The sequence below is a fragment of the Salmo trutta genome, chromosome 2 (assembly GCF_901001165.1).
Source record: "Salmo trutta chromosome 2, fSalTru1.1, whole genome shotgun sequence".
Classification (NCBI taxonomy): Eukaryota; Metazoa; Chordata; class Actinopteri; order Salmoniformes; family Salmonidae; genus Salmo; species Salmo trutta.
Genome location: NC_042958.1, coordinates 67,268,949 through 67,341,037, shown reverse-complemented (window position 1 = coordinate 67,341,037; position 72,089 = coordinate 67,268,949). Strand labels below are relative to the sequence as shown.

At 42.6% G+C, this 72,089-nt stretch overlaps 4 protein-coding genes across 5 annotated transcripts in view; 2 read left to right on the top strand and 2 right to left on the bottom strand.

The window, feature by feature from the left end:
• The window catches only part of LOC115161268 (zinc finger protein 385C), a 144,893-nt gene extending 135,991 nt beyond the window's left edge, over positions 1-8,902 (bottom strand). Inside the window, exon 1 of the mRNA XM_029712108.1 lies at positions 8,765-8,902. Within this exon, the coding sequence (XP_029567968.1) occupies positions 8,765-8,813 (49 nt within the window). The 5' untranslated portion in view covers positions 8,814-8,902. The remainder of the gene's footprint in view (positions 1-8,764) is intronic.
• Positions 8,903-37,325: 28,423 nt separating this feature from the next.
• On the bottom strand, positions 37,326-46,972 carry LOC115161258 (ras-related protein Rab-5C). The gene is made up of 6 exons (XM_029712098.1): positions 46,834-46,972; positions 44,283-44,667; positions 42,370-42,521; positions 42,047-42,169; positions 38,602-38,695; positions 37,326-38,201 (listed from the first exon to the last, which is right to left on the bottom strand). The coding sequence occupies exons 2-6, from the start codon at positions 44,446-44,448 to the stop codon at positions 38,074-38,076; spliced, it is 663 nt and encodes a 220-aa protein (XP_029567958.1). The 5' UTR covers positions 44,449-44,667; positions 46,834-46,972; the 3' UTR covers positions 37,326-38,073.
• Positions 46,973-46,987: 15 nt separating this feature from the next.
• Positions 46,988-56,420, top strand: LOC115161251 (uncharacterized). 2 transcript variants are annotated; one of them, XM_029712074.1, is made up of 7 exons: positions 46,988-47,124; positions 52,102-52,304; positions 52,412-52,516; positions 52,616-52,711; positions 52,848-52,958; positions 53,079-53,202; positions 53,605-56,420. In XM_029712074.1, the coding sequence occupies exons 1-7, from the start codon at positions 47,097-47,099 to the stop codon at positions 54,063-54,065; spliced, it is 1,128 nt and encodes a 375-aa protein (XP_029567934.1). In that variant the 5' UTR covers positions 46,988-47,096; the 3' UTR covers positions 54,066-56,420. The 2 variants fall into 2 exon arrangements, with proteins under 2 accessions (XP_029567934.1, XP_029567944.1); XM_029712084.1 differs by lacking the exon at positions 53,605-56,420 and having other exon boundaries at positions 53,079-53,329.
• Positions 56,421-62,789: 6,369 nt separating this feature from the next.
• Positions 62,790-72,089, top strand: part of LOC115163420 (uncharacterized) — a 15,496-nt gene continuing 6,196 nt past the window's right edge. The window contains exons 1-6 of the mRNA XM_029715273.1: positions 62,790-62,918; positions 67,364-67,566; positions 69,758-69,862; positions 69,960-70,055; positions 70,212-70,322; positions 70,774-70,900. Of these exons, the coding sequence (XP_029571133.1) occupies positions 62,894-62,918; positions 67,364-67,566; positions 69,758-69,862; positions 69,960-70,055; positions 70,212-70,322; positions 70,774-70,900 (667 nt within the window). The 5' untranslated portion in view covers positions 62,790-62,893. The remainder of the gene's footprint in view (positions 62,919-67,363; positions 67,567-69,757; positions 69,863-69,959; positions 70,056-70,211; positions 70,323-70,773; positions 70,901-72,089) is intronic.

The window sequence follows — 72,089 nt, the reverse complement described above, 5'->3', positions numbered from 1 at the left end:
TCCACTGGCAATGTTTGTCTATGGAGATTGCATGGCTGTGTACTCGATTTTATACACCTGTCAGCAACGAGCGTGTCTGATATAGCCAAATCCACTAATTTGAAGGGATGTCCACATACTTTTGTATATATAGTGTATGTGTGTATGCTATACAGTATTGTTGTGAATGTCATGTTAATAGGCACAATATCAATCATCACATTATCAAATCTGCCAGTAAAGGTCTCTCTGACCTTTAAATGGAAAGATAGCGAATCATCTTCGGATGAAACCGTCTTCAGACAGTGTTATCGGGGTTAGCGTTCTTTTTGTTTGAAATAACTTGGTCAATACTAAGCAATAACTCGTACTAAAATCAAACATATTGACAGACTGCACATATTAAAACATTTTATATGGCCTAACACAGAGATGGTATTTTCTTGAGGGCAAGCCTAGTTATTCCACATGTGTTCCACTAGCAAGAAAATCACTCTGACCTTTTAAAGGAAACTCATTTACAGAGATGTTCAGTATATCAGAGGTGAATAAGGGAGATAAAGGAGCCCTTTTTAATCAACTAGCCAACATGTAGACTGTAGACCCAGCTTAGGACCAATGAACTATAGTTTCTCTGCAGAGTAGGCTAAATCACAGCCCAGCATTGGCCAATTTGTCATTTCACCCATCTATTGATCTTTCCCTGCCAATTGTCACATCTCAACAGAGCCTTAAATACGTGTTTTTCTTTCTTCAGCTTGAGATATTACAGTTTGTTGGAGATTTACAGAGAGCTGTGTGGTTGGGGTGGGGGGATGCTTTGCCTGGCTCTCTCTTCACTCCAGAGCAGTCATGGAGAGGTCATGGTTATCAGTTGAAAGGAAGAATTACACAGGGACTGGGACAGATTGGCTGTCTTCTGACTTTTAATCACTGCCAAAGACATTTATTTCACTCAACCCCTCGCTCTCTCTGATGGGTGGTTTAAGCCTGAATCTGAAAGTGTCGATCAAAAGAGAGACTGCGTATGAGGGAAAGTTGTAGAAAAGCATTCTTTCGTGAGCCTTCCAAAACAAGCTGGCAAGGGACAGAGTCAGAGTCATGAAAGTTAGACAAAAACCCTACCGTTGTTAGGCTAAATCTTCAGGCTTATGTCATCAGTTTAGTCACACAACTACCATCCTGATTGATATGATTCACTGGCACACAATTTAGAACTGTTGACCAGAAGGACCATACCATACCTCCCAGTATTAGGCTAGTGACTGTTTAAGCATTTTCCCCACTACTTGATAGCTAATGGTACATGAGAAAACATTAAAATGTTCCTAAATATAGCATGAGTGTACCAAGTTTCATGATTTTATGCGAAAGTGCACAAGTGCACAACAGTTTTGGGCTTTTATCCGCTGGACTACCAGTTCCCACTGAGTTAAAGATGGGCAGTGTAACTGTCTGACATGAGATCCGTCTGAAGGGGCACTCACCATGGGGCACCGGTCGTGGTGAGTAGCCCTGACAAATGTAGGATTTAGGCCCTTACACAGGACAGGTGGCGCCCCCATCTGTGCCCAAGTCCACCCCCCCCACCCCCCACCCCCCCCCCCCCCCCCACCCCCCACCCCGTCACCTCATTCCACAGCGACATCATGCCCTCTAGAGCTTTGACTGGGAAACGCAAAGCATCATGGGATAACTTGAGCGTATGCAGAGCAGACGCCCTCTCAGCCATCATCATCAGGGAGCACGGTGAACATACGCATTTCGTAGACTCAATGTCTTAATGAGTAACATACTATGTTAGAAAGGTAAACAATGAGGCATTCTAAGATCAACAAAACATATATAAATACGTCTAGGTTTTGAAGAGCTTTCCTTGGCATCGTCATAAGTCAGAATGGTCAGATTTGATACCAAAAAAGCAAAACCTAGCCTATCTACTGGTTAATAATACGAGAGAAACATGGCAACATTTTAAAAAACATTTTTGTTTGGATTGTGGAGCTCCTGGGCTGAGTCCATCATCAGTGCTGCCATGAGTCAAATGATATTGAAGACTCCAGCTAGAGCTGCTCCACACAAATCCCGTTCCACGTGATTATTCTCAATTTCACAGCTGATGGTTTTTCCACATTGAGCTCAATCCAGCCTGAAAGAACACGCTTCTAAGACAGGAGGAGAAGCCAAGCTGTAGAATGAAGGATATGCAGGGTCATGGAGGAGAGCAGAACGAGTGCTGGGTCTATCTCTCTCCTTTCAAGCATAGAAAGACACAGGAGAGAGATGACCCAGCTGCCTTCACATCTAAAGCCCAGTAGACACACACGTAGTACACTGGAGTAATGGAGGTTCGAACACCACTTTCAATCTGGCAACCGAATGGCAGGTGAAAATGATGGTGTCACCCGAGGGAGTGGGTGGGTGGCAGGGGGAGGACCTGATGAGAGACAGCTTGGTGAGAATGATAGCCTGGTTCTGCTGCTGGAAACTCTTCCACAAATAGCAAGGAAGGACACACACCACTGCAGGAATGGTTTGATCCGATTTAGATTTGAAAGCCCTGCTGGGGTATGGAGGGTGTATCAGACCAAGGTCATTTGTAGGGGACAAGGGAAGATGAAGATAATGAAGATTATATTTTATCTTAGTAGATGAGTGGAGAGGCTGCACTTGGCTTGAGTTGCAGTTTTGTGTGCCATGGCAACACTCTCAGTAATGAGGTTAGTAGAGGTAATTTGTACATGTATACTACCGGTCAAAAGTTTTAGAACACCTACTCACTCAAAGGTTTTTCTTTATTTTTACTATTTTCTACATTGTAGAATAATAGTGAAGACTTCAAAACTATGAAATAACACATATGGAATCATGTAATAACCAAAAAAGTGTATTTTATATTTGAGATTCCTCAAATAGCCACCCTTTGCCTTGATGACAGCTTTGCACACTCTTGGCATTCTCTCAACCAGCTTCACCTGGAATTTCCAACAGTGTTGAAGGAGTTCCCACATATGCTGAAAACTTGTTGGCTGCTTTTCCTTCACTCTGAGGTCCAACTCTTCCCAAACCATCTCAATTTGGTTTATATCAGGGAATTGTGGAGGCCAGGTCATCTGATGCAGCACTCTATCACTCTCCTTCTTGGTCAAATAGCCCTTACACAGCCTTGAGGTGTGTAGGGTCATTGTTATGTTGAAGAAAAAAATGACAGTCCCACTAAGCTCAAACCAGATGGGATGGCGTTTCGCTGCAGAATGCTGTGGTAGGCATACTGGTTAAGTGTGCCTTGAATTCTAAATAAATCACAGACAGTGACACTAGCAAAGCACCAACCACACCATAACAACTCCTCCTCCATGCTTTATGGTGGGAAATACACATGCGGAGATCATCCGTTCACCCACACCGCGTCTCACAAAGACACGGTGGTTGGAACTAAAAATCTCTAATTTGGACTCCAGACCAAAGGACAGATTTCCACCGGTCTAATGTCCTTTGCTTGTGTTCTTGGCCCAAGCAAGTCTCTTCTTTTTATTGGTGTCCTTCAGTAGTGGTTTCTTTGCAGCAATTCGACCATGAAGGCCTGATTCATGCAGTCTCCTCTAAACAATTGATGTTGAGATGTGTGTTACTTGAACTCTGTGAAGCATTTATTTGGGCTGCAATTTCTGAGGCTGGTAACTCTAATGAAGGTATCCTCTGTAGCAGAGGTAAGTCTGGGTCTTCCTTTCCTTTGGCGGTCCTCATGAGAGCCAGTTTCATCATACCACTTCATGTTTTTTGTGACTGCACTTTCAAAGTTCTTGAAACATTCCGTATTGACTGACCTTCATATCTTAAAGTAATGATGGACTGTCGTTTCTCTTCGCTTATTTGAGCTGTTCTTGCCATAATATGGACTTGGTCTTTTACCAAATTGGGCTTTATTCTGTATACCACCCCTACCTTGTCACAACACAACTGATTGGCTAAAACGCATTAAGAAGGAAAGAAATTCCACAAATTAACTTTTAAGAAGGCACACCTGTTAATTGAAATGCATTCCAGGTTACTACCTCATGAAGATGGTTGAGAGAATGACAAGAGTGTGCAAAGCTGTCATCAAGGCAAAGGGTGGCTACATTGAAAAATATAAAATATATTTAGATTTATTTAACACTTTTTTGGTTACTACATGATTCCATATGTGTTATTTCATAGTTTTCACTATTATTCTGGCCATTTGATTAATTGTTCAGCAGTCTTATGGCTTGGGGGTAGAAGCTGTTAAGGAGCCTTTTGGACCTAGACTTGGCGCTCCGGGTACCGCTTACCAGGAGGAAGCAGAGAGAACACTCTATGACTTGGGTGACTGGAGTCTTTGACAATTGTTTTGGGCATTCCTCAGACACCACCTGGTATATGGGGGGCGGCAGGTAGCCTAGTGGTTAGAGCGTTGGACTGGTAACTGAAAGGTTGCAAGATTAAATCCCCGAGCTGACTAGGTAAAAATCTGTCGTTCTGCCCCTAAACAAGGCAGTTATCCCACTGTTCCTGGGCCGTCATTGAAAATAAGAATTTGTTCTTAACTGACTTGCCTAGTTAAATAAAGGTTAAAATATATTTTTTTAAATATATAGGTCCTGGATGGCAGGAAGTTTGGCCCCAGTGATGTACTGGGCCTTACGCACTACCCTCTGTAGCGCCTTACGGCCGGAAGCCGAGCAGTTACCATACCAGGCGGTGATGCAACTGGCCCTTTAGTGTCATTGAATGCCGTCACTAGTAGTCACATTCCAGTATTTTATCAACATTGATATTTTAGGAGATGCAAACCATTGTTCAGGAGCGGGACACTAATCCGGACGCTTATAAGAAATCCTGCTAACTGCCCAACCCTCTTCCTGGACATCTACCGTCCTGTGGGTTTTCAGTCCAACCCTAATTTAACACACCTGATTCTTCTAATTAGCTGCTCAAAAAGACCTTAACTAGCTGAATCAGATACGCTAAATTAGGGTTGGACTGAAAACCTACAGGACAGTAGATCTCCAGGAAGAGGGTTGGGCAGTTTGCAGGATTTCTTATAAGCGTCCGGATTAGTGTCCCGCTCCTGAACAATGGTTTGCATCTCCTAAAATATCAATGTTGATAAAATACTGGAATGTGACTACTAGTGACGGCATTCAATGACACTAAAGGGCCAGTTCCCGCAATTAGACTTTCATGCAACAACTCCTTAGTCAGAAGGGTGTAAAATAAGTGAGGACAAGTGAATGGATGGGAGCTGAGATGATGCCTAGCCCTAATCTTACCATCTGACTTTTGAGTTCCAGTCAACCCTATCCTTTACTTTCCTTTCTCTTAAGAAGTGGATAAGAAATAAAAGGTTCTAATAAATAAACCACAGATAGAAAGAGGAAACCAGGTAGTCGCTGTTTCAGATTCAGGGATTATCTATAAGAATCTTTTAAAAAATGTCTTTATTCACTATGTCACAGCTGAATATCTTTCTAATCATTCTTCCATTAGCCTATATTTTATTTCCTTAAAAAATGTATAGGTAGACTACACACTTGCTCTGAAGCAAATACTAAGTACATGGAAATAAAGGAAGGGGGGGTTTCCCGATGTGATAGTGGCTCGTTGGGCAGTCTCAAACCGTTCTCTCTTAAGTCGTAATTTTTTCCCTGAGATGTTCTTTCTTGCCCATTATCTGAGGTATCAGGGAGAGGGGGAATCTAATGGAGTTTGTAATGGCCCTATCTCAGCTCTCCTCTCTGCAAAGGAAAAGCAAGAGGAATGGCCTGATAGGCCTCATATGAGCTTTTTGTCAAATGGAAGCTCAATGAAATATTCAGCAGTGTTTCTGTAGCACTGTAGACTGTGTGTCTTCTCCACTAGCAGCCTCTGTGAAAACAGCTCAAAAGGTTATGTGAGGTGGTCTGTTGGCACCTCATATGGATTTATATGCAAATCCTTGACACCATTTGATTCTTGTAGAAATGTCAATTCTGAAAACGGTAACCTGTACCTATGTTTTTCCTGTACAACTGTGGTCCTTCCGTGGGTGGTGGAAATTCAAACTTTTAATAAAAACTTTTATTGAATACAACCACAGAATTTTACCTAATGTGTGTTACTATGTAAACTATGTAATCTACGTAAACTGAGATTCAATTGGCACATGCACATTCGCGCTGAGTTGAGCAACACAAATGAGGGAAAAGTCGGTGGTTGTATTCAATCTTTTTTTTAATTAAAAGTCTGAATTTCAGCACCTTGCGGAAGGACCACAGTTGTACACAACAAACATACAGTTGAAGTCAGAAGTTTACATACACTTAGGTTGGAGTCATTAAAACTCGTTTTTCAACCACTCCACAAATTTCTTGTAAACAAACTATAGTTTTGGCAAGTCGGTTAGGACATCTACTTTGTGCATGACACAAGTCATTTTTCCAACAATTGTTTATTTTACTTATAATTCACTGTATCACAATTCCAATGGGTCAGAAAAGTACATACACTAAGTTGACTGTGCCTTTAAACAGCTTGTAAAATTCCATAAAATGATGTCATGGCTTTAGAAGCTTCTGATAGGCTAATTGACATCATTTGAGTCAATCGGAGGTGTACCTGTGGATGAATTTCAAGGCCTACCTTCAAAATCAGTGGCGCTTTGCTTGACATCATAGGAAAATCAAAAGAAATCAGCCAAGACCTCAGAAAAAAAATGGTAGACCTCTACAAGTCTGGTTCATCCTTGGGAGCAATTTCCAAACACCTGAAGGTACCACGTTCATCTGTACAAACAATAGTACGCAAGTATAAACACCATGGGACCACGCAGCCGTCATACCGCTCAGGATGGAGACGTGTTCTGTCTCCTAGAGATGAACGTACTTTGGTGCGAAAAGTGCAAATCAATCCCAAAACAACAACAAAGGACCTTGTGAAGATGCTGGAGGAAACAGGTACAAAAAATACATTGAAGCAACATCTCAAGACATCAGTCAGGAAGTTAAAGCTTGGTCACAAATGGGTCAATTTGTGGGCAGAACTGAAAAAGCTTGTGCGAGCAAGGAGGCCTACAAATCTGACTCAGTTACACCAGCTCTGTCAGGTGGAATGGGCCAACATTCACCCAACTTATTGTGGGAAGCTTGTGGGAGGCTACCCGTTTGACCCAAGTTAAATAATTTAAGGCAATGCTACCAAATACTAATTGAGTGTATGTAAACTTCTGACCCACTGGAAATGTGATGAAATAAATAAAAGCTGAAATAAATCATTCTCTCTACTATTATTCTGACATTTCACATTCTTAAAATAAAGTGGTGATCCTAATTGACCTAAGACAGGGAATTTTTACTAGAATTAAATGTCAGGAATTGTGAAAAACTGAGTTTAAATGTATTTGGCTAAGGTGTATGTAAACTTCCGACTTCAACTGTAGGTATAGGGAAGCATTTTCAGAATTTACATTACAAGAATCGGCTGATGGTGACTTGTGTCTCAGTTGTTAGAGCATGGCGCTTGCAACGCTACGTTTGTGGAATCAATTCCCACTGGGGGCCAATACAAAAATGTATCCACTCACTACTGTAAGTCGCTCTTGAGCATCTGCTAAATGACTAAATTGTAAATGTAATGTTGTTACTAGAAAATATCAGTTATCAAAACTCAACTCTGCCTTGAGAATAGAGTTGAGCATTCCTCAGCTAACCTATAACCTGCTCTGTGGTGTGAAAATACTTTCAAGTACTACTTAAGTAGTTTGTTGGGGTATCTGCACTTTACTATTTATATTTTGTGCAAATTTTACTTTTACTTCATTACATTCCTAAAGAAAATAATGTACTTTTTACTCCATACATTTTCCCCTGACACCCAAATGTACTCATTACATTTTGAATGCTTAGCAGGACAGGAACATTTTCCAATTCATGCACTTATCAAGAGAACATCCCTGGTCATCCATCCCTACTGCATCTGACCTGGCGAACTCACTAAGCACAAATGTTTTTTTTGTAAATGATGTAAAGTCAATTAAAAATACAAGAAAATTGTGCAGTCTTGTTTGTTTAATATAAGGAATTTTAAATGTAAACTTGTACTTTTACTTTTGATACTTAAGTATATTTTAGCAATTACATTGACTTTTTAAATGTAAGTATATTTAAAACCAAATACCTTTAGACTTTTACTCAAGTAGTATTTTACTGGGTGACTTTCACTTGAGTCATGTTCTACTAAGGTATCTTTACTTTTACCCAAGTATGACAGGTACTTTGTCCACCACTGAACCTGCCTGTGTAACTACCATGTTAAAACAGAGGCATTATAGACACATAGGCTTTGTGTTATCACCAAAATAATGTTTTACTTCATAAAAACGATTCCTTATGTAATGAAATAACATTAATAATCTTTTGGAAATTAAGTAAAATGATTGTGTCAACAACGGCATTTCCAGAGTGCTACCACAGTTGCACCATAACGTTACTTGAAGTTGACAGAATTAATAACGCACCAACCACGACTCACTATTGTATCCGTTCTGACTATTCAGTTTAACAAACTTTTTTTCTAGAGAGAAGGGTAAACTAGTTTTACACGATATCATAACCCTCATGAATGTAAAAGTCGATTTAGATTCATTTCGGCGGCTAATCTACCACAGGTAGGCTAGTCTACTCGTCGATGTACTAACGGACGCGCTTTATCTTCATGCACAAAAACAATAGGCAATACGTTAGCAAAAGTATGTCATTTCTTAGTATTTAATATATTGTTCGCCTACCTGGTCTGGACTGTTTCAAAATAGCTCCGTGTTCGTTTGTACCGAACATTGCTCTACCGGTTGCGGATTGAAGTGCGCCGCTGTGTCTCACAAGAGCGCCAAAATAACCTCGCTAATGGGCGCGTGCTGCGGCACGGGTTAGCCTGGTCTCATAGACGAGACATAACAAGGTTGAACCGGTGAACGCAAGATACAATTCCATCTATTCAACTAATAGGGGGGGGGGCTCTTCATTTTTCTCAGAGCCCATGTAGGTCACACATGGTATGTGTATGTTGTTGATCATTTTTAAATGTATATTACAACTCTGTTAGCCTACTCTTAAAATTAGTAACATGTATTTGTGGACAGCTCATATAGGACAGGTGCTCTATATCTATTTGGAGGCTCATTACTTCAAGATCTATAAGATCTAGAAATAGCAATGTTAAGATTTCAATACTCAACTTCAAAACACATTATGACATTAAATAAACAGTCTCCATCTCAGTTCGGTCAAAGGAAAAACTCTGTTTATCTGTGGTCATTTTCATCCCACACAAAAATAAGGCGGCCAATTGAAGGAAAAATGTGTTGTTAAATAATGACAGGCATAGCTAACAGTGTCTGTCAATGTTTACTACTATTATTAACCCCTCGCCAATAACAGTCACTTTGTGAAGATATATCTGCTGGCGGGTCAAGGGAAAATGTTGACCATGTTGTATCACTCCGACACTCCTCTGCCTTGTAGGTCTCATTCAAATTGTTGGGCCACGTTCAAAAGCGGATGCCTGTGGGTGACTTTGCCACAGATATATGCTTGTGTGAGCTCTGCCCAGTGTGCAGTGGCATGTGTGTGTGAGACAGCTGTCAGCCGGACAGTGATTGATGTGCTGTGGAAACATACTTGGAGTTTTAACTATGTCCTTCCCCTGGAAGTCCTTTGGCACCCTGCTTGACCAACGGCAAGGCTCCCTAAAAATAAAAGCTGAGTGTAGAGCTCACAAACACACACACATACACACACAGGGGTGTCATGCACCCCAAAAATCTGAGGGGGCAAAGAGTTCGAGAGGATGGCTGGGGGTGGTCTGCAGGGGGGCTAGGCATTTTTGAAACACCTGGAACAACTTTTTCCTGCAATCTAGAGCCATAATCATTATGCTTATATCTATGTCAAAAATATGTTTATTTTTCTGCATTTATAAGCATACATATTGAGCTGTCTGTTTTCTCCTGACTGGTGGTTTATTTTTTTAAATGTGAGTCTTATTTAGTACATTTAGTAATTGCTTGCTTTTCTAAAGTCTACCAACCTTGCCAGCAGGCATACCAGCTAAGATACACAAGCTAGCTACTCTAACTAGTAATATTACAGAGAAACAACAACAAAAATGAACACATATTTTTTTTATATACAGAATATATATATATATATATTACATTTTTTTTAACAGGAGACATCTGAGGGGGTACGTGCCCCCTATGTGCATGATGCCTTTGCACACACAGACAGACAGACAGACAGACAGACAGACAGACAGACAGACAGACAGACAGACAGACAGACAGACAGACAGACAGACAGACAGACAGACAGACAGACAGACAGACAGACAGACAGACAGACAGACAGACAGACAGACAGAGGGCTGTAAGATAACACTCCTCATCAGAAGCTACCACACAAAATGACAACTATTCAATCTGTATTGCTGAAGACCCCATAGCCCAACAAAAAAATCCTAAAATAACACTTTCACTATCACCCTTGTGCTAAAAATATCTATTGAAATATTTAAGTAAATGTCGTCAAGCCTGATTTTGTTCCATCACCCACAGCCAAAGATAATAACATTTTGTATCATCCAATGTCTGTGATGTTTCTGGAAGACGTGATGACATCGTCGCTGCTCACACTGCTTCCAGTGCACAGCCATTATCGGCTCTGTAAAGCAAAAGGCAACCACCATGAAACGGCGTTTGCAAACGTGAGTAGATTACATTGAAAAAAACAGTCAGCAATTTTGGTCTCCAGTTCATATATAGAACATTGCCTTTCAATTTCAATCCCGCTATATATATATATATATATATATATATATATATATCAACATGTAAAGTGTTGGTCCCATGTTTCATGCACAAAAAGCTTATTTCTCTCAAATGTTGTGTCCAAATTTGTTTACATCCCTGTTAGTGAGCATTTCTTCTTTATCAAGATAATCCATCCACCTGACAGGTGTGGCATATCAAGAAGCTGATTAAACAGCATGATCATTACACGGGATCACCTTGTTCTGGGGACATTAAAAGGCCACTCTAAAATGTGCAGTTTTGTCACACAACACAGTGCCGCAGATATATCAAGTTTTGAGGGAAACTGCAATTGACATGCTGACTGAAGGAATGTCCACCAGAGCTGTTTCCAGAGAATGGAATGTTAATTTCTCTACCATAAGCCACCTGCAACATAATTTTAGGAAATTTGGCAGTACGTCCAACTGGCATCACAACCGTAGACAACACATATGGCGTTGTGTGGGTGAGAGGTTTGCTGATATCAACGTTGTGAACAGAGTGACAGTGGGGTTATGGTATGGGCATGTATAAGCTACGGACAATGAACACAACTACATTTTGTCAATGGAAATTTGAATGCACAGAGATACCATTACGAGATCCTGAGGCCCATTGTCGTACCATTCATTCGCCGCCATAATGATAATGCATGGCCCCATGTCGCAAGGATCTATACACAATTCCTGGAAGCTGAAAATGTCCCAGTTCTTCCATGGCATGCATACATACCAGACATGTCACCCATTGAGCCAGTTTGGGATGCTCTGGATCGACGTGTACGACAGCTGTTCCAGTTCCAGCTAATATCCAGCAACTTCACACAGACATTGAAGAGGAGTGGGACAACATTTCACAAGCCACAATCAACAGCCTGATAAACTCTATGCCAAATCAAATATTGCGAGTAGCGAAATGCTTGTGCTTCTAGTTCCGACAGTGCAGCAATATCTAACATGTAATCTAACAATTCAACAACAACTACCTAATACACACAAATCTAATAAGAATATATACATAGAAATATATGGATGAGCAATGACAGAGCGGCATAGGCAAGATGCAATAGATGGTATAAAATACAGTATATACATATGAGATGAGTAATGCAAGATATGTAAACATTATTAAAGTGGCATTATTTAAAGTGACTAGTGATCCATTTTTTTAAAGTGGCCAATGATTTAAAGTCTGTATGTAGGCAGCAGCCTCTCTGTGTTAGTGATGGCTGTTTAACAGTCTTATGGCCTTTAGATAGAAGCTGTTTTCAGTCTCTAGGGCCCAGTTTTGATGCACCTGTACTGACCTCGCCTTCTGAATGGTAAAGGGGTGAACAGGCTGTGGCTCGGGTGGTTGTTGTCCTTGATGATCTTTTTTGCCTTCCTGTGACATTGGGTGCTGTAGGTGTGCTGGAGGGCAGGCAGTTTGCCCCCAGTGATGAGTTGTGCAGACCGCACCACCCACTGGAGAGCATTGCGGTTGTGGGCGGTGCAGTTGCCAAACCAGGCGGTGAAACAACCCAACAGGATGCTCTCAATTGTGCATCTGTAAAACTTTGTGAAGGTTTTAGGTGACAAGCCAAATTTCTTCAGCCTCCTGAGGTTGAAGAGGCGCTGTTGCACCTTCTCCTCCACACTGTCTGTCTGGATGGACCATTTTAGTTTGTTCATGATGTGTACGCAGAGGAACTTAAAACTTTCCATCTTCTCCACTGCTGTCTCATCGATGTGGATGGGGGGTGCTCCCTCTGCTGTTTCCTGAAGTCCACAATCATCTCCTTTGTTTTGTTGATGTTGAGTGAGAGGTTGTTTTCCTGACACCACACTCCGAGGGCCCTCACCTCCCCCCTGTAGGCTGTCTAGTCATTGTTGGTAATCAAGCCCACTACTGTTGTGTCGTGTGCAAATTTGATGATTGAGTTGGAGGCGGGCATGGCCACGCAGTCATGGGTGAACAGGGAGTACAGGAGAGGGCTGAGCACGCATCCTTGTGGGGCCCCAGTGTTGAGGATCAGCGGGGTGGAGATGTTGTTTCCTACCTTCACCACCTGGGGGCGGCCCGTCAGGAAGTCCAGGACTCAATTGCACAGGGCGGGGTTGAGACCCAGGGCCTCAAGCTTAATGATGAGCTTGGAGGGTACTATAGTCAATGAACATCAGTCTTACATAGATATTCCTCTTGTCCAGATGGGATAGGGCAGTGTGCAGTGTGATGGCGATTGCATCTTCTGTAGACCTATGGAGGCGGTAAGCAAATTGAAATTGGGTCTAGGGGTCTAGGGTGGGTCTAGGGTGACAGGTAAGGTGGAGGAGGTGATATGATCCTTGACTAGCCTCTCAAAGCACTTCATGATGACAGAAGTGAGTGCTACGGGGCGATAGTCATTTAGTTCAGTAACCTTTGCCTTCTTGGGTACAGGAACAATGGTGGCCATCTTGAAGCATGTGGGGACAGCAGGCTGGGATAGGGAGAGATTGAATATGTCCGTAAACACACCAGACAGCTGGTCTGCGCATGCTCTGAGGACGCGGCTAGGGATGCCGTCTGGGCGGCAGCCTTGCAAGGGTTAACACATTTAAATGTCTTGCTCACGTCAGCCACGGAGAAGGAGAGCCCACAGTCCTTGGTAACGGGCCACGTCGGTGGCTTTGTATTATCCTCAAAGCGGGCAAAAAGGTGTTTAGTTTGTCTGGAAGCAAGACGTCGGTGTCCATGACGTGGCTGGTTTTCCTTTAGTAGTCTGTGATTGTCTGTAGACCCTGCCACATACTTCTCGTGTCTGAGCCATTGAATTAAGACTCCACTTTGTCTCTATACTGACATTTCGCTTGTTTGATTGCCTTGCGGAGGGAATAACTACACTGCTTGTATTCGGCCATATTCCCAGTCACCTTACCATGGTTAAATGCGGAGTTTGCGCTATCAGTTTTGCGCGAATGCTGCCATCTATCCACGGTTTCTGGTTAGGGTAGGTTTAAATAGTTTGTGGCAGACCAGGGGGTTAGGTCAAAACGTTTACACAGATCAGACATGGACAGAGTAGGATCAGCTCAGTTTCAAAGGTGTTTATTAAAATAAAAGTCCAAAAGAAAATAATAGGTCTCCCCCCAAGAGAACCTCTCTGGGATACCGTCTTCTGGACTCCGAGTCTTGCTGTATCCAGTGGGGATCAAAAACTGAACTCCCTCCTGTTACCTCTGGTATTGTCCTCAACTATATTGGAGTCTGTCACGTCCTGACCAGTAAAGGGGTTATTTGTTATTGTAGTTTGGTCAGGACGTGGCAGGGGGTGTTTGTTGGGATATGTCCTTATGTAAGAGGGGTGTTTGTTTTATGTGTTCCGGGGTTTTTGGGTATTGTTCTATGTTTTGTATTTCTATGATTTTCTATGTTGTGTATTTCTTTGTTGGCCTGGTATGGCTCTCAATCAGGAACAGCTGTACATCGTTGTTGCTGATTGGGAGTCATACTTAGGTAGCCCTTTTTTCACTTGTGTTTTGTGGGAAGTTGTTTTTGCATTGCTGTGTGTAGCCTGCAAGACTGTTTGTCGTTCGTTTGTTTTCTTGTTTTGTAAGTGTTCAATAAAAGGAAATATGAGCACTCAACCCGCTGCGCCTTGCTCTACTCCATACGATGACCGTTACAGAGTCCTTTCCTCCCCCAGTCTCTCCCCTGTGTGCTGCCCTTCAGGCAGCTTTATGGGACTTGTACAGCTGGTGAGCAATCAGCCCTTGATTACTCACCAACCCCCAATCAGCCCAGTGCCCGTCGAGACCTGGCATGTCCAACAGATGGAGCCATCGCCTCGTGATGTATACTCCGTCTGTCACCAGGCCTCGACGAGTCTCCCCCTGGTGGCTGACCTGCTGTACGCCACAAGTTACAGTAGGTACAACATCTCCTATGCACTTCCTTATAAACTCACTCACCAAATCAGCGTATACAACAATATTTCTCTCTGAGGCTACCCGGAACATGTCCCAGTCCGCGTGATCAAAACAATCTTGAAGCGTGGATTCCGATTGGTCAGACCAGTGTTGAATAGTCCTTAGCACGGGTACATCCTGTTTGAGTTTCTTCCTATAGAAAGGGAGGAGCAAAATAGAGTCGTGGTCAGATTTGCCGAAAGGAGGGCAGGGGAGGGCCTTGTATGCATCGCGGAAGTTAGAATAGCAGTGATCCAGTGTTTAACCAGCACGAGTGCTACAGTCAATATGCTGATAGAATTTAGGTAGTCTTGTTCTCAAATTTGCTTTGTTAAAATCCCCAGCTACAATAAATGCAGCCTCAGGATATATGGTTTCCAGTTTGCATAAAGTCCAGTGAAGTTTCTTGAGGGCCGTCGTGGTATCGGATTGAGGGGGGATATACACGGCTGTGACAATAACCGAGGAGAATTCCCTTAGGAGATAATACGGTCGGCATTTGATTGTGAGGAATTCTAGGTCAGGTGAACAAAAGGACTTGAGTTCCTGTATGTTGTTACAATTACACCATGAGTCGTTAATCATGAAACATACACCCTTGCCCTTCTTCTTCCCGGAGAGATGTTTATTCCTGTTGGCGCGACACACAAAGAATCCAGGTAGCTGTATTGACTCTAACAGCATATCCTGAGAGAGCCTTGCATATCCTGAGAGAGCCATACTCTGTTTCTGTAAAACAGAGTATGTTACAATCCCTGATGTCTCTCTGGAAAGCAAGCCTTGCCCTTATTTCGTCTACCTTGTTATCTGGAGACTGGACATTAGTGAGTAATATACTCGGAAGCGGTGGGTGGTGTATGCGCCTCTGAAGTCTGACCAGAAGACCGTTCTGTCTACCTCTTCTCCGGCGGCGTTGTTTGGGTCAGCCTCTGGGATCAGTTCAAATGCACTGGGTGGTTTGGACAAAGGATCCGCTTCGGCAAAGTCGTATTACTGGTCGTAGTGCTGGTAAGTTGATATCCAATAGTTCTTCCCGGCTGTATGTAACACTTAAGATTTTCTGGGCTAACAATGTAAGAAATAATACATAAAAAAACTAAATACTGCAAAGTTTCCTAAGGACTAGAAGCAAGGCAGCCCTCTCTGTCAGCGCCATCTTGAGTTTTAAGGAGATGTGTCGCAATGCATGAGGCAAATGATGGTCACACCAGATACTGACTGGTTTTCTGATCCACGCCCTTATCTGTGACCAACAAATGCACATCTGTATTCCCAGTCATGTGAAATCCATAGATTAGGGCCTAATTAATTAATTTCAAATGACTGATTTCCTTATACTAACTCAGTAAAATCTTAAAAATTGTTGCATGTTACATTTATATTTGTGTTCAGTATATACAGTACCAGTCAAAAGTTTGGACACTCCTACTTATTCAAGGGTTTTTCTTTATTTGTACTATTTTCTACATTGTAGAATAATAGTGAAGACATCAAAACTATGAATGAACACATATGGAATCATGTACCAACCTGTCACGCTCTGACCTAGGAGAGCTGCGTTTTCTCTATTTAACTAGGCCAGGGTGTGATAGGTGGGTGGGCATTCTATGTTTTGTGTTCTATGTTTTGACCGGGTATGGTTTCCAATCAGAGGCAGGTGTCTATCGTTGTCTCTGATTGGAAGCCCTACTTAGGCAGCCTGTTTTTCCTTTGTTTTTTGTGGGTAGTTATTTTCCGTTTAGATGTAAGTACCTGACGGAACTGTCTGCTGTCATTTTTTGTTTAATTTGTAATGTGTTCATTCTTTTGCATTAAACGACAAGATGAACATATTCCACGCTGCACCTTGGTCTACTCACTTTGACGCCTGTGACACAACCAAAAAAGTGTTAAACAAATTAAAATATATTTTTGATTTTAGATTCTTCAAAGTAGCCACCCTTTGCATTGATGACAGCTTTGCAAACTTTTGGCATTCTCTCAACCAGTTTCACCTGGAATGCTTTTCCAATAGTCTTGAAGGAGTTCCCACATATGCGGAGCACTTGTTGGCTGCTTTTCCTTCATTCTGCGGTCCAACTCATCCCAAACCATCTCAATTGGGTTGAGATTGGGTGATTGTGGAGGCCAGGTCATCTGATGCAGCACTCCATCACTCTCCTTGGTCAAATAGCCCTTACACAGCCTGGAGGTGTGTTTTGGGTCATTGTTATGTTGAAAAACAAATGATAGTCCCACTAAGCGCAAACCAGATGGGATGCGTGTCGCTGCAGAAGGCTGTGATAGCCATGCTGGTTAAGTGTGCCTTGAATTCTAAATAAATCCCTAAAAGTGTCACCAGCAAAGCACCCCCACATCACACCTCATCCTCCTTGCTTCACGATAGGAACAACAAATGTGGAGATCATCTGTTCACCTACTCTGCGTCTCCCAAAGACACGGCAGTTGGAACCAAAAATCGCAAATTTGAACTCATCAGACCAAAGGACAGATTTCCACCGGTCTAATGTCTATTGCTCGTGTTTCTTGGCCCAAGTAAGTCTCTTCTTCTTATTGGTGTCCTTTAGTAGTGGTTTCTTTGCTGCAATTCAACCATGAAGGCCTGATTCACGCAGTCTCCCCTGAACAGTTGATGTTGAGATGTGTCTGTTACTTGAACTCTGTGAAGCATTTATTTGCGCTGCAATTTCTGAGGCTGGTAACTCTAATGAACTTATCTTCTGCAGCAGAGGTAACTCTGGGTCTTCCTTTCCTGTGGCGGGCCTCATGAGAGCCAGTTTCATTATAGCGCTTGATGGTTTTTGCGACTGCACTTAAAGAAAGTTCTTGAATTTGTCCGCATTGACTGACCTTCATGTCTCAAAGTAATGATGGACTGTCGTTTCTCTTTGCTTATTTGAGCTGTTCTTGCCATAATATGGACTTGGTCTTTTACCAAATAGGGCTATCTTCTGTATACCACCCCTACCTTGTCACAACACAACTGACGGGCTCAAACGCATTAAGGAAATTAATTCCACAATTTAACTTTTCACAAGGTATAACTGTTAATTGAAATGTATTCCAGGTTACTACCTTATGAAACTGGTTGAGAGAATGCCAAGAGTGTGTAAAGCTTTCATCAAGGCAAAGGGTGACTACTTTGAAGAATAGGTGTGTCCAAACTTTTGACTGGTACTGTGTATATACACTACCGTTCAGAAGTTTGGGGTCACTTGTTTTTGAAAGAAAAGCACATTTTTTGTCCATTAAAATAATATCAAATTGATCAGAAATACAGTGTAGACATTGTTAATGTTGTAAATGTTTTAATGCTTCCTTAATCAGAACAACAGTTTTCAGCTGTGCTGACATAATTGCAAAAGGGTTTTCTAATGATCAAATAGCCTTTCAAAATGATAAACTTGGATTAGCTAACACAACGTGCCTTTGGAACACAGGAGTGATGGTTGCTGATAATGGGCCTCAGTACGCCTACGTAGATATTCCATAAAAAATAATCAGTTTCCAGCTACAATAGTCATTTACAACATTAACAATGTCTACACTGTATTTTTGATCAATTTGATGTTATTTTAATGGACAAAAAATGTGCTTTTCTTTCAAAAACAAGGACATTTCTAAGTGACCCCAAACTTTTGAATGGTAGTGTATATATAAATAAGTGTGTGTGTGTGTGTGTGTAAAGTACACTCGTACTCAGGGAAACAGACTTGTTTACTTTTCTCAACTGAATTCACCCATGAGATATAACCCTGGGAGTATTGCAGGGAGAGTAAAGCCTCTCATTTTGAGTCTGTTGGATTCTAGTTCAATCAACAACATGGTTTGCGTGCATCAAAGAGACGGTCTGTCTTGCGCGTGGTCATTATCTTGAGTGTTTTCATTAGGGGCCATGTTCCTTCTCCGTCATATTTCGCCAAAGGCTTATCTTGATCACAAGCTGGCTGCACCCCCACCCACTTACATCCCAATTTACCTGGTTGCCACAGTAACAGCCTTTGCGGTGTGGACTGTGCAGGCTGATCCCATCCATCACTGCCTTCAAAGTTCACCTGGAAATTCAACACTGAATGTTGAACGTTTGCCATGTTTGAAATGTAATAACACTGGGCCTTAAATACATATATTTGTTCTTATTAAAAATTACAACTTATAAAGGATTTATATAGCATACATAACGGCTTAATAAGCACTACATCAGTGATTCACAAATCATCTATAAGCATATGTCATGTGCTATAAATGGTGTATAAAGGGTGACGTAACCATTCCCACTAGGGTGAACTACCAAATGTTACATTCTGCTCTATTTATGTTTATACACCATTTATAGAGTATGACATACACTTATAGATGATTTGTGAAGTATTTATGTAGCGCTTATAAAGCCTTAATGTATGCTATATAAAGCCTTTATAAGTTGTACTTAGTTTTAAGTGGGGCCAAAAAATGTATACACAAATCCATTCAATATTTAACACATTTGTCCTACACCTGACCTCAGAAATAGTTTCTTTACCTGCTCAAACTGCGAAAATGAGTGAATGCATAAATGCTTGTCAAAAGAAAATTGGTTATGGGTCTACGAACAATTTACATACGAATTGGTGCTGCTCATGACTGATAAATGAGGTCCACTGTGTACAATTGAATGCTTGAAGCACTAGGTTGTCTGTTTTCAAACTTGGTGGATAAGGACTGTGCATTATCGGATGCCCATAGGGGAGGTGCATGCATGGTATTCTTACCAACATTCTGCTGTTAATATGAGCCAGCAGCAAATGTCCTCAATAGGAAGACCTTCCAATATGCATGTCTTTAAGTCGTTTTTGCAAGTTATTCTGTGTGGGGATATGGAGATAAGAGGTATTGGTGACCAGGAGAGTATGAGTACCAGTATACAGTAAAGATTGAGTGCATAAATGGAAATAGCATTAATTGGATCAAATTTGTGATATGTTGAAAGCTTTAAAATCCCTCCAGTAGACCTACTGATGATTTATTTGTATCATTAATTAGCTAGAGTCCACTCACATTCCTACTCGCATTCCTACTCGCATTCCTACTCGCATTCCTACAAATTAGGCAACAAAATGAAGAAAACAGACTGAAACAGGGACTACCTGGACAATAAGAACACCGATTTTCGTTTTCCATTGCAAAATGTTTTGCTACGGTGTGTGCCCTTCTGACACCCTGGTGTCCCAGGTCTGAATCCATCCCTGATTAAAGGGGATGGCTGAAAACCAGCAGAGCTGAAGAGTTGATCCAGCAGTCCTTAAAGCTGAGATTTGAATAGATTATCCCTGCTATGTAGACCTTTGTCACCCTCTAAGTGAGTCATCCAAAATATAACTGCTATTTTCAACTGACATCCATTTTCTCTCTTTGTAAAAGAGTTCCATCCTGTTACTGTACTGTTCTATGTTTTATTCCACATATAGCCAAAAGCATAGCCCAGATCTTAAATTGTGTGGCTATTAACGAAAGGCTGCAGTGTGTTATCAACTCCTAGGGAAAACAGCACAACCTTCATTCTCCCCAATGCCCTTGGCATTCCTATATTCTGTGTCCGTATAGCAAAATCATATGAAAAATGGGTTTTCACTCGTGTCACTCCGCAGGAGGATTTGCAAGCCTGACAGAACTGGTTTGATTGGCATATCTAGATGTGGAGTGAAGCTCGCTCTAAATTGTCTTATTCTTAACCAGGGAATCTTCAAAGTCATCATTGTTTTCCTTTGTAAAAGATTATGGATAGATCAAATCTTCACATTTTCTTTTGAGTACTTGGTTTTGGGGGTGATGGAGTACACCAACGAAAATAACATTCTAGTTCTCTAAATCAAATCAAATGTATTTATATAGCCCTTCTTACATCAGCTGATATCTCAAAGTGCTGTACAGAAACCCAGCCTAAAACCCCAAACAGCAAGCCACGCAGGTGTAGAAGCATGGTGGCTAGGAAAAACTCCCTGGAAAGGCCAAAACCTAGGAAGAAACCAGGCTATGAGGGGTGTCCAGTCCTCTTCTGGCTGTGCCGGGTGGAGATTATAACAGCACATGGCCAAGATGTTCAAATGTTCATAAATGACCAACATGGTCAAATAATAATAATCATAGTAGTTGTCGAGGGTGCAACAAGTCAGTAACACAAGAGTAAGTGTCAGTTGGCTTTTTCATAGCCGATCTTTGAGAGTATCTCTACCGCTCCTGCTGTCTCTAGAGAGTTGAAGACAGCAGGTCTGGGACAGGTAGCAAGTCCGGTGAACAGGTCAGGGTTCCAGCAGGTCTGGGACAGCAGGTCTGGGACAGGTAGCACGTCCGGTGAACAGGTCAGGGTTCCAGCAGGTCTGGGACAGCAGGTCTGGGACAGGTAGCACGTCCGGTGAACAGGTCAGGGTTCCATAGCCACAGGCAGAACAGTTGAAACTGGAGCAGCAGCACAGCCAGGTGGACTGGGGACAGCAAGGAGTCATCATGCCAGGTAGTCCTGAGGCATGGTCCTAGGGCTCAGGTCCTCCGAGAGAGAGAAAGAAAGAGAGAAAGAGAGAATTAGAGAGAGCATATTTAAATTCACACAGAACACCGGATAAGACAAGAGAAATACTCCAGATGTAACAGACTGAACCTAGCCCCCCGACACATAAACTACTGCAGCATAAATACTGGAGGCTGAGACAGGAGGGGTCAGGAGACACTGTGGCCCCATCTGATGAAACCCCCGGACAGGGCCAAACAGGCAGGATATAACCCCACCCACTTTGTCAAAGCACAGCCCCCACACCACTGGCCAAAATGCATATTTCATGTGATACTGTAAAATGGGGGGGTGGGGGGGTATAATTGAAGCCAAAGTACAGCCGATATTGTAGGTGGCCTACATTTATTTTCGGGGCACAATCTTCTATCTATTTTCCAAGGACAGTCAGACTCATTGCTTATCAGGCCTCCCCTACCACTGTAATTCACAGCTGCAGTATGAAATGGGTTCCTTTTCTGACATAATGTGTCTCGATTGACAGCACACCAAATGAGAAATCATTTACTAGGGGCACAGCCTTAGGCTGTGCTGCTGTGTGTGTGTCTGTGTCTGTGTCTGTGTGTGTTTGATGCACCCAAATCAGAAAAATTGTCAGACAATTTACAAGACATGTGCCACCCTTTCTCATTTAAAATCTTGAGAGTATTTGTTGTACCTTGTTGTTAAACACACGTTACACACCTTATAATAATCCCTATACTTTTTCCCCAAAGTGGTTGTCTACCTGTCTGTGCTGCTGACCCTGTCTGCATCCCAAATGGCACCCTATTCCTTACATGGTGCACAACTTCTGACCAGCTCCCTATGGGTCCTGGCTGAAAGTAGTGAACTATATAGGGAATAAGGTTCCATTTGGGACGCACACCCGTTTCTGCTTAATAGTGGTGCTAAACCATCGCTCTATACTTATGTGAAACAATGCACAAATGATACACACTGTGACAACTTATGGTACATTTCCCCGTAAATAACAGATTAACCATACACACATATCAGTCACATATATATTCCAAGTATAAACACTTGACTAAGAAATAGTTAAACATATCATACATTTCAAGTAAATGTGTTATTCATGTTGATAACAAACCAACTGTAGAAGAGTAGTCTTCTATAAATGGGATGTTTGATTTGATTACTGGGTACATACTGTCATTAGTCCACAATGGCAGTGCCATTTAAAGTCCCCTTACAGTACCAACTACGTGTGTATGAAAAACCGTGTGAAAAACCATGCATTTCTTAAGTTAATCGACCTCCAATCTGAACCAGGTGGTTCTATTAAAAGGCCAGTGTTCATCGAAACCCACTGCATTAGGGCGTACTGCATTAACCTTGGGACACTTTACCTAAAAAAAAGCTCAGTAGAATAACCAGGGGAACAAAACAGAATTGCTTCCTTACTGTGAATCGGCAGGTCACCTGCAAGACACTGGTTGTGTCCCATATGACACCCTATTCCCTATACAGTGCAATACTTTTGTTTTCACAACCTGTCTGCAACACTCTGACATCCCAGATTATGGGTTGAGAATCCTGACAATTTATAGTTTGGTGACATAATAAAATGTATTTTTATATATTTTTATTTCTCATTCATTGAGTGAGTCTCGTTTAGTGTACGAGTTCAATTGTGCCATTTTACGTAAGGGAAAAATTGCAAAACAAAAGCCAAATGTAATAGGATATTGACAGTATTTGAAAGAATATCTAGGCCTACTGGTGCCATCTATTGGTCAAATAGGTTACATTTATGGACATGATAACAAGTAGGCCTAATGATCATTTGAGATACATGCATAATCTTGGGTGTCAATTCTTTTATGACGTCAACAGGTGGAGTAATAACATTGTCATAGAACGCAAGATACAAGAGCAGAGTCATTCTGATCATATCTAGACTACGTGCAACAATTTCAGATCAATTATTGATCAATTCAGTGACTTTGCCAGATATATGATCATATAGTATTTGTTTTTTTAGCTTCAAGTTTCTCCCGGACTCGCTGCCTCTGTGAATACCCACATGGGCAACTGGAGCCCCAGGGAGGCGAGAACTGCTGGGCCCGCACTTGTCCCGCAAGAGCAGCAAAAGATCCCTTCCAAGTGGACCGTGGCCAAGGAAGAGACCATGCACATGCTGGAGGAGGGCCTGGGTCGCCCGCAGAGAGACCTGGCCCAAGGCATGCAGGAGGTGGCCACCAGCCTGAACAGGAGCCTCACCCTGAGAGAGCAGAACGGGCAGAGGGACAACGGGCTGGAGCAGGAGTGGAAGCAAACCAGAACCTCTGACATTGACCTCCGCATAGCAACGTAGATGGAGAGGATGGAAACCGTGGAATTGGAAATGCACAATGCTATCATGTATGTCAAAGGCTGTGCTTACACAGGCAGCCCAATTCTGATATTTTTCCCCCACAAATTGGTCTTTTGAAAATATCTGATGTGAAAAGATCTGATGTGATTGGTCAGAAAACCAATTAGTGGAAAAAAATATAATAATTGGGCTGCCTGTGTAAACGCAAAATATGTAAGTTCAAAACATGGTAGGCCTATGTTAAAAGCATTGTTTGTATGTGTGTGTAGGTGTCCCTAACTTTGCCAACAGACAAAGAGCTGTGAATGGATCAGTGGTTCACCAATCAGGGGCTGGTTGCACCAGTTGGGGGGGAAAAAAGTTGGGGTTTAAATGCTAGGTCAGGCGTAGCTACTACAACTGACTGGGATCAGAATTTAATTCCGTTGCACCAACCAAAGATAAGACTAGTCGTAGCTATGTCCGGCGAAGGCAATGTGCGCCCATGAGATTTGATGCTTCATAATGATGGTTGATATGTGTCACGAACTGGCTCGAAGTTCATAACAAAAAGGGAGACAACGTGGAGATAAGGAATAACTAAATATATTTATTAACTAAAGTAAACCAAATACAATTAACAATGGTGTGTGAGTAGTCAGTAATCAGTAGGGTAAGTGAGTGTTTGCGTGCATAAATGTGATAATGAGGGGTGTCGAAAAGTGCCAAAGTAAACAACCAAAACAGCCACAAAAATGCCCCAACCAAAATCTATCAGGTGTGTCCCATTTCGCTGACAACCCTCCCGGCTCCGCCCACCGACATCCTATTAAGGAAAACAAGAGCAAAGAGATAGAATTCGTCAGACAGAGTGGGAGGGTCGTCACATATGCAACGCCCGTTGACTCATGGCAGTTCTAAACATTGTGATGCATGTAGCTTCGCCCATCACGTCCCAAACCCCACCACTATGCATGCACGTTTTCTTAACCACAACTGGATGGTTCAATCAATAATTAATGTGGGAATGAATATCACAAAATTACGTAAATATTGTAATAAAGTAGGCTAATGCCATTGAAAGCATTTATCATTTTGTTGCTGAAATTCCCAAAGTAATCCAACCGTTTTAAATACTTTAAAGCAGGAATGGGCAACTGGTGGCTAATTAAAAAATATATTTCAAATTTTTTGGGGGGTGAACACTGTTGGGGTCCTAAATTACTGTTGAGAGTTAGAATAATAGAATACATAAGGTTTGAAATTTGGTTCTGCATCAGCAGTAACTCAATTAGCTAAACATTTTTTAGATTGGCAAAATTGTCTAGCAGCCAGCTGGGTGGGTCTCATTGATCATCAGTTATCATATTAAAAATGGCAAACATTTGCCTTTTTTTGCTCTTCACTTGTGTAGTAGTCTAGGCTAAATGTATTAAAACTAAAAAACACAAACCTTATTTAAATAAGCATTCTGACCCTTTGCAATGAGACTCGAAATTGAGCTCAGGGGCTTCCTGTTTCCATTGATCATCCTTGAGATGTTTCTACAACTTTGTTTTTACCCCTTTTTTCTCCCCAATTTCGTGGTATCCAATTGGTAGTAGTTACAGTCTTGTCTCATCGCTGCAACTCCCGTACAGACTCGGGAGAGGCGAAGGTCGAGAGCCATGCGTCCTCTGAAACCCACCCAACCTAGCCGCACTGCTTCTTGACACAACGCACATCCAACCCGGAAGCCAGCCACACCAATGTGTCGGAGGAAACACCGTACACCTGGCGACCTGGTCAGCGTGCACTGCGCCCGGCCTGCCACAGGAGTCGCTAGTGCGCGATGAGACAAGGATATCCATGCCGGCCAAACCCTTCCTAACCCGGACGATTTGGAAGGTGCACACAGCTGTCTATATAAGGTCCCACAGTTGACAGTGCATGTCAGAGCAAAACCAAGCCATGAGGTCGAAGGAATTGTCCATAGAGCTCTGAGACAGGATTGTGTCAAGGTACAGATCTGGGGAAGGGTACAAAAACATTTCTGCAGCATTGAATGTCCCCAAGAACACAGTGGCCTCAATCATTCTTAAATGGAAGAAGTTTGGAACCACCAAGACTTTTCATAAAGCTGGCCACCCTGCTAAACTGAGCAATCGGGGGAGAAGGGCCTTGGTCAGGGAGTTGACCAAGAACCCGATGGTCACTCTAACAAACTTCCTCTGTGGAGATGGAGAACCTTCCAGAAGGACAACCATCTATGCACACACAATCAGGCAAATGCACACACAATCAGGCCAGACAGAAGCCACTCCTCAGAAAAAGGCACATGATAGCCCGCTTGGAGTTTGCCAAAAGGCACCTAAAGGAGTCTCAGACCATGAGAAAGAAGATTCTCTGGTCTGATGAAACCAAGATTGAACTCTTTGGCCTGAATGCCAAGCGTCTGGTGGAAACCTGGCACCATCCCTAAGGTGAAGCATGGTGGTGGCAGCATCATGCTTTGAGGATATTTTTAGCGGCAGGGACTGGGAGACTAGTCAGGATTGAGGGAAAGATGAACGGAGCAAAGTACAGAGAGACCCTTGATGAAAACCTGCTCCAGAGCACTCAGGACTTCAGACTGGGGCGAAGGTTCACCTTCCAACAGGACAGCAACCCTAAGCACACAACCAAAACAACGCAGATGTGGCTTCGGGACAAGTCTCTGAATGTCCTTGAGTGGACCAGCCAGAGCCCGGACTTGAACCCGATCAAACATCTTTAGGGATCTTGGACGAAATGAAAGAGAGGTTGAACAGACTCGTAATAGGGGTTGCAACAATGGCGGCGGATAATTTTAGAAAGAGAGGGTCCAGATTGTCTAGCCCAGCTGATTTGTACGGGTCCAGGTTTTGCAGCTCTTTCAGGACATCTGCGATCTGGATTTGGGTGAAGGAGAAGCTGGGGAGGCTCGGGCAAGCAGCTGCGAGGGATGCGGAGCTGTTGGCAGGGGTTGGGGTAGCCAGGAGGAAAGCATGGCCAGCTGTAGAGAAATGCTTATTGAAATTTTCGATTATCATGGATTTATCGGTGGTGACTGTGTCGCCTAGCCTCAGTGCAGTGGGCAGCTGGGAGGAGGTGCTCTTGTTCTCCATGGACTTTACAGTGTCCCAAAACTTTTTGGAGTTAGAGCTACAGGATGCAAATTTCTGTTTGAAAAAGCTAGCCTTTGCTTTCCTGACTGACTGTGTGTATTGGTTCCTTAAAACCTCTTGGGGCTATGTGGGACGCTAGCGTGCCACCCGTGGCGCACCCTATCAACAGCAGGTGCATTTCAAGAGCGGCAAATTTGAAACCAAATAAATGTCAAAATTCAAAGTTTTCAAACATACAACTATCTTACACCCTTTGAAAGATAAACATCTCCTTAATCTAACCACGTTGTCCGATTTCAAAAAGGTTTTACGGCGAAAGCATAAAGTTAGATTATATTAGGAGAGTACATTGACAATAGCTGTGTGTAATGTATTGTCAATTCAAAGACAGGTGTCACCAAAACCATAAAATCAGCTAAGATTATGCACTAACCTTTTACAATCTCCATCAGATGACACTCCTAGGACATTATGTTAGACAATGCATGCATTTTTAGTTCTATCAAGTTCATATTTATATCCAAAAACAGCGTTTTACTATGGCGTTGATGTTCAGGAAATCGTTTCCCTCCAATAACCGGCAGTCATGTCAGCGCAACAAATTAAATAATTAATATTAGAAAACATTGGTAAAATATTATATTGTCATTCAAAGAATTATAGATTTACATCTCTTGAACGCAATCGACTTGCCAGATTTAAAAATAACCTTACTGGGAAATCACACTTTGCAATAATCTGAGCACTGCGCCCAGAAAAATACGCTTTGCGATACAGACTAACCGCCATGTTGGAGAGATCTAAAATCGAAAATACGATGTAAATAATCCATTACCTTTGATTCTCTTCATCAGATGTCACTTCCAGGAATCCCAGGTCCATAACGAATGTAGTTTTGTTCAAAAAAGCTCATCATTTATGTCCAAAAAGCTCCGTGTTGTTAGCACATGATCTAAGCCAGCCGGACTTCACTTCATGAACGAGGGGAAAAAATATATTTACGTTCGTTCAAACATGTCAAACGTTGTATAGCATAAATCATTAGTGCCTTTTTTAACCAGAACATGAATAAAATTCAAGGCGGACGATTGCGTTCTCTTTTAAAACGTATTGGAACGAGAGTACCCAACATGAACTCGCACGCCAGGTGTCTAATGGGCCATCACCGTTCCATGGCTCTTGTTCGGTCAGATCTCACAGTAGAAGACTCAAAACACTTTGTAAAGGCTGGTGACATCTAGTGGAAGCAATAGGAAGTGCCAAAACATTAATCAGCTCCTGTGTGTTTCAATGGCATAGGCTTAAAGGCAATTCAACACATCAGGTATCCACTTCCTGTCAGAATCTGTCTCAGGGTTTTGCCTGCCAAATGAGTTCTGTTATACTCACAGACACCATTCAAACAGTTTTAGAAACTTTAGGGTGTTTTCTATCCATATATAATACGTATATGCATATTCTAGTTACTGGGTAGGATTAGTAACCAGATTAAATCGGGTACGTTTTTTTATCCAGCCGTGAAAATACTGCCCCCTAGCCCCAACAGGTTTGGTAGACCATGACGACTGAAAATCGTCTCCAGATTATCAATCACCTTTCCTGCATTGGTTGATTTGTATGACATCATATTCATAATATCTGCTGTAATAGTCTACAACTACTAGTATTGAGTGTCCTGTTGGTAGTGGACCCAATAAGTCAGTAGCGACGTCCTGCCAGGTAGCACTGCGGATCTGGCACATACAATCTGGCAACCATGGCATGACTTGACGTGTCTCTCTGCAGCCTTGTCCATGGCAGGCCACCATACTTTACTCCTGAGATGTTGTTTTGTGCCTACAATGCCCAAATGTCCCTCGTGAGCTAAGGCTAGAGCCCTCACATGAAGTGCATGCGGCAAAACAATGCAAGTTCCCCTTAGGACTAATTGTCCAATTACACACAGTTCAATTGCTATAGGTGCATATGCCTTGCATGTCTCAGAACACCCACGCTGAATAGCATTTCTCACCTCTCTTAGCTCTTCATCTGCAGCCGATGCTTCCTCCACTTCCCTTGTGGTCATTGCATTTTGAGTTGCGTTCACAGCCAGAAAACTTACATACTCCTCTGCTCCAGGTGTGTGTGTGTGTCTTTCACTGCAGTCCCTCCAATTAGACAAGACAGAGGGTCAGCAATGTCGATTGTCCCTGGTATGTGGACAACGCGAAAGTCATAGGGTTGGAGTCTCAGCACCCATCGTTCGATGCGAGCGCATGGCTTTGAGCGAGGATTGTAAAATAGCCTCCAACGCCTTATGATCAGGCACTAGGCCTTTCACAAGCCCCAACCAATGCAAGGGACTAACACTCAGTTTGTGAATATCTGTGTTCACACTCTGACAGACACGAGCACAGCTCCTAGGCTCCCAGTGCTGTTGAGATTTCATGTTGATACTGCTCACTCGCCAACGAAACTCAAAATATGAGTCTTTTATATCTGTATATCCCATTATGCACTGCAAACGTCGTTATGCCTCTCGACTCTAGTTGATGATAACCCCATTTAAGTTTCTGAACATGACAGACCCATTTATTCCTTGCAAAAGTTTGTCTACTGTTGGGATTATGTACCTGCCACGTATGATTGCTGTGTTCACTTGTCTCATGTCCAGAAACAGTTTTATGTCGCCATCCAGTTTTAGCACTACCACTACCAGATTCACCATCCACTCTCTCGATTAAGTCCATGTTTTGTAGTTCCTCAATCTTTTCCTCTTCAGCTTCTCTCAGGTGGAACGGTACATGCCTAAGGGCCTCTGCTACTGGTGTCATATGTAGGTTGATCTGCTTTGTGTTTAGCTTACCCACCCCTTGAGGGGGGGATACTGTTGTTTTACCTTTGTTTTTACATCTGTCACTGCTGATATGGTAACACCCACGTTTAGCACACCCAATTTAATGGCAGTGTCTTTCCCTAGCAACGCCCCTCCCCGTCCACATATCACAGTGAACTCACCCTGTTTGCGGCGCTTGCCTATCTTTATTTGGTGTGTGTAAACCACAGGAGGTTGGTGGCACTTTAGTTGGGGAGGACGGGCTCATGGTAATAGCTGGAGCGGAATAGGTGGAATGATATCAAATACATCATACACATGATTTGCTGCCATTCCATTCGCTCCATTCCAGCCACTATTATGAGCCGTTCTCCCCTCAGCGGATTCCACTGGTGAAAACCCCTTTTTATCCGTCAGTGATGAACGGCACCTGATTTCCTTGGCTTTCAACATTTTCAATGTACTGTCATCTACTATGTTACTCGTGGTCCCAGAATCAATTAACATTAATAAATCCACCCCTCCTACTGAGAACGTGATCCTATCTGAGTTACAGTTCTCATTTACCACAGCTCGGTTTTGTCCTCGGAATCAACATATTTCACAGTCTGTTTAGTTACCTTTGGTCTTGCACATTTTTGCAAAATGGTCCTTTCCGTTACATTTCTTGCAAGTCTGCCCACGTGCTGGACAAGCAGGGTCCTTTGCAAAATGATCTGCATGTCCACAACGATAGCACCCTTTCTCTGATTTGTCTTTTCCTTCGGTCTCTGCCCCTTTTTGTGATATTTCCCCTCCTTTTTGAAAACACGATGCAGTCTAATTCTCTTTGGCATCTGTACTCGCATGCATGCCGGACATTTGCACTTCAATTCTTTCACATTGTGCGGCTAGCTCAAGTGACCACGCTAATGTTAGCCCAGGGTCTTCCTCCAATAGTTTTCGGCACACACATTCCGTATTACACTTGCTGTTGTGGAAGATATTGACTCAAATACTTCTCAGATACCAGAGCTTGTGAATTCAATTAGACTTTTATTGCAGAGAACAACAAAACCCGATCACCTCCATGGAAGACTGCCTCCTCATTCTTAGTGCTTGGCTTTTATACATTTTTTTCTTTACATAATGTCATCACCCCATTTGCTTTGTTACATAGTTTCCATTCTCTTATATTGGGGCATAGATTCTATTGGTGGCATGACATGCATACCCCTTAGCTAATGTTCCTGTCCAAAGGTCTTTACAAGTTCAGACCTACATTATCAATGTATGCTTTAACTCATGTGCGTGTCCAGTAGCCTTCACAAGATCAGATATGGCCCAGACCAGACCAGTTACGTCTTGTTAGTTTACTTTGCCTCATCTACACAGATTCTGCTTACGTTCTGTTCTTTACATTTCCAATGGTCAATTCGATGTTGATCCAGCTTGGACACTCACATGGGTTCACTTCCGGTCCGGAGCGAGCAGTCGCACTTCGCTTCGCTCCACAGGTAATATTACACTTCTTTACATTACAACGGTTTGGTTTGTTTGATCTGAGCAATTTTTCTCAGCTATCAAAGATAATTGTGTAGTTTAGAGTAATTAGAGTAATTATCGAGGCTAGCTATTTTTTCATCTTCCTAACGTAGTCAACACTGCTAGCTGCTAGCTGCTAGCTAGTCAACACTGCTAGCTAGCCAAACTCTACCGACTAGCAGCACTGTAGAAACTATTACATTACAACGGAACGACTTGATTAGTGTAGTGTTAGTTAGCTAGCTACATAGTTGTCTTTGCATCTAAGATAATTGTGTAGTTTAGAGTAATTTCGAGGTTAGCTAGCCAGCCGCGACGCCTTGTCCAGACTCCAGACTTAGTCAACACACCTAGTCATCAAACCCACTGCTAGCTAGTGGGTTTGCTAGCTAGCCAACCGTTACCGACTAGCAGCGCTGTAGACACTAATACATTACAACGGAACGATTTGACTAGTGCAGTGTTAACTAGCTAGCTACATAGTTGTCTTTGTCATAGCTTGATAATTGTGTAGTTTAGTAATTATCGAGGTTAGCTAGGTTAGCTAGCCAGCTATTTCCATCCCCCGCGACGCCATTGTTCCATACCTAGCCAACTATTACCGACGAGCAGCATTGTAGAAACTAAATACATTACAAAGGAACGTCTTGACTAGTGTTATGTTATGTTAGCTAGCTACAAAGTTGCTTTTGTATAATAGCCAACCTCTACCGACTAGCAGCACTGTAGAAACTATTACATTACAACGGAACGACTTGATTAGTGTAGTGTTGTGTTAGTTAGCTAGCATTTGTCATTTTAGTCAATAAGATTTTCGCAACGTAAGCTTAACTTTCTGAACATTCGAGAAGTGTAGTCCACTTGTCATTCCAATCTCCTTTGCATTAGCGTAGCCTCTTCTGTAGCTTGTCAACTATGTGTCTGTCTATACCTGTTCTCTCCCCTCTGCACAGGCCAAACAAACGCTTCACACCGCGTGGCCGCTGCCACTCTAACCTGGTGGTCCCAGCGTGCACGACCCACGTGGAGTTCCAGGTCTCCGGCAGCCTCTGGAACTGCCGGTCTGCGGCCAACAAGGCTGAGTTCATCTCAGCCTATGCTACCCTCCAGTCCCTAGACTTCCTGGCGCTGACGGAAACATGGATTACCACAGATAACACTGCTACTCCTACTGCTCTCTCCTCGTCTGCCCACGTGTTCTCGCATACCCCTAGAGCATCGAGCCAGCGGGGTGGTGGCACTGGAATCCTCATCTCTCCCAAGTGGACATTCTCTCTTTCTCCCCTGACCCATCTGTCTATCTCCTCATTTGAATTCCATGCTGTCACAGTTACCAGCCCTTTCAAGCTTAACATCCTTATCATTTATCGCCCTCCAGGTTCCCTTGGAGAGTTCATCAATGAGCTTGACGCCTTGATAAGTTCCTTTCCTGAGGATGGCTCACCTCTCACAGTTCTGGGTGACTTTAACCTCCCCACGTCTACCTTTGACTCGTTCCTCTCTGCCTCCTTCTTTCCACTCCTCTCCTCTTTTGACCTCACCCTCTCACCTTCCCCCCCTACTCACAAGGCAGGCAATACGCTTGACCTCATCTTTACTAGATGCTGTTCTTCCACTAATCTCATTGCAACTCCCCTCCAAGTCTCCGACCACTACCTTGTATCCTTTTCCCTCTCGCTCTCATCCAACACTTCTCACTCTGCCCCTACTCGGATGGTATTGCGCCGTCCCAACCTTCGCTCTCTCTCTCTCCCGCTACTCTCTCCTCTTCCATCCTATCATCTCTTCCCTCTGCTCAAACCTATCTCCTGATTCTGCCTCCTCAACCCTCCTCTCCTCCCTTTCTGCATCCTTTGATTTTCTCTGTCCCCTATCCTCCAGGCCGGCTCGGTCCTCCCCTCCTGCGCCGTGGCTCGACGACTCACTGCGAGCTCACAGAACAGGGCTCCGGGCAGCCGAGCGGAAATGGAGGAAAACTCGCCTCCCTGCGGACCTGGCATCCTTTCACGCCCTCCTCTCTACATTTTCCTCGTCTCTGCTGCTAAAGCCACTTTCTACCACTCTAAATTCCAAGCATCTGTCTCTAACCCTAGGAAGCTCTTTGCTACCTTCTCCTCCCTCCTGAATCCTCCTCCCCCTCCCCCTCCTCCCTCTCTGCGGATGACTTCGTCAACCATTTTGAAAAGAAGTTTGATGACATCCGATCCTCGTTTGCTAAGCCAAACGACACCGCTGGTCCTGCTCACACTGCCCTACCCTGTGCTTTGACCTCTTTCTCCACTCTCTCTCCAGATGAAATCTCGCGTCTCGTGACGGCCGGCCGCCCAACAACCTGCCCACTTGACCCTATCCCCTCCTCTCTTCTCCAGACCATTTCCGGAGACCTTCTCCCCTACCTCACCTCGCTCATCAACTCATCCTTGACCGCTGGCCACGTCCCTTCCGTCTTCAAGAGAGCGAGAGTTGCACCCCTTCTGAAAAAACCTACACTCGATCCCTCCGATGTCAACAACTACAGACCAGTATCCCTTCTTTCTTTTCTCTCCAAAACTCTTGAACGTGCCGTCCTTGGCCAGCTCTCCTGCTATCTCTCTCAGAATGACCTTCTTGATCCTAATCAGTCAGGTTTCAAGACTGGGCATTCAACTGAGACTGCTCTTCTCTGTGTCACGGAGGCTCTCCGCACTGCTAAAGCTAACTCTCTCTCCTCTGCTCTCATCCTTCTAGACCTATCTGCTGCCTTTGATACTGTGAACCATCAGATCCTCCTCTCCACCCTCTCCGAGCTGGGCATCTCCGGCACGGCCCACGCTTGGATTGCGTCCTACCTGACAGGTCGCTCCTACCAGGTGGCGTGGCGAGAATCTGTCTCCGCACCACGTGCTCTCACCACTGGTGTCCCCCAGGGCTCTGTTCTAGGCCCTCTCCTATTCTCACTATACACCAAGTCACTTGGCTCTGTCATATCCTCACATGGTCTCTCCTATCATTGCTACGCAGACGACACACAATTAATCTTCTCCTTTCCCCCTTCTGATAACCAGGTGGCGAATCGCATCTCTGCATGTCTGGCAGACATATCAGTGTGGATGACGGATCACCACCTCAAGCTGAACCTCGGCAAGACGGAGCTGCTCTTCCTCCCGGGGAAGGACTGCCCGTTCCATGATCTCACCATCACGGTTGACAACTCCATTGTGTCCTCCTCCCAGAGTGCTAAGAACCTTGGCGTGACCCTGGACAACACCCTGTCGTTCTCCACTAACATCAAGGCGGTGACCCGATCCTGTAGGTTCATGCTCTATAACATTCGCAGAGTACGACCCTGCCTCACACAGGAAGCGGCGCAGGTCCTAGTCCAGGCACTTGTCATCTCCCGTCTGGATTACTGCAACTCGCTGTTGGCTGGGCTCCCTGCCTGTGCCATTAAACCCCTACAACTCATCCAGAATGCCGCAGCCCGTCTGGTGTTCAACCTTCCCAAGTTCTCTCACGTCACCCCGCTCCTCCGCTCTCTCCACTGGCTTCCAGTTGAAGCTCGCATCCGCTACAAGTCCATGGTGCTTGCCTACGGAGCTGTGAGGGGAACGGCACCTCCGTACCTTCAGGCTCTGATCAGGCCCTACACCCAAACAAGGGCACTGCGTTCATCCACCTCTGGCCTGCTCGCCTCCCTACCTCTGAGGAAGCACAGTTCCCGCTCAGCCCAGTCAAAACTGTTCGCTGCTCTGGCACCCCAATGGTGGAACAAGCTCCCTCATGACGCCAGGACAGCAGAGTCAATCACCACCTTCCGGAGACACCTGAAACCCCACCTCTTTAAGGAATACCTGGGATAGGATAAAGTAATCCTTCTAACCCCCCCCCTAAAAGATTTAGATGCACTATTGTAAAGTGGTTGTTCCACTGGATATCATAAGGTGAATGCACCAATTTGTAAGTCGCTCTGGATAAGAGCGTCTGCTAAATGACTTAAATGTAATGTTTAGCCTTCATTCTGCTTACACATGTCTAATATTTAAGCTTATATTCATTATTCTTTCTACTTCAAAGAGAACAGTAGAGGTTACTGAAAATCATCAGATGACTGGAAAATCTCCAACATTGCTCGGTATGGTATCTCTAGTCTGATTGTCCTTATCTCCAGAAAAGTCAGTCTTTAGCTGCTTGTCTAAGACATGTAACAAATTGCTAAACTGTCTCACCAGTTTTATGTGTCAGTTGTTAAAATGTCTGAATCGTGAACGCTGTGTTCACCTGTGGCACGAAGTATCCATTTAACTCAGCCACAGCCCTGACGTAGTCCGTTGGTTCTCCGGCGTCTGCGAGTGTGGAGAAAATGTCCTGCACATCTGTCCCAGCATGACGTAGAAGCAAAGCTGTCCTCCGTTGTTTTGTAACTGCATCAGCGTCCCGTATTAGTCCTTGACCATCCGCGAACAGCTCAAATGCCATCAAACACCTGGTCCAGAGTGGACCTAGCATAGCAAGCTCATTGTAGCGGTCAAACTTTGGCACGGTGACAAATGTTATCTCAACGACACTAACTCACTTTTCAGATTTTACTATAGTTTTTAAACATTATCCTCGTCGCCATTGTTCAGTCCTATACTTACAACTTTCAGCTAAGTTAGGATATTATACTGAATTGAATCAACCAGACTCAGACGTAAACTTCAACATGTCTTTACTCCATCATTGTCTGTGTAACAAGCCCCGCATGCCTTTACTTACGTGGTGACGTCCTATCAGTACGTCACACCAATACACGACACTGGGGACAAAAAAAAGGCCACGCTAAAATGTGCAGTTTTGTCACACAACCCAATGCCACAGATGTCTCAAGTTGAGGGCGTGCACAATTGTCATGATGACTTCAGGAATGTCCACCAGAACTGTTGTTCATTTCTCTACCAATGTCATTTTAGAGAATTTGCCAGTATGTCCAACCTGCCTCACACCACGTGTAACCACACCAGCCCATTACCTCCACATCCGGCTTCTTCACCTGCTGGATCAACTGAGGGGAGGGGTGGCGAAGTGCTGAGGAGTATTTCTGCCTGTAATAAAGCCTTTTTGTTAAGAAAAACTAATTCTGATTGGGGTGGTGGGTGGGCCTATGCCAGGCCCCTGCCCAGTTATGTGAAATCCATAGATTATGGCCTAATGAACTTATTTCAATTGACTGATTTCCTTATATGCACTATAACACTTTGAAATTGTTGCATTTATATTTTTGTTCAGTAAAATTGGGTTCTTAAAGTACAAAAATATCCACTCTCTAACTATACTGAACAAAAATATAAAACGCAACATGCAACAATTTCAAAGTTATTGAGTTACAGTCATATGAACGGTAACTCAGCAATAATTTCTTCACAAACTGTCAGAAACCATCTCTGGGAAGCTCATCTGCATGCAGGTTGTCAGTTCGGTGTCGTAACAAAATTGCATTTAATCAATGGCAATTTTAATGCTCAGAGATACAGTGATGAGATCCTGAGGACAATTGTGAGGCCCATTTTTTTTTAAGCCCATTGTCGTGCAATTCATCCGCCGCCATCACCTCCTCTTTTAGCATGATAATGCACGGCTGCATATCGCAAGGTTCTGTACACAATTCCTGGAAGCAGAAAATGTACCCAGTTCTTCCATGGCCTGCATACTCAAACATGCCACCCATTGAGCATGTTTGGGATGCCCTGGATCAACATGTAAACAGTGTTTTCCAGTTCCCGCCAATATCCAGCAACTTTATATTTTTGTTCACTGTAGATAGTACAGTAGAATGTTTGAATGGATGCATTCTTACCTTTTGCAATAATTTTGTTTGTACAAATGTTTCATTGATGTCAATGGCAGGTCTGTGCGAAAGTTGAAGTCGTCAGGATTCAGCACTAGGCGTTAACACAGTAGAAAAAGGATTCAAGGAAGGAAAGCAGGGGTTTGCACAAGACATACTGTAATAGTCCAGTCTTGATGTGATGTAGAAGAGGGGTCAATTTACTTATGGTCTTTTTCACAGGTTTGTCAGTTGGCTGTGTTCAATGGGGTGCTGTGGACGATGTTAAATTCTCCCCTAATAAAGGACCATGGTTCCTTACTCTTTCAACTCTGCAAATAGTGTATTTTTTACCTTAAACTACAAGATAGGTTTATTTGATAACAATATACATGATTTAAATCTCATGTCAGAGGCTGGCCTACCACATGCTGCCCCCCCCCCCCCCCAACAGAACAGTTGTTTGATTGGTGGTGAACAAATGATTGTTATACTGTTTTAAAACATTTATTCCCATTAACAATGTACATTTTGGCCAAGAAAATCTTGTCATCTTTTTTTTTTTTTTTTCCAGGTCTTACATTTATCTTACAGATTCAAAAACATGATGCTAAAAATGACTGTCTGGTGTACTAGGTGGTAAAATGCACACTGCGTTACCGTTACAGTTTAATTTGTCGCACGGGTCGGAAACCACATTAGGTGTGTCCTATAGAATCATCCCCCACTCGTGCCAAAAGAACAGCGGTAATAATAAACAAAGGCTAATATTAATTTACAAAATGGACAGATCCGGAGAAAGAGCGTAAGACACATTGTCCCCTTGGAGCATATTTTCCCTCTTCCAGACGTGGAAGACCAACATGGAAGGAAGAAAATGATTTTAAGAGGAAAAGACAACTGAACCTTTGCGACATGCACCTGCCACCTGGACAAAAAGGCTAATAGCAGTTGGTATGATCCATCGACATGTTTTTTTAAAGGACAGAAAATGTTAAGACATAATCCAGTTAGTATTAAAGTGAGAGAGGGGGAAGATGGGAGGTATAGCAGAGGGAGAGAGAGTATATGAGAGGGTCGCACTGAAATTCTCTAGCTTATAATTTTAAAAAGGGTCTCCTTTCGATTGGGGGGGGTGAGAACAGTTCCCGCATCATTACTCTCTAGGCCGTGATTGGTTGTCTTGATAATATTTGTGGTCTGGGCTCGTTCACTCAGTTCATTGGATATTGGCTAAGTGCTCCCGCCACAGCATTGGCCGCTGCGGCCCTGGGGGGCGGGCTCCTGAAGGTCCACTCCTGCCCGGGCCCGGCCCCCTGCCCCGGCTGTGCCCTGAGCCTCGTTCTTGGGCAGCTTCTTTGCTACAAGGACAGAGAGTAGAGTAGAGTGGGCCATTAATGCTGCGTTCGTGTGCTCCCAGAATTAACAGATACACAGAACATCCAAAATGTGGATTCCTCGCCATCTGGACTAGTGAAAGCCAATTCCTATCCTGTTTGCATTGTATTGGTAGTTACTGACGGTAAGTCGCTCTGGATAAGAACGTTTTCTATATAACAAAAATGAAACGTAAATGTAGTAGGCATCCACCAATTTTAATTCATCCTATACCTGGGTTTTTAAAGTAGCAACAATGTAAGGGTGAAGGTCTATTTAGGCTTTTGAGACAAACCCATAGAATAGTAATCATACATTCTGTGTGATCACTATAGGCCAATAGCGCTTGGAGTAAGTTGGGACTGGGTAGATGGTTGCCCTTACCTATGGCCATGAAGATTTCGTTGACATTCATAGCAGTCTTAGCTGAAGTCTCCATGAACAGTAGACTGTTGTCATCGGCATAGGCCTGTGCTTCCTGTAAAGACAGGACAATTATATTATTAATACAGAATTTTGGGGGATTATTCAAGGCTATAACAGGTTCTTAAGCATTAAGGAGGGAATCCCGGACACAGATTGAGTTTAGACCTGGACTAAAAAGCTATTTAAATTAAGATTTTCCATTGACAATTCCAGGAAATTGGCCCTAAATGACAATGTGGACGACAAAGTATTTTTTGTTTTACATACTGTGCATTTGGAAAGTATTCATACCCCTTCACTTTTTCCACATTTTGTTACGTTACAGGCATTTTCTAAAATAGATTAAATTAATATTTTTCCTCATCTATCAACACACAATGACAAAGGAAAAACAGGTTTTTAGAAATGCTTTGCAAATGTATTTGAAAATAAAAAACAGAAATACCTTATTTACATAAGTATTCAGACCCTTTACTATGAGACTCAAAATTGAGCTCTGGTGCATCCTGTTTTCATTGAGCATCCTTGAGATGTTTCTACAACTTGGGAGTCCATCTGTGGTTGATTTGGAAAGGCACACACCTGTGTGTGTGTGTGTGTGTGTGTGTTATATATATGATGAGTCCCACAGTTGACAGTGCATGTCAGAGAAAAAAAAACAAGCCATGAGGTCCGTAGAGCTCTGAGACAGGATTGGTCAAGGCACAGATCTGGGGAAGGGTACCAAAAAATGTCTGCAGCATTGAAGGTCCCCAAGAACACAGTGGCCTCAATCATTCTTAAATGGAAGAAGTTTGGAACCACCCAGACTCTTCTTAGAGGCCTTTATGGTAGAGTGGCCAGACAGAAGCCACTTCTCAGTAAAAAAGTACATGACAGCCCGCTTGGAGTTTGCCAAAAGGCACCTAAAGAACTCTCAGACCATGAGAAACAAGATTCTGTGGTATGATGAAACCAAGCTTGAACTCTTTGGCCTGAATGCCAAGCTTCACGTCTGGAGGAAACCAGGTACCGCTCATCATCTTGCTAATACCATCCCTACGGTGAAGCATGGTGGTGGCAGCACCATGCTGTGGGGATGTTTTTCAGCAGCAGGGACTGGGAGACTAATCAGGATTGAGAGCAAAGTACAGAAAACCTGCTCCAGAGTGCTCAGGACTTCAGACTGGGGAGAACGACCCTAAGCACACAACCAAAACAACACAGGAGTGGCTTCGGGACAAGTCTCTGAATGTCCTTGAGTGGCCCAGTCAGAGTCCAGACTTGAACATCTCTGGAGATACCTAAAAATAGCTGTGCAGCGACGCTCCGCATCCAACCTGACAGAGCTTGAGAGGACAAGCAGAGAAAAAAGGGAGAAACTCCCCAAATACAGGTGTACCAAGTTTGTAGCATCATACCCAATAAGACTCGAGGCTGTAATCGCTACCAAAGGTGCTTCAACAAAGTACTAAGTAAAGAGTCTGAATACTTATGTAAATGTGATTTCAGTTTATAAATGTTAAACTTTTTTTTTTTTAAACAGTTATTGCTTTGTTATTATGGGTGTGTATGTAGATTGATGAGGGGAAAAACTATTTAATCCATTTTAGAATAAGGCTGTAATGTAGCAACATGCGGAAAAAGTTAAGGCGTCTGAATACTTTCCGACAGCACTGTATGCGTGTGTGTGTGTGTATGTGTATACAGTTGAAGTCATTAAAACTCGTTTTTCAACCACTCCACAAATTTCTTGTTACCAAACTATAGTTTTGGCAAGTCACTAAGGACATCTTCCTTATTGCATGACACGTAATTTTTCCAACAATTGTTTACAGACAGATTATTTCACTGTTTACATACACTAAGTTGACCGTGCCTTGAAACAGCTCGGAAAATTCCAGAAAATGTCATGGCTTTAGAAGCTTCTGATTGACTCAAATGATGTCAATTAGCCTATTATAGGTGTACCTGTGGATGTATTTCAAGGCCTACCTTCAAACTCAGTACCTTTTTGCTTGACAGCATGGGAAAATCAAAAGAAATCAGCCAAGAACTCAGAAAAAAATTGTAGACCTCCACAAGTCTGACTCATCCTTGGGAGCAATTTCCAAACGGCTGAAAGTACAACGTTCATCTGTACAAACAATACTACGCAAGTATAAACACCATAGGACCACACAGCCGTCATACCGCTCAGGAAGGAGACGCGTTCTGTCTCCTAGAGATGAACGTTCTTTGGTGCGAAAAGTGCAAATCAATCCCAGAACAGCAGCAAAGGACCTTGTGAAGATGCTGGAGGAAACGGGTACCAAAGTGTCTATATCCACAGTAAAACAAGTCCTATATCGACATAACCTGAAAGGCCGCTCAGCAAGGAGGAAGCCACTGCTCCAAAACCGCCATAAAAAAGACAGACTATGGTTTGCAACTGCACATGGGGACAAATATCGGCCATAATGACCATCGTTATGTTTGGAGGAAAAAGGGGGAAGCTTGCAAGCCAAAGAACACCATCCCAACCATGAAGCACAGGGGTGGCAGCATCATGTTGTAGGGGTGCTTTGCTGCAGGAGGGACTGGTGCACTTCACAAAATAGATGGCATCATGAGGACGGACAATTATGTGGATATATTGATGCAACATCTCTAGACATCAGTCAGGAAGTTAAAGCTTGGTCACAAATGGGTCTTCCAAATGGACAATGACCCCAAGCATACTTCCAAAGTTGTGGCAAAATGGCTTAAGGACAACAAAGTCAAGGTACTGGAGTGACCATCACAAAGCCCTGACCTCAATCCTATAGAAAATGTGTTGGCAGAACTGAAAAAGCATGTGCGAGCAAGGAGGCCTACAAACCTGACTCCGTTATAGCAGCTCTGTCAGGAGGAATGGGCCAAAATTCACCCAACTTATTGTGGGAAGATTGTGGAAGGCTACCCAAAACGTTTGACCCAAGTTAAACAATTTAAAGGCAATGCTACCAAATACTAATTGAGTGTACGTAAAATTCTGACCCACTGGGAATGTGATGAAATAAATAAAAGCTGAAATAAATCAATCATTCTCTCTATTATTCTGACATTTCATTCTTAAAATAAAGTGGTGATCCTGACTGACCTAAGACAGGACATTTTTACTAGGATTAAATGTCAGGAATTGTGAAAAACTGAGTTTAAATGTACTTGGCTGAGGTGTATGTAAAATTCCGACTTCAACTGTATGTATGTATGTATGTATATTTGTTTAAAATGTACACTATCATAGTACCACACCAAATAGTAGAAGACAATTTGGCCTATGACAAAAAAAACAACAACTAACAATTGATTCATCAGCATCTGATATTGTTATTATCATGCTAACTGTTTTGTTATGTTGTCAATCAATGAAACACACACACGGCGTGGGAATTGTTCTCACCTGGAGATCAACGGCTCTCTTGTTGGCGACGTCGGCCTTGTTCCCAGCCAGAGCGATGACGATGTTGGGGCTGGCTTGTCTCTGCAGCTCCTTCACCCAGTTCTTTGCTCGCGTAAAAGTGTCCTGGTGAAACACGCAAAAGGAACAGAATGCATCATTTACATTAAGGTTATGACAGGGTAAGAGAGTTGAACTAAGCCCATAAAGCATTGACAAGTTAAATTCTTAAAGGACCAAACTATTTTTTTCACTGGTCATTAAATTCAATTGGACGCCCTGCCTTCACAGTTGTAAGGGGAAACAGATAAAGAGCCTTTACGCACTCTGTTGGTGATGTCGTAGACCACAATCGCCGCCTGGGCTCCTCTGTAGTACATGGGCGCCAGGCTGTGGTATCGCTCCTGGCCTGCCGTGTCCCAAATCTCAAACTTGACCGTCGTGTCGTCCAGGCAGACAGTCTGTGTGAGGAAGGCAGCTGGATAATAGTAAGATGGAGGAAGGGAGGGAAGAAAAGTTAAGTGGATATGCCAGGGGAGGAAACCGAGCGGTGTTCATGACGTTCGGAAATGTCTTACATAGCGCTGACTTTATTCCTACATGACAGAGAAGCAGGTCTGTTCTACTTAATACATTTATACCGGCACGTCGATCAGTAACGTTGCACCGCCATGACGCGGGGGCTGACATGTCCAGCTCTCCCACTCTCTTCAATGTCAACATTTGTTTTGTCATTTCTGGCACTTAAAACCTATCCAGTGTAGGGAAAGCTTTCAGTTGCAGTTCCTCAATTTGCTCTACGCAGAGGAGGCCTACCGACTGAGTCGTACACACACGTTAAAAAAACGCAGAGGCGTTAAAAAAAAAAAAAAAAGGAACTTTGATAGGGTTCTATTTTTATAATACAAAAACACACACAAACAATTTATCTGTGAATTCTGAATAGCTATCCAGGGATTGTTCCATAGGGTTGTGTTTTTAGGGGGTGATATTAGTTCTGGTAGAATACGTTCAAATCTTCTTCAATATTGTTAAAAAGTGTTCTTAACTATGAAGTTGTTCATTTTCTTCGCTTTATCCTTTGAAAATAGACACGGGAAAAGATTATTGGGACGAGCGTGCACATCTTCAATATGTACCCATTGTTCCTCTTTAGTGCATTTTAACTATGTCGCAAGTAAAAACCCTGGGTGGCAAATTGCTACAATTCCAAGTCTGGAAGGTTAAACCACCCTCAGACTTAGGAAGTTGTAAAACTTTCCTTTTTATTCTATGAGTATCAAAGTGACTTCTATTGATAGTCCACAGTGACTAAGAAAAACTAATAACATGGACACTATCAACAAACAGTACTTTGTAATAGGCTCATAATGTTATGCAAGGTCATTGGACAAAATGTGTATTTTTGGTATCATTTGTGCTTTTTAACCATGTCCTGCCAAACAGGTTGGAGGATTAACTTCCTAACGAGCACAGCACTGCTGCTTCTACGGATCAGAACTGCAGAGAGAAATGCTAATCCCATGTCCAAACTACAAACATTAGAATTCCACAATCACATGACAGCGCAGAGAGTCCATGGCCTCGTTCCAATCCTTCCTTCCTACCTCACTTTATTGAGCCCAATCACTGACATGACTGGGTCATTAAATCATTGATTACCTACTAGAAGGGAGGAAGAAAGATTGCATTTTTTGAACAAGGCCCATTTCTCCAGCAGTGAGGACCCATGAGGCATGTCAACCTTTGGCCCCTCTAACAATTCTTACATTGCGGCCATTTCCTATCGTTGACTGGAGCTCACTATTGTGAATTGCATTCGATAAGCTAATATCCGGCAGAAATGCCGTTCTACAGTTTTAATCCATTTCCTTTTTGGGCGTTAATGACATCTCCACTACGGTAGCATCGTCCTCTACATTGACTTGCTTGAGCATACATTGCGTTGACTACAAAAGGTCAAATAAAGGTTAAATAAATGCAATTTCAGTGTCAACCCTACACTTTCTCCTTTGGTCTGACCTCATTTGCTTTGTTTTTAACAGCCATGATATGGTGATGCCATTCTTGCAATGAGATCTAGTAAAGCCAAATATCACAGATATAAAAGACCACTTGATGGAATACAGAAACCTGCAGTGGGTCATATCAAACCACCAGAAATAGCCTGCACAAACAATAGTAAAAAAAAAAAAATATAGATAGATAGATATACACACACACACACTAAATAACTCACCTCCGATGGTGCTCTCTTGGTATTCCTGAAACTGGCCCTTGACGAAGCGCAGCACCAGGCTGGACTTGCCCACCGCCGATTCCCCCAGCAGCACCAGCTTGAACTGGCAGATCTTGTTGCCTGCCGCCGGGCCGTTGGGTCGCGCCGGTCCTCCACGGCCCGCCATGGAGCTGTGCAGAGGCTATCCTGAATGAGAGGGGCTTGGCCACGCCAAGAGAGACAGCGGGGTGGGGGGGGTCTGGAGCAGCAGTGGAATTCCGATACGTGGGGGCAGCGGTTGGGATCCGGATAACACAGGCACAGGTGGGGATCAAGTTCGAAGGGCTGAGCTGATCGGAGCCGGAAACCAGGCAAAGTAAAGAGAAGAAGTGCAGCAACTGGGGTGCTGGTGTAGAGAAAAGATAAACGATTACTGACAAGAAGTAGAAGCATAAAAAAACACCACAGTTAGTCTGGCTGGAAAGTCCCTGCAGGTATAGGTGGAAGTGGAAGTTAGGCAAACCACACGGGTCCTCGTGTGAGAGCAGTCTTGCTATTGGCCACCATATCTTCCTGGCATGATGTGTTAATATTGATAACCCAAACATTGGCAGATATGAAGTAGAGCCTCTTCAGTTAATGTGTTGGTAGGCAGTTGGCCTATTCGATATCAACCAAAGCATTATAAACTACGTCCAGAAATACCTCCACGGGGTGCATCTTGTCTGTCTGATTTTGCATGGCTGGCTAAAAAAAAAAAAACACTTACAAACTGTGTCCCTATAATGTGCACTCTTTATCAATGATGTAGATGACTGATAGGCCCGGGGCTCTGTGTTGAAGCCACCGCACCTCCATCTTGGCACTCCTACACCATTGTAAAATATATTTAGGAAGCTATAGAAATGAATTTATTAGTGTCTACACATTTGTTTTTGCCATGTTTATTCTATTACAGACACCTTAGTGCCAATATGGCCGAAAGGAGGCTTCAAAGGCTCTCAATGTCCAATACATAGCATCAGCATTCCAAGGTTTATTTACATCATTGCTCTTTACTGTTTGATGCCATCTATGTACACTGAACAAAAATATAAAACGCAACATGTAAAGTGTTGGTCCAATGTTCCATAAGCTCAAATAAAATATACCAGAAATGTTCCATATGGACAAAAGCTTATTTCGCTCAGATTTTGCACACAAATGTTTTTACATACCTGTTAGTGAGCATTTCTGCTTTCCAAGATAATCCAGCCACCTGACGAGTGTGGCATATCAAGAAGCTGATTAAACAGCAGGATCATTACACAGGTGCACCTTGTGCCGGGGACAATAAAAGGCCACACTAAAATGTGCAGTTTTGTCAAAAAACACAATGCCACAGATGTCTCAAGTTGAGGGGGCGTGCAATTGGCATGCTGACTGCAAGCATGTCCACCAGCGCTGTTGTCAGAGAATATAATGTTAAATAAGCCACCTCCAATGTCGTTTTAGAGAATTTGGCAGTATGTCCAACCCGCCTCACAACCGCAGACCACGTGTATGGTGTTGTGGGGGCGAGCGAGCGGATTGAGTTTATTTTTTACAGGGACAGTGCACATTAACCAACGTTTCAGTAAAAGTGATGGTTTTAGCCAACCTGCTAATTTTCAACCGCAGTCCCTGGGCAGATTAGTTTGCTGATGTCAACGTTGTAACAGAGTGGCCCATGTCCCAGTTCTTCCATTGCCTGCATACTCACCAGACATGTCACCGATTGACCATGTGTGGGATGCTCTGGATCGACGTGTATGACAGTTTGTTCCAGGTCCCGTCAATACCCAGCAACTTCGCACAGCCATTAAAGAGTGGGACAATATTCCACAGCCTGATCAACTCTCTGCAAAGCAGATATGTCGCGCTGCATGAGGCAAATGGTGGTCACACCAGATACTGACTGGTTTTCTGATCCACCTTTAATTAAGGTATCTGTGACCAACATGGGGCCTAATGAATTCATTTAATTTGACTGATTCCCTTATATGAACTGTAACTCTGCAACATCTTTGAAATTGTTGCGTTTATATTTTTGTTCACCAACTGTGTCTGTCCAAAAGCTGTCACTGGCGTAACGTTAGCTAGCTAACTAACAACTAGGACGTTGAGTTTCAGTGCACTGCCTAAGTTAAGAGTACAACAAAATCTACCAGTTCAACAACCATATGACAGACAGCTCATACGTTAGCTAGCTAACTTAGATGGCAAAACAACAGTCAGTAAGTGGAAAATGCATAGATAGTTGACTAGCAGCGATGGCTGGAGCGTTTTAGTAGCTTACTCGCTACTACGCTAGCATTTCTAGTAAGCTAGCTGACTACTGTAACGTAACTAGCTAGGTATCAAATCGTATTTGTCACATGCGCCGAATACAACAGGTGTAGACTTTACCGTGAAATGCTTACTTACGATCTCTTTCCCAACGATGCAGTTAAAAATATATATTTAAACAATATAACAAAAATGAGGACATATAGAAGGACTGTACACAAAGATGATCAACTATTATTTAGAGGGGAAATGTGTTCTTTCTTACCGATTTAGATTCCAGTCGTAGTATTTGCCCTTACTCTTCAAATGATTGTTCGGATGTTTGTTTCACTTATCAGTTTTGCGAATGACTATCCTGTATTTCCGCGTTGTGTAACTGAACATCCGGGTTACACACACCTTCCTGAAACGAGGCTCTCGAATCTGGAGTAGTGGGATGAGAAAGCTCACATTTTTATTTGTATAACACGCTGCCTAGGTAGTCTGACTCTAGGCTAGACTACTGTACACTGACACCAGGACCTCAAAATGCAAAACCAGCCCCTGGAGGAAGAAGTTAAATGGATAGGAAGCCTGTCGGTATCAGTTGTTGCAGTGGCCACCTCAGCAGATATTTCCCAAAACAAACTAACGTTACCAAAGTTAGCTAGCTATGCACTAGCCCATGACTCTCAGTTCCATTAACGTTACATTACACGTAAGAGTCATTGGACGAAGCGCCTTCTACTAGGGGATTTTGTGAAGAGTCCCGAAGTTCAATCTGCACATTAACACGCGTCGCTTGCGGTACGGTTTTGGGAGCATAAAGACCTTATCTTTCATATCAGCAAGAAATAATTAAAAACACATTATACGCACCTTGCTAGTGTGCCCATTCATCCACCCATCTCCATGTTACAGTGCTTGTTTACGAAAGACAAGAGTCCTGTGCTAATTAGCTACCTAGCATGAAAGATAAGGGTCATGTGTTTCGAAAGCCGTTTAACAAGCAATGATTATTGACGTTTGTAAACGTTTAAACAAAGCGTCGGAATTATTGTTCACATGAGGCAGTCGTAAGAGAAGCTAAATGGCTGAAAACTAGGGAGAAGGTAGAATGCAACCTAGAGTCTGAGAACTAGCTATGCACCATCTAAGAGTGGCCACCAACAAAAACGAGTGTTACACATTGCTTTAACAACTGTGTAGTAGAGGTCGACCGATTAATCGGAATGGCCGATTTCAAGTTTTCATAACAATGGGTAATCCGCATTTTTGGGTGTCATCAGTGTTGCCAATTTAGCGACTTTGTCGCTATATTTAGCGAGTATTCAGACCCCTCTAGCGACACATTTTCTGGTGTTATTGGAGACGTTCTTACTCTTCTCAACGAGCAGCGGGTGCTGCTGTGGGCCCCACCCTGTCCCAAAGCACTCACAGGCGGCCCAGTCCTCGTGCAGCAGTCCCTCCCAGCTGCAGTCAGAGCAGGAGATGTTCACCCCTCCGCATCCAGACTGCAAATGAATCGCGCATGCGGGAAGCCACCGCTGGCTGATCCCACCCTGGCTTTCATTCAGGGCAGGATGTAAAATGTTCTTTGTCTAAAATAAATCACTGCATTTGACTCACACAGCCTCAGTCACTTACTCACCTTGTCCACTGTTTGTGTGCCTCTCTGTGACATAAGCTAAACATCTAGCTGGCTACCTCATCATGTCTTAGTCCAAACTGTACAATCAAAAATCCATAAAGGAGTGGGAATCAAACCATGAATTCAAAGGCTGGTTGAAGCCGTTTACTGGAGATGATACACGGGCATACTGCCTGTATTGTAAGGCAGATTTCTACACCAAACTTAGTGATGTAAAAAAACACATGACAACTCAAAAACATACTCAAAAGGCAAAGCCTTATAACAGTTCCACCCAAAACAAGCTGCCATTTATGGTTTAAAAAAATTTACTGCAAAAAAGGCTGAGGCCACCATGGCATTAGCTATCGCTGAACACTGTTCCATGCTGGCATGTGATCACATTGGAGAAGCATGTAGAGCTGCTTTCTCAGACTCCACTGCTGCTACCCACTTCAAAATGCACAGGACAAAGTGCACAGAAATGATTAATGATGTTCTAGCACCATACTTTATGAAAAAGTTGGTCGCAGATGTGGGTGACCAGAGTTTCAGCCGTCTCCTCGATGAGTCCACAGATGTAAGTGTTTCTAAGTACCTGGGGGTTGTGATAAGGTACTTTAGTGACACCAAGCAGACAATTATATCAACATTTCTGGGGCTTGTTGAGTTGGAGGGAGGAGATGCCAAATCTATAGCCCGTGCTGTTGTGGCTTAAAAAGTGTTGTCTTAAAAAATAAACTCCTGGGGATAGGGACTGACAATGCCTCTGTTATGACGGGGATTAACAATGGGGTCCATAAAGTGCTGAAGGAGGAGTATGGCTTCAAATATCTGGTTCTTATTCGTTGTGTGTGCCACTCTCTGCAGCTTGCTGTAAGTCATGCTTCCAATGACACCATTCCCCGTAGTGTGGAGTACTTGGTACGAGAGACTTAACTGGTTTTCAGTGTCTCCAAAGCGCAGGGAGGCCTACAAGGCCATATATAAGACCATGAACTGTGGGGAGAAACCTTTACAGATAACCAAGTTGTGTGCCACACGTTGGCTCTCCATTGAACCCGCGGTTTCACGCATTTTGGACCAGTGGGAGGAGCTTAGGCTGCATTTTGCAGTCACCAAGTCCAGTGAACACTGCTACATGGCTGAGGTTTTATACTCCATGTACAGTGATCCTCAAAACATTGTATCTGACTTTTTTGAAGTCAGTGCTGGGTGAGGTACAGTTGGCCATCAAGGCTTTTGAGGGAGAGCAAGTCGATCCTCTTAAGCTACTTGACAGCTTGGTTAGCCTGATCAAGTCTGTGAGCAGCAGGGTGCTGAATCCACTGTCAAATGTTGATGTACTTAAAGGGCCAATAGATGGATACATCAGTCCCAAACCGTACCTTGGTTACCTTTTTGAGTCAAAGGCAGCTGAGCTCCACCTTGCGCCTGAGGATGAAAACAATGTCCGAAAGTGGTGTGTAGCCTTCACCATCTCCCTCACTAATGAGTTGAGGGCGAGACTGCCGGACAACATCGAAGCATTGCAGTACATTACAGTTTTCAATGTGGAGGAAACTAAAGCACAATAAGAGCCCTGGAGAAATAGAAAAAATAGCCAAGCTCCTTGGCTACTCCCCTGCAAGGATAGACAAGATTGTCCAGCAATGGCGTGCCATCCATCTTAGTAAATGGAATGAGACAAAAAACACACTGGGCTTCTGGAGTGAGATTTGGAAGTTCAGGGATGCAGCTGATATCAACCTGTTTCAAGAACTTGCCATGGCTGCTGTGTCTGTGTTGTCCTTGCCACACTCGAATGCTGAAGTCGAGAGAGTATTCAGCCAGATGAGTGTGGTAAAAAGCAAACTTAGAAATCGAATGTCCTTGCAGACCCTTAACTCCATCCTGTACATTCGATATGGACTGAAGCTGTCTGGTGAGGCTTGCTATGAGCACCAGCTGCCTGATAATGTTTTGCAGCTTTTTGGCACATCAGCTGCTTACTCATTTAAGTCAGCTCCCTCAGTTGCTGAACCTGCCATAGAGAGCCTTGACCAAAATGACGATGACCCACTCTTTCTGTGAGCCAGCACAGCCTGTGTGTGTGTGGAGGTGGGTCTAGAAAAAAAAAACAATTGACCTGAATTAGGGCCAGACTAGTTACCATAATTTTCTCACATTGCCATTGACAGTTTTTTCTATTGTCTCTTTTTGGTCCATTTAGATTGTTAATGTAGATTGTATACAAAAAAAATGTAAAAAATGTTATGGTTAAAAATGTTCACGTTTTACTGTGACTTGTTGTAGGCTCCTAAGTGGACCATAAGGTTAAAAACCAAACCATATGAAGAAAACTAAACAAAAAAATAATAATAAAATACAAACTAAAATAAAAAACTAAGTAACTCCGCCAGAGTGTCTCTTTTGGGTCACTTTTGCCGGTCCCAAGCCCAGATAAAGGAGGAGGGTTGGAATTGTGACATTAAAAAAATCAAGAATCGACAGAAGAAAGTTCATTTGTAGTTCTAAACATATTTAGGGTGTTTTTTACTCACTTTTTGTCTCTCCCACGACGCTATTCCTCTCTCCTGCAGCGTCCATCACAATTACATGCACATGGCCAATTATGCAAATTAGGTGATGACGTCATTTAGTGACTTCTAGTGACTTTTAGAACAGCAAATAGCTACTTTCCTTACTGAGGAGTTGGCAACACTGGTCAGGGTATATGCATCAGTTTGGGTCACCTGGCTCGTTACAAACTGTGTGAAGACCATATCTTCCTAACAAAGACCGTAGTTAATTAGCCAGAATTTTACATAATTGAAGGTTGTGCAATGTAACAGCAATATTTAGACTTAGGGATGCCACCCGTTAGATAAAATACGGAACGGTTCCGTATTTCACTGAAATAATAAACGTTTTGTTTTCTAAATGATCATTTCCGGATTTGACCATATTAATGACCAAGGCTCGTATTTCTGTGTTTATTATATTATCATTAAGTCTATGATTTGATATTTGATAGAGCAGTCTGACTGAGCGGTGGTAGGCACCAGCAGGCTCATAAGCATTCATTCAAACCTCACTTTCCTCTGTTTGCCAGCAGCTTTTCGCAATGCTTGAAGCACAGCACTGTTTATGACTTCAAGTTTATCAACTCCCGAGATTAGGCTGGCAATACTATAGTGCCTATAAGAACATCTAATAGTCAAAGGTCTATGAAATACAAATGGTATAGAGAGAAATGGTCCTATAATAACTACAACCTAAAACTTAACTGGGAATATTGAAGACTCATGTTAAAAGGAACCACCAGCTTTCATATGTTCTCATGTTCTGAGCAAGGAACTTAAACGTTAGCTTTTTTACATGGCACATATTGCACTTTTACTTTCTTCTCCGACACTGTGTTTTTGCATTATTTAAACCAAATTGAACATGTTTCATTATTTATTTGAGACTAAATTGATTTTATGTGTTCTTTTAAGTTAAAATAAGTGTTCATTGTTCATTCAGTATTGTTGTAATTGTCATTATTACATATATATAAAAATCGTCCAATTAAATGGGTATCGGCTTTTTTTGGTCCTCCAATAATTGGTATCGGTATCAGCGTTGAAAAATCATAAATCGGTCGACCTCTACTGTGTAGTACCACTTATTATACACTAGCTATAGTCTAGGTTAAAGGTGTTTTTTTCGACCAAGGCTATAGCACAAACAACAACAATATGTCGCTACATAGTAACTAAATGTAATCTATCAGTGGCCTTGTCAATACATTTTCACACACAGCTCAAATAGTCCTATAACTGCTTGCATACCGAACATTGTTAACATTGTTAGGGCTACCTAATATTGTTAACATTTTTAGGGTCCACCTAACGTTGTCTTTGTCATCAAGCTAACTTTCTGAATTTGTGCTTTGTGTAGATGGACCTCTTCCACTGTCGTCTTTGCGCCTTTTTGTTCCTCCACTGCGTCTGGTGTCTGCAGCTCTGTGGCAAGTTGTTCAGCGGAGAGACATAATGGACTATGGCTTGGTGGAGGAGTTTGTCACCACTGTGTTGGAGGTAGTTCCTGATCTGATGAGTTACAGAGAACGAGTCCAACTCATCATGGGGCTGCGGGCACAGGTGAGAGATGGGACGGATGGGAGAGGAGGGATGGGATAGCACTGGGCATATAATGCATACAGTCTCTAACTTGCATGTGTAAATTAATATAATTTTCACTCTATCAGCTGGTTCTGGAGTTGTGTCGTACAGATCAGCTAGCCGACTCCGAGACCATCCAGCCACACCTGAACAGGATGAGGACCTGTATCATCACTCTTAGTAAAAATGAGGTGAGTGCTGCTACTCAGTGTACTATCAAGACTTGTAACTCTGCTGGTGGTATACATTGGCTAGTTAAATTGACAGACTGTGTGTAATGCTTGCTGTAGACTCCTGATCCAGTGGTGGAGGCATCAAAATCCAACTTCCTGAAGCTGATTCAAAGCCTGCTGGAAGACCCAGTTAAGAGGGAACACTTCTTCCAGGTCAGTGTTGTCACTGACTGTGTAGCTGATCAATTATTCAGAAAGACGTGGCTTTCTATCTTTCTTTCACTTGGAGTAGGTTAACATAAAATATTACTCAAAAGCGCGGACAATTTTCTTCTTGTTTCCTTCTTAGAATGTTTTTCTAGAGGAATTTGGACCCAAGTATGACTCCACACTGCAGAGTCTGGTGTGGGAGTTCATGTCTAGGCTGGAGAAGCTACTTCCAACACCAACCCTTCATCAGGTACCATACTAACATGTTATTACCATCAGCCTACTTTCATGCATGTTTTTATACAAAGAAAATACATGCATATGATAACTTTGTCTATTGCTCTTTTAAAGTCATTCATCTTTCAAATAGATTGCAGCATGGTCCCTACCTGACCACTCTGTTCTAGAGGAGTGTGTGCAGTCAGTGTGTCACCCTGAGCCATTGAAGACCCTTCTCCAGTACCACAAGCCATATAGACATCTGGACAACAATGGTAAGAGGTAGACTTAGAAAATTAAAAGAATGCTATCCATTGTATCTATGTTACGTGGAGCTTTTTTTCGCTGTCGGAAGAAAACCTCTATCTCCAAAACAGACTATTTCAGAATTAAAAAAAAAAACACCATAATTTACCATTAACGAACATAAAATTATGAATCTTCAGAAGCTATTTAGAATACATTTTCTTGGTCCTAGAAATGTGAAATGTTCAGAGTACATAGAAGGGAGTTACTGCTTTCAATACATGTAAAAAGGGAGTTAAGGTTTTCATCCTTGTGAATGTCAAGACATTGATTTGTGTCCTAAAACTACAAAAGTAGGATCTGGGTTTGATATATAACATTTCTGTTTGACTTGCATGTTTTGATAAAGACTTGTGTTTTCTTGTCCTCAGCTCTATCTTCGGGTGACAACCACAGCTCGCCGTCACTCTCGCTTCTAGAAACAGTTGAGATCTTTGAAACAGAGATCAAATCAGATCCTATGCAGGGGTTTATGAACATTCTAAGCTCTGCCTCGTCTGTCAACGAGTCAGAAATGAACAGACATTTTCATCAACCTCAAACTGACAGTAGGCTGAAAATCCAAAGAAACCCTCACAGCAGCCAACAGGAAGTACAGGAGAGTTCTAGTTTGTCTACTTCCTGTCTGTTCCTTCAGCCCACAGTGCTGCTGCACAGACTTGACATTGCTGATATGCCATTACCCGTGTCCTCTCCAACATTGAGTCCAACATTGAGGATAAAGAGTGTACCTCAGTATTCTTTGAAGCCTGACCCATCCTATACAATGGGGAAATCTAACAGAAGCAAGCGTGTCAAAATGTGCTCCTTATGTGGGAAGACTTTTATTTAAGCAGAAGATTTGATGGCACACATGAGATCTCACACTGAGCAGAGTACTTACCAGTCTTTTGAAGAGCTTAACATGTCTACATCATCTTTTGAGGATGGGATAGAGATGTCCCAGCCCCATGGCACGTCACCCCTGAGCCCAACAACTTCCAAAGTTTGTCCCACTCCAAGACAGTCCTCCAAATCCAGACAGTCCTCCAAATCCAGACCATGTCACGTGTGTCTCAAGACTTTCTATACTGTATATTCAATGAGAAAGCATATGATTTTCAAACATGATCAGCTCATTTACCAGTGCCTCGACTGTGGAGAACAATTCGAGAGAAAGTTTAATTTGAGGGAACATAAGGCAGAGTGCCATCCCACTCTGTCATCCAAAGCCAGAACATGCCATTTGTGTAACAAGACTTTCGGCAGCCCATATTTAATGAGAAAACACCTCAAATCCCAACATGATCAGCTCCCTTACCAGTGCCGCGACTGTGGAGAACATTTTAAGAGGAAATGTAATTTGAGGGAACATAAGAAAAACTGCCCCACAATGTTTCCTTGCCTCAGCTGTGGAGAAAGGTTTGAGGAAAGGTGTAATTTGAAGGAGCATAAAAAAAGAGTGCTTGGCAGTGAAAAAGCTCTTCTCTTGCTCTCTGTGCAAGAAGACCTTCATTGAAGCAAGGGGGTTGACCGCACACATGAGATCTCACGAGAAAAGGTCTAATTTGAAAGAACCTAAAGTGTGCTTAGCTGCAAAAAAACGCCACTTTTGCTCGACGTGTAATAAAACATTCATTAAAGTACACGATTTGAAAGCACACTGGAGATCATACACTTACCAGTGCACCCAGTGTTTGCAAAGCTTTCAACATCAGGAGAACTTACAGAAACATCTGCAGTATGCTCGTGAGGAGGCAGCTCAACTAGAAGAGGTTAACACATTTACACCATCTTTTGAGGAGGAGATGGAGACATCCCAGCCCCACAACACTTCCAATGTTCGTCGCAATCAAAAATACTCTTTCAGAGCCAGAACATGCCGTCTGTGTCACAAGACTTTCAACAGTATAGCTTTAATGCGAACGCACCTGAATTCCAAACATGCTCAGCTCCCTTACCAGTGCCTCCACTGTGGAGAAAATTTCAAGAAGAAGATTCATTTGAAAGCACATAGGAAAGAGCACCATCCCACTTCAAGTCTCCAACCCAAGGAGTCCGTCAAAGCCAGAACATGCCGCTTGTGTCACAATACTTTTGACAGTACATTTTTTATGAGAAAGCACCTCAAATCCCAACATGGCCAGCTCCCTTACCAGTGCCTGGGCTGTGGAGGAAATTTCATAAAGAACTCTCATTTGAGGGAGCATAAAAAAGAGTGCTTTCAGAGACCACAGCAAGACTTAAGGGAGTCAAACGAGGGAGTCGATCCAAACCAGCACCAAGGGATGTTAATCCAGCAGATAGCAGCAGCTCTCTGGCAACAAGGGAGAGTGAGACAGAGATTCCACAGTCCCACAGCTCTTTAAACCTTATAACCTCCGATACACCCCCCACTCAGAAACCCTATCTTTGTGAAATATGTGGTAAGGATTTCCTGATGCTGTTTCGAATGAAAGAACATATGAGAGCACACACAGGAGAGCGCCCTTTCCCTTGCCGAGACTGTGGCAAAGGTTTTAGCAGAAGGCGGAGTCTGAAACGCCATCGATTGATTCATACAGAAGGTCGGCCATTCCTTTGCACAGACTGCAGCAAACGTTTTTCTACAGAGGCCAGTCTGAAATCCCATCGACTGATTCATACAGGAGAACGGCCATTTGCATGCACTTTATGCAAGTTACGCTATCTCACAAAAAAACACCTGCAAAGACATATGAAAAAACATTGTTTTAAAACAAAACATTTTAACGGTGTGTATGATGGGCAAATGCTTTTTTTACAGTGAGTAGTCAGTTGAGTACAGCTGTTGTGTGAACATTTTCCTATTTAAGTAACCCAGCCTGAGACCTGAAGACTTGGTTTCACAAGGTGATGGGCAGGCTTAAGCTCAGCAGGCTAACACAGTCTTGTGGTGCACAGGAGACCTGGTCTCGAATCCAGTAAGTAACACCAGCAACCTCTTCTCACCAGATTTTTCTACTGAATTAGTACTGCAATTTACTTTTATTTTGACTCATTATTATGATGAATGTGTTGTTTTAGATTGTATTCCTTGTGGAGAATTGATAACATTACTGCCTCATTAGGTGTATATGTGTTGATCCTGTGCTACAAGTCAATTAAGCATCTTTTGTGTTTTATTAGTCATACCAAATGTAATTTTCAGTGGTGTAAAGTACTTAAGTAAAAATACTTTAAAGTAATACATAAGTCTTTTTGGGGTATCTGTACTTTACTATTTAAATTTTTTACCACTTTTACTTTTACTCCACTACATTCCAAAAGAAAATAATGTACTTTTTACTCCATACATTTTCCCTTACAACCAAAAGTACTCGTTACATTTTGAATGCTTAACAGGACAGGAACATGCCCCAGTTCACACACTTATCAGGAGAACATCCCATCTGCCCATAAACTGGCGGACTCACTAAACACACATGCTTCATTTGTAAATTATGTTTGAGTGTGCCCCTGGCTATCCGTAAATATCCAAGAAATTCGTGCCGCCTGGTTTGCTTAACATAAGGAATTTTAAATGATTTATACATTCTTGATACTTAATTATATTTGAGCAATTACATTTACCTTTTGATACTTAAGTTTATTTAAAACCAAATACTTTTTTACTTTTACCCAAGTAGTATTTTATTGGGTGACTTTCACTTTTACTTGAGTCATTTTTTATTAAGGTATCTTTACTTTTACTCAAGTATGACAATTGCGTACTTTGTCCACCACTGGTTGTTTTCTCTTGAATTGTATGTATTTACATGCAGAGAAAATGTAAAAAATGAGCATTTCAGTAAATCTACTTCTCAGCATTGTAGTTTAGCCTTCAGCAACCCATTGTGAATATAATTTACAAACTGTAATATGTGGCGAAGATTAATTGAAATAAACATAACACAAGAAACCCATTATTTTGTACACAATGGTCAATTTTGTTATCCCTCCATGTTATTTATTTTGTATGTGTACAAATTGAAAGATTTTCCAAATAAATATCAGCAATAAGAGTGGGTGGGTATTCTTTGTGGTTTTGGATAGTATTGGTGCTACTGAGTTATTTCAATACAATGATGCAGTTGAATCATTGTCCAAAAATGGACGGATTGTGGTTAAAAAAGCAGACAAAGGTGGCGCTACAGTTGTGTAGTGTAGAGTAAAGACGTGACAGAAGCCTGCCGTCAATTAGACAATGATGAATTCTACCAATCTCTTACCTTCAACCACACAGAGGACCTAAAAACTGAATTGAAAGGGATTCTCACAGAAGCTAAGGAGAATGGCTACATTTCAGACAATGAGTTCAAATGTGTTTTCAATGGCAGTCCGTGTATGGCTTCTTTTGATCTTCCGAAAGTCCACAAGAATCTTAAACCTCCCAGGCAGACCAGTCATTAGTGTTAATGAAAGTCTGACAGAACCCATCTCCAAGTACATTGATTACTTTATTAAGCCTTTTCTGCTGTCACTCCCATTCTTCAAGACACCACTGATGTGTTGAACAAAATTAAGGAATTGAACAATATACGTACAGCTTCCTTTTTAGTCACCATGGATGTGGAGTCTCTATACACCACCAATGAACATGAACAAGGATTGGCAGCTATGCACCATTTCTTGAGTAACCGGCCTGAGACTTAGATGCCTCCCACATAATTCATTCATTGTCTCACTGACTGAATGGACTCTTAATAATAACATCTTTGTCTTTCAGGACTGTATTTTTATACACGTCAAAGGATGTGCCATGGGAGCATGCTACAGCCCTTCCTTCACTGGTTTGTACTTAGGTAAATTACTTCATTTTGGACCCTTCTAAAAACAAGTTCTTTGACTGGATTATATGGTGGGAATGCTATATTGATGTTTGTCTTTTCTGGTCTGGCTCAGAAGATGAACGCATTTCCTTCCACCAATACCTTAACAGCATTAACCCTCACATCAAACTAACTATGGAGTACAGCAAGGATAACATTCATTTTGTTGGACCTTGACATCAGTAAAAATGACAAAGGTTGTTTGCACACATCAATCTTTAGGAAGCCTACAGATGGGAATACCATTCTGAGGGCAAACAGCTTCCACCCCAAAAGGCTAAAAGAGAACATTCCATATGACCAATTCCAAAGAGTCCGCATAATTTGCGATCAGGAAAAAGACTACAGTGTTAAATCTGCTGAATTGGAGAATCGCTTCTTGAATCGGAGCTACAGCGCTCAGGTCCTGAAAGATGCAGGCATAAGGGCCGGACAACTTGACAGAGAGAACCTGTTGTGAAGGGGAGCGCCTCGTGATGCACCAGACAGAGTGTACTTTGTTACAAAATACAGCACTGAAGCAGAGAACATTAAAAAGAATCATTAAAAAGAATTGGGGAATCATCCAATGTGATACACTACTACGCAAAGTCTTCCCAGAGCCACCAGTCGTACGCTTTAAGAGATGTCCTACCCTAAATGACAAATGAGTCCACAGCTATCTTCCTGGTGATTCTCAAAAAACTTGGCTAGACCACAAACCCAGGGGCTCTTTTAAATGCAACCAGTGCAACCATGGCAGAAATATTTTTCAGAAAAAGTATTTTGTTGACAGCTTCTAAAATGGAGCATCAAGTCAAGCATTTAATGAACTGCAAAACTACTCGTCATCTACGGGTTGGAATGTCCACAGTGCAAGGTGTTCTACATTGGACAGACAAAGAGATGCTTTCAAGACCACTTAGCGGAACACAAGTGCGTCATACGGGTAGGCAATGAAGACTACCCCATGGCAAGTCACTATATGTCCTTACACCATGGCAACCTAGCCTCCCTACAAGCTATGGGTATTGATCATGTTCCGGCCTCAATTAGAAAAGTAAGTACCCTGGTTTAAATGAAGATATGGATTTCTCACCTTTCCTGTAGGGTCGTGAGAGGTCCCTTTGCTGTCATCTAGTGGACAGTTTGCTCTATTGCCCACAGCTATGTTTAGACTTGTGGTCCATGTTTACTGTGCTCTAGTGTACTATAAAATAGATGGCTCTTCCATTCTTAACACTTTGCCCAGTCATATTCAAGGTTAGAACTGCCTTTCTAAAAAAAAATAAGTTTGATCACGTTTGATGTTCATTATTCACTTATAAAGACTACAGGACGTTACTTATTTCGAAGGATTTCAACAACAAAAACCTGTGAGGTTTGTAGGGCTTTATTTGAATAGAAATAGAGGATTAGGTAACAGAATAAAGTGGCGTAGAGGTCCTTTGACGGAACGTGTGGCGGTGAAGGAAGCACGGAGAGGTCAGAGATAGCCGCACTTGTAAACTGGGCTAAGGAACAGAAGTTTGGTTTTGGAGAAATTGCCATCAGTGCGTGCTCTGCAAGCAATGTAGCGGATGAAGGCGCGGCAAGAGCGTGGTGAACGGATAGATGTGATTATAGACAGTGAGGAAGAAGGAGAAGAGCCAAGTGTAGTGGGAAGATGTGTGTTGAGGAAAAATGGCGCCAGACATGATAAAGAAGAATCTGGACCAGTAGGAGTGACAGTTTTGGAGAAAGTGGACCCTTGCCTTTTGGTGGATCCATTTGTGGTTTCAGGGTGGGTGAGAAAGGAGTTTGGTTCAGTTGAATCAGTGACGGTAACCTGTAGTGGACTTGTGATCTTTGTTTTGTGTTTCTTCTGACCAGAGGGAGAAGGTGCTCTGTGTCACACAACTCTGTTTCTTGCTTTGCTTTTAGGAACAGGGTACCATTAAGTGATTTCTAGGGTAGGGTTAATTGTAGAGGTGGAGCAATTGAAGTTGAAAATTCCAGGGGTTCATAGGAGTCATTGTCAGTCCTTTTGAGTTTTGAGTCAGAGTCTCCACGACAGTCATGTTAGGATATATCAGTTATCCTGTTTGAGTTTTTGTGCAGAATCCACTGCGCTGTTTCAGGTGCAACACCTTGTAGGTGCAATGGTGCAAGGTGCAATGCCTTATATACTTAATGATTTTTTTTGTTTTGCTGATATTTTTGTTATTGTGTCAATGCACTTAACAATACAGTGTGTAATTGTTCATGTCACAGCAGTGTGTAGGAAGGTGATTCCAAGATGTGGGAAGTGTGCAGGAGGGCATGGGACAGAGGATTGTGTAGTTTCGGTGGATAAAGTTGTGTGTCAACTGTAGGGGTGTGTAACGATCGTCTGGAAGAGGGGACCAAGATGCAGCGTGGTAAGTGGTCATAATGCTTTTTAATGAGACACTTCAAAAAAAACAAACAGGGAAAACGAAAGCCAACAGTTCTGCCAGGTGAACACACACACAAGACAGAAAACAATCACCCACAAAAACCCAAAGGAAAACCAGGCTACTTATGTGTGACTCCCAATCAGCAACAACGAACTACAGCTGTGCCTGATTGGGAGCCACACACGGCCCAAAACAAAGAAATACAAAAACATAGAAAAATGAACATAGAACGCCCACCCAATGTAACACCCTGGCCTAACCAAAATAAAGAACAAAAACCCCTCTCTATGGCCAGGGCGTTACAGGGTGCCCATGTTGCTGGGGATCGGAAGTGTCCGGTGTGAGAGAGGCAGGTTGAATAGGCCAGAGTCAGAGTAGTGCAGAAGGTTTCGTATGCTGAGGCAATGAAGAAAGTAAAGGAGGATGGGTCAAGGGTGAGGGATGCTGAGAAGATCCTAGTGAGCAGTATATTTGTGTCAGGACTGAGGGAGTGATTTATGCTTCAGTAAAGTTGGCTTCTTAGCATTCATAGCAATGGTTATCAACTGTACTGCAGAAATGGAATGTAAATCACAGAAAATAGATGTGGTGGCAGCTGTAGAGAAGTACTTGGGTATACCAGATTTTACTTCAGAAGAGTTACAGGGTGTGTTGAAGTATGGTGTCCTGTCCTCCCAGGCCGTTGGCATGGTGCAGGAGCAGATAGTGTCAAAGTAGTGGAATTGGGTAGTGGGTTTTTAATGAGTGTATGTGGCAGCTGCGGAGAAGTAACTTGGTGTACAAAATTTTACTGCAGAAAAGTTAATGGGGTAGTGGTATATAGGTGTAGGGTTAGTTGGTGGTGCAAATAATAATAAAAAAACATTTATAACAGGAATAATGAAGAGAATTTAATGTAGGTAGGCCGTGACCAGCCTCACACTCCACTAGCTGGCGATGTAGGCACCTTCAGGTTGGTTGCGATCCGCTAAACAAATTTAAATAATAAGAAAAAAATAACCTGTAGGTTCCATATTTGGATTATGGGTGGTTTGTATATGGATCGGCAGCCAAAACGGTACTACAGCGCCTGGATAGGATAAAGTCAAGGGCCCTGAGATTGTGTGAGGGAGCCTTCAGGACGACCCCTGTTGAGGCATTGCAGGTGGATAGTGGGGAACTGCCACGGAGGATAAGGCAGACAAACTTGCTGGGCGAGGTTGAAAGGGAGTTCAGAGGGACATCCTGCAGTCACAGCAACAGGGGAATGCTGGGAGCGAGGAGGGTGTATTCAGAGGGAGTACGGGTGGACAACTGGGAAGAAAGTGGTAGAATATGGACTGGGGGAGAGAGAGAGATAAGGCCGGCAATTGCATTGGGCAACGTTCCTCCCTGGCTGTTTCCGAAACCACGTGTAGATGTGGATATGATTGAGGGTAGGAGAGAATGGGGTGAGGACGTGAGACGGTGTGTGGAGAGATACTGTATATAGATAATCGGTTGTATTTGTTTTTAAGGATATATAGAGATGGTTCAAAGGATCCAGGCAGTGGTGGGTTGGAGGCAGGGGTGTATATCAAAGACTTCAATGTTAGAGTTTGTAAGCGGTTAACTGATTATGTGTCAGTGTATGCCGGCCGAGTTGATGGCCATGATTATAGGTTTGAGATGGGTGGAGGAGGTGAATCCACTCAGTGGTGATCTGCTCTGATTCAGCTGCAGTTTTGAGCAGTGTGAAGACGAGCAGGTCGGATAGGGGACACTTGTTTGTGGAGATGATGGCGCTGTTAATGGGATTGGAGAGGATGGGAGTGGTGGTAAGCTTTTCCTGGAGGGTAATGAGAAGGCTGATGTGGTGACTAAGAGTGCGGTGAGGAGAGAGGGGGTAGTTACTCAGGTAAGTCAAGTCCTTGATCTGGGTAAAAGGGCTCGATCTTTGGCAAAGGTAGTGGGATGCCAGTAGTAAGGGGAGGCAATTTTATTGCGTACACCAGTCAGTTAAGGAAGAGGTGGGGAGTATGGGATGTAAGGAGAGAGGAAGTTCTGTGGAGTAAACGATGAATGCCACATTATGGATGATAGGGAGACATGAAACAGGTCTGTGTGATGAGTGTTTAGTGGAGGAAACAGTGGTGCATGTGTCGATATTTTGTGAACTGTCTAACATAGATAGGGAGAGATTGTGTGAAAGGGTTAGAAGGCTGGACAGGGTTGGGGTGGTAGGGAGGGGAGAAGAGCAGGACTAATGAAGATAAAATGATGTAGTCCGGTAGGCAGTGACTGGCCTCACACTCCAGTACAGTAGGTGGTGGTGTATGCACTTTAACATTTGGATGCGACCCGCCAACCAAATCTCAAAGAAGATGTAACGTTGTTTCTTCCTGGATTTATTGGTAAACTCTGGAGTGGCGTTAGCACATTTTGTTTCCAAAAAAGCCAGTTAAGTAATACACTACAGTTAACACTGGAAGCTCGACATGCAAAAACATCTTAAGGAAGAAGGTAAATAAAAGCAGTTATCGTAGTCGCCACCTCTGCAGAGATTTTACCAAAGACTAACGTTAGCTTTCTAGCTGATTTATTGGCTAGCACGTTAGCTAACGTTAGCTGCCAGCCATGGGAGCAAAGTTATTGCATGAACATCTCTGGAATTAGCTAGCTAGGCAAGGTATGACATGAAACACTGATATTATTAACGGTATGTCTATAGACGGGTTGGTTGTTTAGCAACAAAAACGAGGGGCGCGCAACCATCGGGCAAAACAGATGAGGTTGGTTTAGATTGACAACATGTAAGCTATATTTGGGCTCCAATGTTTATTGAAAACATAAATACATGTGCACAATGACCACTGGTTCTCTCTCAAATACATCATATTAGCATTGACATGAAAACAAGACGAAAGAAGCCACTTACGTCAGTTGCTTGTCATTCTTGCTAGCAGTCTGGCTATTCCAGAATCACAACAGGCTGACTTCTGCTCCATGGAAGCGCACACATCGGTTTCCTGACGTTAGACATTTTTTGCTAGGTACAAAACACCAACAAAACAATAGAGCAAAATTGCAGATGCTAGCGCTTTATTTCCACGAATTATTTGTAGTACAATATTATTAAAACCTCTTGAATGTAATTTACGTAATCGCCGAAAGTCACCCCATTTATCATGAGGGCCATAAACAATTACTAGTTTATGGCTCTCAAATCTCACCTTTCTGGTAATAAAAAAAGAAATTGCTGAGGTATAGTCACTTGTGAAGACACACGCTCAAGTACACAGTACAAATATGAAAATAATAAATATTTTATATTTCTGTATGAATATGGCTTGAAATGTGCATATTTTTTTGAAAGGTCTCTCTTGATTAAATTTGCCCCCACTGCTGTGAACTTCTCACAGAGCTCTAGCTTGGCTTCCTGAACTAGTTAGGAACACGCCTTTCATCTCATATTAATATTGTCTGTCAATGACAAAGTGTTTTTTGTTTCAAATCTATTAATTATTTTAGATTTCTGTCTATAAATCGTAGGGCTGACCCCAATTAGTCGACTGGGCGATTGTTTGGTCGTTAGGCTGTTGGTCGCCCGAGATTGTTTTAGTCGAGCATTAACAAATACATATAGTTGCTCCCATCTCAGTGAACTAATCCATTGCGGAGGCCAATTTATGCTTGATTCGAAAATGTGGTCGGAGGCTCCATATGGAGGGTGTGACACACTTGTGGAGGCATGCAGAGGCCAAATCAAGCTCTGTACTGCATCGCCATGTACCTCCCAAATTTTGTAACAATACAGAGGGCTCTGTATAGCTCCGCATTGACCTGATTGGTTGACAGTAGTTGGCAGCGGTACATCCTGTATAAACACAGACTCACTTCCTTGATAACAGCTCTCCACTGCTCCGCGAAGCGCAAGAAGTATGAATGCCCTGACTTCTGCTTGGCCAATGTAGACGTTGTATTGACTATTCGCCCAGATGCACAATGCTCTTCTCTCTCCACAATGAGCTCTCTCTCGCCAATTTGTGCATATTTATTGTTTCATAACTTCATTGTGTGAATTGTTTGCATTTGATTGTTAGTGTATATCAATTCCCCATTCCATAAATCACCAGTAGTACATTTACCGTTAATTCCTATCGTTTGTAATCTACAATGTTTGTTACTTTGGTTACGGTCATTTATTTTAATGCATTCAATATTATTATTTCAGTCTTCCCATTCTCACTGTCAGAGTGAACACGTGGTTGCAGAGTGCACAGCCTATGGTACACTTGTGAGAAACAAGTTTTGGTTTATTTCATTCCATTTATGAGTAATGTAAATGTATACATTGTCTTTTGTTAGGAGCGCTCCTGTCAATGTTGAGTAAGTACACGCACGCATAGAAGTAGGCCTATAGGCTACCTGGCCTGCGTGCAAATGTAGGCATATAAATGTGACCATTTGGGGATCTGATAGTATTTCTGATTGGCTTAACACACCACCACTAATGACCTGTCATGCTCTGATCCAGTGGAATCAGTGCTTGACTTGGAATGAAATAGGTTCCGGTACTCATTTTGGGTGCTGGTACTGTTTATATTTAGGTGCATGAGCGCCACAATACTTTTGAGCTAATATTCTAAAAGAGGAACAGGAGCTCAAGCAGTAGAACAAATGCCGGTACTCAGCTCCGATGAGCTCCTGCCCAAGTCAAGCACTGCTTCTGATCCCCTGCGCAAATAGCCTAAAGCTGTGTCTGTTCCGAGCTCACTGGCACAGGAAAGTCTGAGAGCCCAGAATATTTTATACTATGTTGCAAGTTTGCTAGCACAAGCTTCAGGCCTGACCCAAGTTAATAGTTGATACAATGTTTCAAGTTCGTTGCAGACAGGCCATGTGTAGCCAATATGATTTATAGGATATTTATTTTTATCAGGATATTTTCTACCTGCAGCCTTCAATGTTTTTATTTGTTGGCTTTATGTAGGATATTTTTACATAGTTGTCAATGGCATTATAAGTCATGTTTTAGGTTTGTATCTTTTTCATTTAGATTTGGATAGAATTTTGATTAACCACATGACAATGGTTTTGTGGTATGAAGACGTCATTATAAATTAAATGAAACTGTGTCACGATAATTTGCATATGAAAACCATAACTGGCACACAGATCGGTAGAAACGGTAAGATAAATTGGCATTCCACATGAGGAAGGTTGACGACACCTCGTGTAGCCTATTGCTGTCAACTTCAGGAGAGTAATGGCCGAATATGCGAAAGCCAGCAGGAGCGGGAGGAGAATAGTTGAGTCAGGTATTTTTTCTTCTTCTGGTTATCTAGATCTCTGGCACCCTCTTGAGGCATCAAACCGTAAGCTTAAAGCATCAGACAAACTCAATGCATATAGTTGATTTTATTAAAACACATAGGGTGTGTCTATATATGGAAAAATACAGGTTTAAACAATTAGAGCAATCAATTGGTCGAAAGAACAGACGACTTTCGGTTGACACAATATTTTTTTTAGTTGGGGACAGCCTTAGTAAATCGACCTCTGAATATGCTACAGTGACGAAACCACTCTCCTGCTGCGTTATGGTGTAAGGATTCCGGGCATATGTGTTGTTAGTGGCTGTGACGTAGGGTTCAGCCAGGAGTTGGATAGTCGAAAGAGCAAATGAAATGGTACGAGGGACAGCCCAGCTTCAAGTGGGGTCAGATTTCACATCCTGCTTCATACAGGCAGAAGAGACAAACTCCTGTGTCCATGAGACTCAGGGCTACCGCTCAATGTGAGACATTTTGATCTACGGTGTCCACAGATAGATTTATAAGCGAAAATGTCGGTCGGAAACGGTTCCAGAACCACGCAGGTTCCCTAAACAGGGGACTTTACATCAAAGAGTATTTAAGGGGCAATCTGTGATTTCTATATACATTTTTTTACTTTAAAATTAATAGTGCTGAGCAACAACACAGAATAAACAATTAATAAAAGTCCCATGATGGTAGTGACTGACATTACGGCTTATCACTTATTAACCATCATTTATTCACATTACTTTAATAAAATATTTCAGTTGTGCATATTATTTGATGACTATAATTTCAGTCTAAGTTATCTCTATAGAGCCGCTTCCAATGCAGTCTGACAATCACTATTTTGTAGTTCTTCAAAGTAAATAAGACACACTTTTATGAGTGTTGAATACCAACTGTCAATCACTTTGATCATGTATTTTCAGGTAGAGATACCTCGCGAAGCAACAGCTGCTCTCTATGTCCCCTCACCATCGCACATTCTGGTCTTTTCCGTAGAAGGCGTAAAAGAAACAGACAGGACAAGTAGATGCACAATGGATAATGGTCATTGTAGTTAATTACCACGTTTTATGCGCTAAACTATGTTGAAAATTGGCAACTCCCTACTACATCACACAGTTCGGGCTGTATCGGATTTATCTGTAGAGAAACTGAAGTGTGCACATAGAGCGCACAAAAAAACCCGAACGAAATGGAATTCAAATAATTGAACCGACTTCTTGAAGAATATAATGTATGCCTCATGAGCTTAGTTCAACTGTCGTACTCCATCAGAACCCAAAATAAAAGCTGGTTTTACTTGTTTGTTTGTAAACAATGTAATTGTAAACAAATACTGTATAGCCGCAACACATGGTTCAAACTTATTTTGTCATGGATGGTCAGGCCTTGTATCCATAGCTCTGTTCATGAATTTGAGAGTGGTTACATTTCTCCAGCGGTGGGGTGACTGCAGATTGCCTCTAGAAAAATACAATAAATATTATTTCACATCATTTTTAATTTTTACATCGTTTTTTCAAAGCCTTGTTTGACAAGAAAATCGAACATATATTGCTTATTATGAAATTGTCTTCATATAAGTATTTTATAAGGTATTTGTCATCAAGCTAACTGTCTGAATTTGTGTTTCTGTAGATGGACCTCTTCCGCTGTCGTCTTTGCGCCTTTTTGTTCCTCCACTGCGTCTAGTGTCTGCAGCTCTGTGGCAAGTTGTTCAGCGGAGAGACATAATGGACTATGGCTTGGTGGAGGAGTTTGTCACCACCGTGTTGGAGGTAGTCCCAGATCTGATGAGTTACAGAGAGCGAGTCCAACTCATCATGGGACTGCGAGCACAGGTGAGAAATGGCATGGATGGAAAAGAAGAGGAGGGATGGGGCACTTGTTCAAGTACAGGGGGTGAGGTCACAGACTATATACAGTGCCTTCAGAAAGTATTCAGACCTCTTAAATTACTCCACATTTTGTTGTTACAGCCTGAATTCAAAATGGATTAAATAGATTTTTTTTTCTCTCACCCATCTATCTACACACTAGGGTTGGGAGGTATTCAGATTTTCATATCGTCCTTCTCTCACCCTGTGATTTACAGTATTACTGGCTTAGTACACAAGGGGGCGCCAAAAACGAAGAAAGAAAACATGGGCGTCTATTACCAGAATGCTAACAGAATGAGCACAAGTAATAGCAAATTTCCATGGAGGCTGCTAGCTAAATATGCTAACGAGCTCAAAAGAAAATAAACGAATTGCGGTGACAGGCAATCCAGCTCTTAAAGTTATACATATATACAGTACCAATCAAAAGTTTGGGCACACCTACCCGTTCCAGGGTGTTTCTTTATTTGTACTATTTTCTACATTGTAGAATAATAGTGAAGATGGGGTGAAATAACACATATGGAATCATGTAGTAACAAAAAAAGTGTTAAACAATATTTATTTTATATTTTATATTTGAGATTCTTCAAAGTAGTCAACCTTTGCCTTGATGACAGCTTTGCACACTCTATACGGTATACCGCCCAAGCCCACTACACACAATACCCCATAATGACAAAGGGAAAACATGTTTTTAGAAATGTATTGAAAATCAAATACAGAAATATATAATTTACCTAAGTTTTCACACACCTGAGTCAATACATGTTAGAATCACCTTTGGCATCGATTACAGTTGTGAGTCTTTCTGGGTAAGTCTGTAAGAGCTTTGCACATTCTTTTTTAGAAATGTTATTCTTCAATCTCTGTCAAGTTGGTTGTTGATCATTGCTAGACAAGTCTTAGCATAGAAGTCAAAACTGGATCTAGGCCAATCAAAAACATTCAATGTTGTCTTGGTAAGCAATTCCAGTGTGTCTTTGGCCTTGTTTTAGGTTATTGTCCTGCTGAAAGGTGAATGTCTCCCAGTGTCTGTTGGAAAGCAGACTGAACCAGGTTTTCCTCTAGGATTTTGCCTGTGCTTAGCTCTATTCTGTTTATTTTTATCTAAAGAATCTCACTAGTCCTTGCCAATGACAAGCATACTCATAAAATGACGCAGCCAGCAACATGCTTGAAAATATGAAAAATGGTACTCAGGGTTGTTGGATTTGCCCCAAACATAAGACTTTATATTCAGGACATAAAGTTAATTTCTTTGACACATTTTGTGCAGTTTTACTTTAGTGCCTTATTGCAAACAGGATGCATGTTTAGGAGTATTTGTATTCTCTACAGGCTTCCTTCTTTTCACTCTGTCATTTTGGTTAGTATTGTGGAGTAACTACAATGTTGTTGATCCATCCTCAGTTTTCTCCTATCACAGCCATTAAACTCTGCAACTGCTTTAAAGTCACCATTAGTCTCATGGTGAAATCCCTGAATGGTTTCCTAACTGTGTGTGTGGGGTACAGAGATGAGGTAGTCATTCAAAAAATAATGTTAAACTCTATAATTGCACACATGTTAAGCACATTTTTACTCCTGAACCTATTTAGGCTTGCCATAACAAAAGGTTTGAATACTTAGTGACTCAAGACGTTTCAGCTTTTCATTTTTTATTCATTTTTAACATTTTCACATTTATGGGGCATTGTGTGCAGGCCAGTGACACAAAATCTAAATTTAATCAATTTTATATTCAGGCTGTAACACAACAAAATATGGAAAAAGTAATGGGTTATGAATACTTTCTGAAGGCACTGTACATGTGTAGGGTGACATTTTCGTAGTGCAAAATCAATTTGTTGGTGCAAAATTTACCATAAACCTCATTGTAATCTGGCACCAAGATTTCATTAGAAACATTTCTTCAACAATGTACATTGTAAGGAGGCGATTATTTAACTAGTTTAGTGAACTGAGCAATACATAAATGGTCAATTTATTTTATTTGAAATTAAATTAAATCACGATGCCAGATTACAATGAGGTTTATGGTAAATTTAGCAATGAACACATTGCTTTTGCACTACGAAAATGTTTCCCATAGTCTCTTACTTGCAGGTTGGTGTAAATAATAATTCATTGTATTTTTTTACTCCATCAGCTGGTTCTGGAGTTGTGTCGTACAGATCACCTAGCCGACTCCGAGACCATCCAGCCACACCTGAACAGGCTTAGATCCTGTGTCATCACTCATAGGGAAAAGGAGGTGAGTGCTGCTACTCAGTGAAATATCAAGAATGATAACTTTGCTGTTGTTTAACGTTGGCTAGTTAAATTGACTGACTGTTCAATGCTTGCTGTAGATTCCTGATCCAGAGGTGGAGGCATCAGAATCCAACTTCCTGAAGCTGATTCAGAGCCTGCTAGAAGACCCAATTGAGAGGGAACACTTCTTCCAGGTCAGTGTTGTCACTGACTGTGTAGCTGATAAATTATTCATGACATTTTTCTTTAGAAGGTTACCAAAATGTGAAAGGTATGAATACTTTCACACATATTGTAGATCATTGTTTTAATTCAAAAGCATGGACATGATGTTCTTGTTTGTTTTCTAGAATGTTTATTCAGAGGAATTCGGCCTCAAGTATGACTCCGCACTGCAGAGTCTGGTGTGGGAGTTCATGTCTAGGCTGGAGAAGCTACTTCCAACACCAACCCTTCAACAGGTACCATGCTAAGATGTTATTGCCATCATCAGTCTACTTTCATACAACAATCACCTTACAAAGGGATCCTATACAAATCGGTTGGACCAAAGGTGACAGTGTTCCACTTTGGGTAAGTAGGCTTCAAACCTATTCAGAAAGGGTGGCAGTACACACCCTTTCAGTTTGTTTACAGACTGTCAATACACTAATAGAAGTAGAAGAAGAAATTGGCTACTTTAAAATGGAGATAGCTCTCAATGCTGCCACTGCAAAGATGTGGCCTCTATCCAATTCTATGGGTTAATCCAAATGTTGAAATTATATAAATGCAAAATGTCTATTAATTGGATTCAATTATGGTAGAATGCAACATCCACAGAGAGATGTTTCTATTAACCGGTTTTATATAAATTATTCATGCAGATGATATTATAGAAACGGGGACCATTGCCATTCCTCTTTCCATTAGACTGCATCTTGGTTTCTACCTGACCCTTCTATCCTGGAGGACTGTGTGCAGTTTGTGTGTCACCCCGAGCCTTTGAAGACCCTACTCCAGTACCACAACAACACATATGAATATGTGGACACCAATGGTAAGAGCTACGTTACTCTGAGCTTTAATGTATGACCTAAAATTAAACAAACTTGAACTCACTGTTCTATATCGTGGAGCTCCGCCCCATAGGGGAGTTCTGCTCCTAGTGGTTTACCCCGCTGCCTAGGCAGCGAATAGCCTGAGAGAAAATTATGCACACACTTGCAGCCAATGGGAGCACAGGTGTCCCTATATAAGGGGACGCTTCCCCTCAATCAGCCTCCCATTATCTTCAGCGACTTGGACTGGACTGAAGAAGCTGAGAAGAGAAGATAAGTCTCAGGAAAAACCTGCCGTTGATTTCGAAGTCTCATCGTCCATCTAAAATGAGCACACCAGTATTTCCACCCAACCCAAAAGCTCTTTTAAGAGCTCAGTGTCGCTGCTCCTCTATGGCGGCTGTAGACTCACACGACCTGTGTTTCGTGTGCTTAGGGTCACAGCACGCTAGGAGCGGCCTCACAAATCCCCCACAATGCCCTAGCTGCGCCCTCCTTTTTTTTAAAGGAGAGGAAGCAGCGGTGGGCATTTTTTAGGGAGGATTTTCCTCTAGAGGATGCAATGTCAGTGTTAGCCTCAGCTTCTGAGGCATCATATAACGGTGCCGCCTCTGGAGATGACGAGGATGTCGGTAGGTGAATGAATGTTTCTCCGGAACACTCCATTCCACTGACCGAATTTGGAGAAAAAAAACTCCCTCAGGAGAGTGCAAGGTTTTTCTTATCCTTGGGCGAGGACGAGATGGACTCTGTCTACTCAGCAGCCCCCTCCTACGTCACGGCCTCTCTGCGCTCTTAGTTTCCAGTGCTCATTGAGAGGGCTGCGAGCTGGCTAGAGATCCAGCTGCCCCCCAACCCGGAGGTGGATATGATGGAGGGCGGCCCCTATTCTCGGCCAAGAAGGGCGGCGGAGCCATTGGCTCCTGCAATGCCCTCGCTCAGAAAGTACGTGGAGGGCTCATAAAAGTCACCTTTGACGGCGCGAGCGCCGGCCATGGTTTATATCCCATTCACCAGAGTGGACGGCAGACGAGTGGGAATTTCCCAGGGGATCCCCAGGCTCGAGAGCGCAATGGCTGCGTATCTCGTCCCGGGTTCGAGCTCCTGGCCCTCGTCCAAGAAGGCCATTCTACCCACATCAAAGGACCGACTCACAACGCAGCTGGTTGAGAAGTCCTTTGTACTAGG

Coding starts and splice junctions, on each gene's coding strand:
- LOC115161258 (XM_029712098.1), bottom strand. CDS start 44,448: ATGGCGGGCCGTGGAGGACCGGCGCGACCCAACGGCCCGGCGGCAGGC. Junction 42,522..44,282: donor CCAAGAGAGCACCATCGGAG/GTGAGTTATTTA, acceptor ACTATTATCCAG/CTGCCTTCCTCACACAGACT. Junction 42,170..42,369: donor TCTACGACATCACCAACAGA/GTGCGTAAAGGC, acceptor GTGTTTCACCAG/GACACTTTTACGCGAGCAAA.
- LOC115161251 (XM_029712074.1), top strand. CDS start 47,097: ATGCAAAACCAGCCCCTGGAGGAAGAAG. Junction 52,517..52,615: donor TCACTCTTAGTAAAAATGAG/GTGAGTGCTGCT, acceptor TGCTTGCTGTAG/ACTCCTGATCCAGTGGTGGA. Junction 52,712..52,847: donor AGAGGGAACACTTCTTCCAG/GTCAGTGTTGTC, acceptor TTTCCTTCTTAG/AATGTTTTTCTAGAGGAATT.